Consider the following 72,089-nt stretch of genomic DNA (forward strand, 5'->3'; position numbering starts at 1 on the left):
CTCAAGCTACTATGATTTAACCAATCATTTGACTCTAATTTAGAATAATAAAGGCAAGCATTTGTATTTTATCTTCCTTTTTATATATCGCATATACCTGGCACGCATAACACCAAATGTATTACTCTTCGTTTAGCCCTATTTGTCTTAAGGGAGAAGCCACAGCTGAATCCAACATCCAGATGGGAACACATTCCTATGAAATAAATGACATCTTGTTTCTAGACGTTAACCTGTGAAAAGGAATGAGCTTACAAAAAGGAGCTAAGAAGACAGAGGTATGAGTAACCCCTTCCTTACCCCTAAATATTTTCTGATGGAAAAGATTATTTCTAGTCAAGGAAATTTAACCCCTTTCCTGCCTCACCAACCTTTTGTCTTTGATTTTTTTTTCTTAGTTTTTCTTTAAACTCACTTGCCTCAAAGTTGTAACACTTGACGTGCAATGGCAATCATCCTTGCAGAAATGGTTGGTGTACTGAAAAACTCCCATGAAAGGTCACAGTGCTCACCTGGATTTTAATAAATTTGCTGAGAAGTTTCTGCTCATTGGTGAGGATCAAAGGAAACATGATGTCCAGAGATTCGTGCTTTGTTCCACTGGTTAGGAGCGTTCATAAAATTAAAGCTGTACAGTCTCCTTGTTTACCACCGCCTGGTAGAATCAGTGTCTTTTACGGAGAGGTCAGAAAGGGTTTCATCTCTTGACCATTTTGCTGTTTGCCTGGAAAACTTCTTTTCCTTTTGCTTTGCTTTCAACTTTTCTTTGTTAAAATTTCAAATGTGTCAAATGACCGTGGGGCTGTTTTAGAGTCCTCCCGAAGACTCAAAGCAGTTCCAGTTTTCCTTGGAGTAGAGCTTTATCTATGTAAGTACACAGGGTAGTGTTGCTAACCAAGTAACTTGCAAACCCAGAGTGTTTTCTCATGTGAATTAGACTGGCCCTTTAGAAGGGAGCACAGGGTTAGGTTGAATATGCCATTCAAATGAAAGGCTAAACTAAGTCAGGCAAAAAAATTTAGTTTTACAAAAATTGGTTTTGTAAAACTAAACTAATCTAATAATAGTCAAGAAAATGAACTTCCTCCCTTCCTCTCTTCTTTCTTTCCAGTCAGTATCCTCCACCTCTTCCTTCTTTCCTTCTGCTCTCCTTTCCTGTTTCCAGGGAAGAATATGACTAATGAGAGAAACTGGCCAGCAAAGAGTTGAGGGCAACATTGGTGGAATGTTAGGTATTCATTTTTAAATAGTATTTTAAAGCTATCCTGTCTTAACTTCACAAGGGTGATCACAGCCATGCTTCTCTGATTTAAAAGAACTAGGATTTCTTTCCCTAGGAATACACAAAATAAAATACTGGTAAATCAGAAACATATGCCAAACAGAACTGAGCATATTTTTAATAAGTAGATGCAAAACTGTCGAGTAAATATGAAAAATTCAGTGACATGTCAAACTTCCCTAGCTCTAAGCAAAATGATCAAGCTCTTTTCTTTTAACCTTTCCCTAAATGACTTAAAGTGTCATTATTTGTCAAAAAAAAGCAAAGAAAGAAAAAAAGTAAAATATATTCTTCAAATTTACCCTCTAACCTAAAATTTCTTTCTTTACTACGTAGCCTATAGAATAAGAAAGATCTATATGCAGATAAAAAATTATCTAATGTAAATAATAGTACATTTAGAAAGTAAGTTGTGAGATATTGTGTATATTAAAGTTTATAAATAATATCAAGAAGGATCTTGCATCAGACACGACTTATCATCTCAGACATTTCAGATCATCTCAACCTCACTCACCTCTTGCTCTAGCCACTGCTGGATGGGTGTCCCAAGGTACAGCTTATATGACTTCTTTTTTTAGATCCTTGAGAGATGAAGCAATCAGTATCATCAAGTTGTCCTCAACCTGTTATTCCCTGGCTTAGAAATCACTCCTTCTTGGATTCACTCCTCTTGTTCTCATTCCTGCCCTTTGGATTGCACTCCTTACTAAAGTAGAAGAGATGAGCCTTTACCGAAGACACATGCATATACATCCCCTACACACACACACACACACACACGTGCGACTTTTAGAGTGGCCACCTAACAGTGTGGGATGTGGTAAGGACAATTTTTGTACCTTTGCTTTTCTGTACTGTTTTCATAAACTAATACTACTTTTTTCCTTAGCAGCTTAAAACAACATACATTTATTATCTCCATGGGTCAGGAGTCTGGGCAGAGGTTAGCTAGGTGTTCTACAATCAAGGCGTCTGCTGAGCTGTGATCTTTTCTGGAGCTTGGGCTCTTCTTTCAAGCTCATGTGGTTGTTGACAAAGTATAGTCTTGGTAGGTGTAGGACTAAGATTCCTGTTTTCTTGCAGGCTGTTGTCTGGGAGCATTCTAAGCCTTTAGAGGCCACCTGCAGTTCCTTGATAGGTGGCCTTTTCACAGACAGACTCACAATATGGAAGGTGACTATTCTAGGTCAGCAAGAAAATTTCTCTAGGTTTTACTTTTATAACTGGAAAAAAAAAATCCAGTTAATTAAAAAAATTCCTCTTTGTGACTGTGAAATTTTGATTTATCTAAAAGTGTTTCTGAGAAGGAAGAGAACTATCTGAGAAATGTATTTCTACCACTGCATCTCAGAAAAGCCCATTTGCAAGCATGTTTTGCCATGGAAGAATAAATACGATCCATGTTGCTTTCTCTGAAACACTCTTTTTCTTTCTAACACATTCCAGCTTCCTATGTGGGACAGGAAGGCCGCTGAGCTTTTCCATTAAGTGTTGTTTGGAGGAAACTTGGAGCACATGCTGCCTTTGGAACTGCTTAGCGTCATTGCCACTCTTCCACCCACCAGGTAGGTGCTGTCATGGTGTCCTGGAGTTCCACTATGTGGGAGAGCCATGGTTGAAATGTAACTAGAACTAAAGGGGTTCTGGGTTTTCCTCTTAACCAGTTAGTTTCTTTAAGAGCATAACCAAACTAATTTCTGTGTGTCTCAAGGGTAGCATTTGCAACTTACACATCAGGAAAGAGAACACCAGTGGCTTACAACTTTTAGACTTCAACTCCAATCCTGGGATTACTTGCATTACTCTGAGGTAATTACAATTTTAAAACATTAATTGCTTTCATATTTAAAATTATTTGCTTAAAAACTGACACTTCCTTTTAAAATCAAGTGTGCTCTAATGAGATGTAGATGTTTAGCTCACTCAAAAATAAAGACACAGACGCAAATGTATAAATTAAGTAAGAGTCTTAAAGTCTCATCCATCACTTTGCAATCTCTCTGTTAATATTCTTACTGCAAACAAACAAAACAGAAGAAACCAAAACATATCCGTGTGTCTTTGTTATCATTATTCTTTTGAAGATAAAGTAAAATTCTAGAAAATAATGTTTCTGCTTTAAAAAGTAAACAAAATTGCACATTTCTGGATTTGCATCTGATCCAAATAATGTGCATTTTTTAGATGTAAAAAACTCAACTTTTCTTTCAAATTACCTATTGAAACAGAGCCATTTTTTTGGTTAATTATTTAATGTTTCCCATTTTCTTTCACTCTTTCTGAAAAATTCCTACATCTTTCATTTATTGATCTGTATTCCCTGGATGAAATCTAGATGAGCCTTTAAAAAACTATTTCAACATCAAATAATGAAGGGAAATAAACAAAACAGCTCTCAAGAATGGGAGCTTAGCTCTGTGTGACAATCATTGCATTGTTGACTAATTTTTAGTTTCATCAGTAAAGGGAGTTGCGAGGTAAACATTTTTGATTTCTAATCAAATTCCTAAATTGAATAAATAATTTGTATTTTAGTATTGCTCATTTTGTATGTCATTCAGTGATTTTCAAATGTTACCAACCAACCCAATCTACTTCTTATTGCACTTAGCAAAAACAGACCAAAAAAAAAAAAAAAAAAGAATCACAGGTCCCCATATATGCCCTTCGACCTGCCTTTATGTTTGCTGATTTTGGATATCTTTAAAACCAAGCCATTGTTCTTGAAACTTGAAGCTATACCAAAAAAGAGAGGGAGAAACAGGTAAAGATATCATTCTTTTGGTCTAGAATTTTTTTTTTTGAAACAAAATATTTTGGTCAGATTTTTCTTGGCTACTATTTGATCCATGTTTGGTAGTGACTCAGAATTGAGAAGCATGGGGAAAATTCTATCAATACTTTCTACATCTTGGAAAATTAATTGCCTCCAAATGAATAAAGCTTACAAATTATGGCCAACTTCAAAACTTGTTTTGATCTCCATCATAAACCCAAAAGATTATCGACTATTAGAAGGGAATTATTTTCAAGGCTCTTTTTCTTTAACAAAGATACAAAAGGAATACAATGGAGCAAAGATAGTCTTTTCAACAAATGGTGCTGAACAACTGGGTATCCATATGCAAAAAAATAAATGAATCCAGACATGGATCTTATGCCCTTTACAAAAATGAACTCAAAACATATCATAGACCCAAATGTGAAACACTAAACTATAAATCTGCCAGAAGATAACATGGGAGAAAACCTAGAAGACCTTGGGATGGTGATGACATTTTAAAGACAGCACCATAGGCATAATCCATGAATGAAATCATTGATAAGCTGAAATTCGTTAAAACTGAAAATCTCTTCCCTGTGAAAGATACTGTCAAGAGAATGAGAATATAAGCCACAGATTAGGCAAATATATTTGCCAAAAAACACACACACACACACACACATCTAATAAAGGACTGTTATTCCAAATATACAAAGAGCTCTTAAAAGTCAACAATAAGAAAACAATCTGATTAAGAAATGGGCTAAAGACCTAAATATATGCCACACCAGAGATGTTATATAGATGGCAAGCAATTCCAGCAATTTTTCAATTACAGTTTAGTTTTTCCTCGCCTGACACTAGTTCCTGCAGAGGTTTCTTCCAGTGAGTTTCTGCTCTCATAAATTGTGATTCTCTGTATCTGCCTATCTCTTTAATGTTTTATGCAGTGGGTTTCCCTGTGACCTCATTTCTCTTGTGAATCCGAGGATTGTTGATTCTTTAGTTTAACTTTTTAATGTTGTTAGGATGCAGTGATGTCTCTAAGCTCCATACGTGCCAGATTGGAAAATCCATGGTTTCTTTTTAATGAATTTATTTTTAAGTTTTCTAAATAGACTGTAAATTCCGTAGATCAGAACCTATAGAACTTATACACAGCTCTATCCTCTGGACCTGAAAAAATGTGTGGCATACAATAAATGCTCAACAAATATCTACTGAGTGAATGAATGGATGAATGAATGAATGAACAGTGGCAAATCTATATCTTCTGTCTTTTTAAACCTGCTCTATCCCACTGTATTAACAGTGCTTAGTATGTGTTTGTTGCTTTTTATTTTATTATGAGACATGCTTGCTTCTAGCATCTAATAATCCTCACATCCCTTAAAATGTTTTATAGTAATTTTCTGATTGTATTTTTCTTCCCTCAGATCATTTTCCTCTTAAACATGTGTCTTTATGGGTTTTATTCATTACTCTCAATATTCTACTCTCTGTGGGTATGTCTTGTAGTTCATATTTCATCTCCCTATCAAGTCTCTACTTTTAAACATTTTTTTCCCACTGTTTATCTCATGAACCCCTGGAAAGAATTTTTTGGTAGTGTGGAATAGTATACTTACAAGTATATTGGGATCACCACTCAGTATGGAATCAAAGTGAGTCACTAAGTATCTGGTAAGGTTTTCATTTTAAGTCAGGTAGTCTGTCAGACATTTAACAATACTCCATGATATTAATGATTAGATGACTAGGAAAGCATCCATCACCCTGCATTATCTATCTAAAAAGGAACATAAATCAGTGAATTGTTTTGAAAGCCTCTTAATAGTCAATGACTTACACCAAGTTTCCATCCAGAGGGTATTCTGCTTCTTGATTCTAGATAGCCAAATAAGTGAAAAGGCTCCTCATGTTCCAGAAATAGCCATCTTTACTTCTGATCTGGTGAGCTGCTAAATAAATGGTTTGTAATCGAAGATCTTAAATGTGGTAAACATTAAGTAACACTCATTCCTTTTTATTAAACAGTAAAATGGTTTTCATCCCATTTTATAATTAATTTTTTGAAAATAATTACTCAAGTTTAAGCTTGCCACATTCAGCAAATAAAAATATAGGACACCAAGTTGAATTTTAGTTTCAGAGAAATATTAAATACTTTTTTAGTATAAATAAATGCTTTGTAGTATATGTATATCCCATACAATATTTGTCCCAGGTAGTACTTGAAACAAATTTATACTAAAAAATTAGTTGTTGTTTATCTGGATTTCAAATTTAACTTGAATTTCAAATTTAAAACTTGCCTGACAACCCTACTCAAGTTACACATCTTATAAAACAATTGGAGACATATGGTAGCTAGACGTTTAGGGAATTGGTGCTCTTTGTTTTATTTAGATTAAGAGTTTGATTGCATTTTGTGTTAAGAATACTTTTGATGAAAGGATGAGCTAAATTATGTGGAGGTCAAATAAATGAGTCAGAATTGCAGTAGGAAGAATTTTGATTAGGTTTAAGGAAAGCTATTTTGACTGAACAGACACTAGGTTTCAGATATATTTCCTTGGAATAGAAACTTCTCAACCTAATATTTTTATGATCCCAGATCCTCTGAGATATTACTGGCTATAAACTTATGACATCTTAGGTACAAAGACCAGACGTTTTGAATAATGGAAAAAAGTAGATTTAATCTTTATGAAAACTTAGATTGTTAATAATTTACTTGTTATGGCTCAGAGGAATAATTAGTTGAAAGGGAACTGAAAACAGCGTTCAGTAGAAATTTCTGTAGGCCTAGATCCGGAGAGAAGTGTTCTAGAGAGAAAGGATTAATGGTTGAAAAATAATTTTAAATTTAGGTTTTACCCAAGGATTTTCTATTTGAAAGTAGACTGTAAGCACCCAGATGGCAGATCTTTATCTTACATATTTTGGTATCACCCACAGTACCTTACAAATCAGATGCTCAGTAAATATTTTCCAACTGAGAGATTAACATTTAAAGTTTGTATGGTGGGAAGCATTTGTTCTCGAACACACTGCTATGTGCCATAACAGCAGATCTTCCAGCAAATAAATATGGAGAGTTTGCTACCCTATTCATAGCATTGCCAAGCTGTCAAATTATCTTTGAGTGTCTTTCGTTGGTGTGTCCCAAGTTATTTTCTTCCCACTGATGTCATCCACATGGTCTTGTTTTTCTGGTTCTCCTTTGAACGCTTTGATATCCTCCTGCCTTCCTCTAGCTGCTTCCAGCATCCATCATGTTCCCTTTGCTTTTCTGATTTATCACTCCCATTTCCTGCGTGTGTTCCCAGAGTAGTGTTTGCTCCATCAGAGGGATTTCCTTGCGGATGGTTCTGCCCAGAATATGTGATGCAATATGAACAATGGAGAGAATCTGTTCAACTGGACACATCATTTTTTTTTCCCCTATGCCTTCAAGTAAATATCTTATTTATTTCCAAGTTGTACTGTTTAAGCACCCCTATGCTTGGTGCAATTTATCCATGACTGCACTTGTGGAAGAAAGACAATTTTTCTTGAATCTTTGTTTATGAAAAACTATTTTGACAGTCATTTTTAAAAAAGATATTTCCTTTACTTCTTTTTCCTGCTACCTCTCTCCTTAAAGCACAATCTTTATAAAATGATTTGGAGGTTCCTAAATCATTTTATGAAATTTCACCTAACTTTATGAATAGGTAACATAAATGCATGTTATAAAATCCAAAAGGTACAAATAACTTGAAGAGAAAAAAACCACCCTGTCCCCAACTCCAGCCACTGAGCACCCCATCTTGTAAGCAAATACTATTAGTTAGAGAATCTCTCCACAGATGAAGTACACTTACATAAACATATACATTTTTAATGTAAAAGGAAGTATACATTAAATATTCTGCCATTTGCTTTCTTAAGATAATTAATATTTACTATGAATATAATCCCATTTTAGTACATATAGAGCTTTCTCTTTTTAAAAATGATTGTATAACAACAGACACTGGGGCCTACTTGAGGGTGGAGGGTGGGAGCTCAAGGGAGAGAAGCAAAAAAATAACTATTGGGTATTAGGCTTAGTACCTGGGTGACAAAATAATCTGTACAACAAACCCAGTGACATGAGTTTACCTATATAAAAAAGCTGTACATGTACCCTGAACTAAAAAGTTAAAAAATAAAAACTATAAAATAACTGCATAGTATCCCATTCTGTAGCTGTATAATAATTTCTTTTACTAGGCACTTACTGATAGACATTTAGAATATTTTTCTCTGACTTTTGCTATTATACACAGTGCTGGAGTAAATATCCTCAAACATATGACATTTAAGAGACATGCAATATCTCTAGGCTAAATTCCCAGGTATTAAATTTTGGCATCAAAGTCAAAATATTGACTAGACAGCTTTAGTCATTATCATTAAAGAATATTCTCAAATAGGTTTTGTTGCTATTTAATTTCTGGAGTAGAGAATCTCTATAGTTTTCCTTCCAACCAGGTGCACCTTATTTTGGCTATTATTTACATTCTGAATACCGATGGAATTAAATTACATTTTCAGTGTTCTCAGAAAGTTTACTATCCAAAATAATACCAATAGTTGTTATAACTAAGGTGAACAGTAACTAAGGTGGTAACTAAGTACTATCTAAGTTGAATAATAATTGAGGTGGGTCTGTACAACATGTAAACAATGACAGGTAATTAGTTTCCTTTTAACTTTTGATTTACTGAAATTTAAGAATGGAGAATTTTATATAAAGGATTTGCCTAAAATGGATAATTTTATGAGAACTGTTTGCCTTCAAATGGCACTTAAAGAGACCACTTGGAGGACCCTTCAGACTCTGAAATAAAGAGAGCATTGGCTAGGCACAGCAGCTCACACCTGTAATTCCAGCACTTTGGGAGGCCGAGGTGGGTGATTCAGTTGAACCCAAGAGTTCGAGACCAGCCTGGGCAATATGGTGAAATACCACCTCTCCAAAAATACAAAAATTGACTGGGTATGGTGGCGGGTGCCTGTAGTCCCAGCTACTTGGGAGGCTAAGGTGGGAGAATCGCTTGAACTCAAAAGGCAGAAGTTGTATTGAACCGAGATTGCACCAGTGCACTCCAATCTGGGTGACAGAGTGAGACACTGCCTCAAAAAAAAAAAAAAAAAAAAAAAAAAAGGAAAGAGAGAGAGCGAGAGAGTGTCAGAGGTAGATTACCTCCGATATGGCCTCAGATAACCCATCCTGTAATCCTGTAAGTAATCTCAAATTGTTACCCTCTTTTTGCCTAAAATGAGTAAGCGGCTTGTCTGCTACTGCAGAGACACGTACAAGTGCTGCAGAGGATCTTTTTTTCCTCCCTTATTTTCAGAGAACACAGCCCAGATGCTTGAGGCACAGTTCAGACTATGTTCCACTCAGATAAATCATCCATGCTCTGCCTTCCAGCAATGAAGCAGGCCTGGAAACATTTTAGATGAACAATTCTCTATAACTGATATCGCATTAATTCAGACAAAATGTCATTTCTCTCTTTCCATGCTCAGGGTGTGAAAATAAGCCATGTCTTTTTATGACTCATGTTTACGCTTACTCTCTAGACTTTGATTTATGGTATTCAGTTGAGTGGGTGCTCTGAGCTTCCTTTGGCCAGTTTCTAAATGTGTTTATCACACAATTAAGCAATGTCAGGCTCACGGTGTAACTGGCTTCACATCAAAGTTCCATTATTTGCCATCATGGGCATGAGCCTTTTGTGTCGATGTTTGCAAATCACCTGGAGATAGAAGTATGTTGAAACTTACACTAAGGTTTCCTCTTTGTGAGAAATCCAAATTGCTTAAATTCAGTGGCTTCCAGAAGTTCAAAGGCTGAGCAGCACCCTCTTTGTACTCATCCATAATAAAGGAGAATATTGAGCCACGTTGTCATACAGTCTTACCATTTGCAGTTGGGGAATTAGGAAGAGCTGGTTATGCAGTCTTCAAATGGCGTTATGTTGAAAAATGGCAATAGAAATGTCCAAGAAGATAGAAACTAACTTCTCAAATAAGACCCATAAAATTCTTTTACTCTTTCCCTCAGAAATTCTCATCATTATGATGCATAAAAATTACTGAGTTTAAAATGGACACCTTCATAGTCATATACAGTTTGGCTAAAGAAAGGTATTTAACTGAGTTTACCTGGTAACTGAGTAATCATCACCGTCCATCATGTAGCTTTCCTCTAGTTACCATAAACTGGTTGTAGAGCAAGCCCTTTTACTCATTGGTGTAATTCTAGTCAGCTTGTTTAAAATATGCTTTGTATCAAATATGATTACTGATTTCTTAGGATGATCTGGAAGATTAAATGAGATATCATGTTGCTAAAGCTCTTAGATACATAGTGCTGTCCAAAAAAAAAACTGTAATGCTAACCACACATGTGAACCATATATGTAACTTAAATTTTTTGTAGCTCACCTTAGAAGATATGAAAGAACAGGTTGAAATAATTTTAATAATATTTACTACTATTAATGTAACATTTAATCAATATAAAAATTACTAATAAAATAGTTTACTTTTTTTTATATTAGATATTTGAAACCTGATGGGCATTTTCTGTTTATAGTAAAACTCAATTTAGAATGACTAGAATGGCCTATGGTACTTTTTACCATCTGTTCCACAGAATATTGATCCATGACAAACTCTCAGGGAGAAAACAAAATGGGTCTATGGTCAAACAAGTATAGGAAATGATATACTGTCTTCCACACCCTAGAGATGAACAGTAGTAATGCACATTAGGATATTCAAAGTTCTCATACACTTTGTAATGAATCTATTTGACTTCATTATTTGACCAATACAATAAATTTTCAGGATGATATCTGTAATTTCTACAAAGATGATATAGCATAGAACACACAGAATTTAATTCCGGATCAAAAGAGGCCTCAGTTTTAAGCTTAGCTCCCCACTACCTACATCTGAATCTTGTTCAAGTCCTCTTCTCTCTCTTTCTCTCTGTACCTCAATTTTTTCCTTTGAAAAAATATAAATCAGTGATTTCTCAACCCTGATTATATATCATTGTCACTTGAGGAATATTTAAAATAAACAGAGTACTGAGTTTCCATCTCTAAAGGATCTCAGTCAATAGGGTTGAGATGTGGCATGTATATCTGGGGTGTGTGTATGCATGTGCGGGTTCTAAAGTGAAATGATCTAGCCGGAAGATGTTCAGGTGAAACTTGTCTCTAAATTTTGGGCAGACACGGGAAGGGAGGAACAACGGCAACACTGAGAAACCAAGCTTGTTTAAGTAAGAAATGCTTGCACAATGAGTAACCAGAAGGTGCTGTGGCATCAGCAGGAATTCTGTGGGGGAAGGATTGAAAACACGTCAAGTTATGTCAAATTGATACTTTAATCAATTACAATGTAGTTAGGATATGGTATAAATCTTTGTTTCAGGCTGTTTCTCCTCAGTGGAATCATTCTCTGTAAACTGATGAATCTCTGATAAGATTCTTTCTTCTATTTGTGTGTTCTTAAAAATAAAGGAGAAAAATCAACCCATGCTATCTAATAAGAAATGCTAACAACTTCCTGTGTCAGTTATATTATAGTTAATTTATTTATAACTGCTAACATAGGATACCTTAAAATTTTGTAAAACTAATTATAAATGCAAGGTTTTAGTTTTGGTATGAAGTGATCATTAGCATTTGAAAATGTTATATAACCTTATTTTTCTTCTATTATCTTAGGTTTACTATCTTATCATTATTATCTTTATTATTATTTAGGTTTATTACCTTCTATTATCTTAGATTTAGTTGCCTTTTTCCTTGCTTCTACAGACACAACTTAATATATCTTAACCAAACCAATGACTAAGAAGGCTTTTCCTGTACCATGGGATTTTCTGTCATTCTGACATGTATCAGATTGAAACAATCACTCCCCAATTATGCCTATGATGCTAATGATTTCAACAAAGCTACTAGCGGGGAGGGCTTCCAAACTGCTACAGGACAGCTCCAACAATCCAGCTGACTCTTTTATAGAAATCTCCTGGGACAGAACTTGGCTCTCTCCACCATTTACGGCATATGACACAGGGAGGAGGGAAATTTCTGAGCAACAATCTGAGGACAGATTTGAGGCTATTTAACAAGAGATGCTGAATAAGTTTACAGAAATTACATCTGGGAGGCGACATGCTAAATGTGTTGTCAAAGTCAAATGGCAACTTTGTTTTGCTGGTTATTTGATTGTTTCTGACTCCTGCCTTGGACAGTTTAATCCAAGCCTTCATTGGTAGGATTTTAAAATTTAAATCATTGAATGCTAGTTTCAACTGTTTTCTTCCATTTACATGTACAAAGTCTGAAGAGAAAAATACACAAAGTTTCTAATTACAAATGTATTGACTCTATGATTTTACAAATGTGCAGAAGAACCAAAATATTATGAATATTTTTTCTAATGTCTTATTCATGGATTTTCACAGTGTTTAAAAACTGTACATCTCAAAGTAGTAGATTTTTTAATAAGGCATAGTCATGATCTATTATTTTGTAATATCATTTTTGTATGTATGCATATGTAAAACAAAGAAGATTTTGTACGGATTATCTTCTGATGAGGATAAAGTAGATAACAAAGAAAATAGTATTTTTCACTTCAATAAATAAGATCTTTTCTCATCATAATGTAAATGGTCAAGGAATATCATAATTCTTTCAGTTTACTATAGGCCTTTTAAGGTGCTTTTTGTTCCTAAAAAGCAACTAATCCAGGAGAGAAGATCTGTAACAAAACACTCAGAGTAAAAATCATCATGCAATAGAAACAGAATACAAAAGATGTAGATATTGGAGTTTATTAGATGTGACATGAGAATAATTGTGGCTAATATGTTTTTAGAAAACTAAAACCAAATGGAATACTTTCTGCAGAGAACTGGAGTATAAATAAGAAATTTAAAGAAAATTATAGAGCTACAGAAACAATAACTCATGTTAACAACTCCTTAGATGGCTGCAGTGGGCTGAATGATGTCCTCCAAAAAGATATGTCCACATCCTAACATCCAAAGAAAGGGTCTTTGCAGATGTTATTAAGCATCTCTAGATGAGATAATCTTGGATTAACTAGGTGGGCCCTAAATCCAATGACAAGATCTGTATAAGGGACATACAGAGGAGAGAGAAATGGGGTACGGACGGAGAAAGCCATGTGAAGATGAAGGCAGAGATTAGAATTTCACAGCCATAAGCCAAAGAATACTTGGAACCACTAGATTATGGAAGGGGCTTCTTGAGAGAACATAGTCCTGTCATCACCTTAATTTTAGACTCCTAGCCTTCTGAACTGTGGGAGAGTAAATTTCTGTTTTTAAGCCACCAAGTTTGTGGTAATTTGTTATAGCATCCCCAAGAAAGTAACTAATGGTTTAATAATAATTAGACACATGTGAAGAAAAAAATTTTGAGGTAGAATGTAGGTCAGTAGAAAATGTCTAGATTGAAATATCAATAACCAGAACATAAACAGAAAAGAGCATGAGTGACATAGTGAAAAATTACATGCATGTAATTATAGTCCCAGAAGAAGTGAAGAGAAAAAGTGGGAGAAGAAACAGTACCTAGAGATAATAGCTAAGAGTTTTTCAAAACCCATGAAAAACATCAAGCCCGGGATTAAAGAAATTCTGTAAAACCCAAGTCAGGGAGGGCAGGGAGAAATAAAACAAATAGATGCATTTTCACCTGAACAGATGAAAACCAAAGCTAGAAAGAACTCTGTAGTTCCAGCACTTTAGGAGGCTGAAGCATGCAGATCACTTGAGCCCTCAGAGACCAGCTTGGGCAGCATGATGAAACCCCATCTCTACAAAAAAATACAAAAATTAGCTGGGTGTGGTGGTACCCATCTATAGCCCCAGCTAATCAAGGGGCTTGAGTGAAAGAGTCACTTGAGCCTAGGAGTTGAAGGTTGCAGTGAGTGGAGATCGCACCGCTGCACTCTAGTCTGGCAACTGAGTGAGATCCTGTAGCAAATAAACAAACAAACACACAAAAAATAAACAAACAGAAAAAGGGAACTAGAGATAAATGTTACATCGCTTTCAAAGGAACCCCAATAAATGAGCACTCAACTTTTCTGAAGAAATGATGGAATCCAAAAGGCAATGAACATATTTCTTTAACTTCTTTGAAGAAAATAACTACACCACCTGGAATTTTATAATTGGTGAAAATATAATTTTATAGACCACCAAAAATTGAAAGGATTTTTCATCAGCAGACCTAAAAGAATTAAAGAGATTTCTTCAAATAGAAGAAAATGCATAGAAATGCAGACAATAATGAAAAACAACAACGAAGATAAATACAGGAATACATTAGAAAACATTTCTATTTAATTTTTTAAATTGTTTAAATTTTTATTTTTTTGTAGAGACAGGATCTTGCTATGGCCCAGGCTGGTCTTGAACTCCTGGCCTCAAGAAATCATCTCGTTTTCAAATGAACTTCTAATGTAAAGAGTAATAACAGTATTGTGGGGGGTTTGCAATGAGTGTAGAATGAAAATATATGACAAAATTGGATAAAAGGTGGAAGGGGGCAAATAGGTTTAATGTATTCTAAGGGCCTTGAACTCTCTAGGATGCAGATTGTAACCTCTTGAGTTAATCACTAAAAGAATATTCAATACATTGATACAGGCTTATATAGAGTTCATCATCTATCAAAATGTCATTATACACATGATTGTGTGTGTGTACATAAGTGTGTGTCTCTATATATTATATATATAATATATATAGAGATGGTAGATTTAAATCTAAATATGTCATCAATTATAAGTATAAAATATATAAATATGTATATTTTGTATTTTATATAAATTATATATAACATAAATTAAATTATATTATGTATAAATATATCAATTAAAATTATTGTCAGTAGATTTAAAAATCATATCTACTTACAAAAGAAACACTTTAAAAATAAAACTATAGGAAAGGTAAAAGAAAAAGATTAAAGGATATACAAAGGAAACAGTAACCCAAAGAGTGTTGATATGCCTATGTTAGTATTAGACAAAATTTTAATAAATGTAAAGGAAAGTTTACATAGATAAAATGTTTAATCCATCAGAAAAATATAGCAATTCAAACTGTATACATAGTGAGTAAAATAGTGTCAAAATATGTAAAGCAAAAATGACCAAACTAAATGTAAAAGTAGGCAAACCCACAAATACAGTGAGAGATTTTAAGACACTCCTCTCAGTAACTAACAAAGCAATCAGGAAAAAAATCAGCAAATACATAGAAGATTTAAACAAACTTGATAACTTGATCACACACTTGACTCAATGGACTTACATAAAACATAACACTCAATATCTGTAGAATACAAATTCTATTCAAAAGCATATGGAGCATTTACCAAACTTGAATACATGCTGGGCCAAAAATTAAGTCTCTACAAATGTGAAAGAATTAAATTTGTAGAGGGTAGGTTCTAAAGTATAATAAAGCTAGAAATACGTAACAAATGATAAATAAGATATCTCTCAAGTTTTTGGAAATTAATATACTTTGGTCATATAGCAAAAATTTGACCAATATATTTAGAAGTGTATTGCTTAATTTCCAAAAACAATAAACCTGTTGTACAACTATCCCTCAAAACATTTTGAGCTAAATGATAGTGAAGATGTGACATCTCAGGAATTTTGAGGTAATGTGAAAGCATTGCTTAAAGGGAAACATATGTAAAATATAAATATAGAGTATGTCTTAAATGCATACATTAAGAAAAGAATTAAAAAACCCAAGTGATCTAAATATACAACTCAAGATGACAGAAAAAGAACAAAAAATTATGCCCGGAGAAAGTAGAAAGAATAAAATAATAAACAGAAGAGAAATGAATAAAAAATAAACAAAACATAATGTACACTAGAGAAAATAAAAAAAGACTGATTTTTTAAAAAGATAAAATTCAAAACTTTTTCAAGATTAAAAAAGGAAAAACAGAAATATTATAGGAAATATCTCACAAACATTAAAATATTAGTAAATAAAAGAATGTAATGAATGAATTTAACAACAAATTTGAAAATTGAGGTGAATATACATATTTCCTAATACATACATTTCAAAACTGACACAAAAATTAAAAAATTATTGCTATAATTTATGTTTATTAAATCTACACTTTAAAAGCTACTCTTATAAACAAAAACCAAGAAAACTTCAGGCTCAGATGGCTTAACCAGGGAATTATTTTTAACATTTAGGAATAAAGAAATATCTATCTTACACAAAGTATTTCTGAGAATAGAAAGAAAACTACTCAGCTTGTTTATGATGTAAACGGAGATGCAATATGCTAACAAAATATTAGCAAATCAAATTAAATAATATATGCAAAAGTAATACATCATGACCATATTGAGTTTATTGTTTTAAAATTCAAAAACCAATAAGAATGATTTTTGCCACATTATCAACAACAGAATAATCAGATGATCATCTGAATAGATGCAAAAAAAATTTGATAAATTTCGGCAGTCATGATAAAACGCAAAACAAAACTCTTAGCAAACTGCAAATAGAAGAAGACTTTCTTGCTGTGATCTAAAAATACATACATTTGGAAACCTAAAACAAATGCCATTCTTGGTGTTGAGTTATTGAAACCTTTCACCCTATGATAAGGGGCAAAACAAGATACCCTTATTATCACTTCAATCAGCATTATATTAGAGGTCCTGGCCAGTGTAATGTGGCTACAAAAAGAAGTTATAAGTGGACACATAAAGAAGGAAAAAATAAAAATCTGTCATTATGCACACTCAGATGATAGCTTATATAGGAAATCTATTAAACAATTAAAATAAGTGAATTAAGCAAATTTGCAGGGTGTAAGGTTGAAACACAAGTATCAGTTAAGATTTTGTATTCTATCAAGAGTAAAATTAAAATTAAAATATTATAGTATCAAAATTATCTAGTGCCTAGAAATAAATCTAACAAAAATCATGTAAGATCTCAACACAGAAAAACAATAGAATTTTTTTTTTTTTTTTTTTTTTTTTGAGATGGAGTCTTCCTCTGTTGCCAGGCTGGAGTGCATTGGTGCGATCTTGGCTCACTGCAACCTCTGCCTCACGTGTTCAAGTGATTCTCCTGCCTCAGCCTCCCAAGTAGCTGGGATTACAGGCATGTGCCACCACGCACCGCTAATATTTTTTTGTTTTTTTTTTTTGTTTTTTTTGTATTTTTAGTAGAGATGGCGTTTCACTGTGTTAGCCAGGATGGTCTCAATCTCCTGACCTTGTGATCCGCCTGCCTCAACCTCCCAGAGTGCTGGGATTACAGACGTGAGCCACTGCTCCAGGCCAACAATAGAATTTTATTAGTAGAAATTAAAGAATAGCTAAATAAATGAAGAGGTTATCATGCTTATAAGGATTAAAAATTTATATTGTTAGCATGTTAGTTTTCCCAAATTGATCTATAGAATAACTGTAATCTTAAATAAAATCCAAGCAACTTCACAGGGTAAACTTCAGCAAATTTTGATTCTAAAATGTATGTGGAAAAGAAGAGGGTCAAAAATTTTAAAGACAATGTTGAAAGAAAAGAATAAAGTGGTATGACTGTGTGACTTACACTATCACTAAGACTTGTTAGAAAGCTACAGTAATTGAGACAATATGCAATTGCCACAGGATACACAAATACACTAATGGGATAAAGTAGTTCAAACCCAGACCGACATCTAAATGGAGAACCGGCCGGTTTGTGACAAAGGTGGAATTGCAGAGCAGTGAGAAAACAAATCATGCTGGGCCGGTTGAATTGCTATGTGGAAAAATAGTAACTCTTGACTCCTGCCTCACACCATAGGTAAAATCAATTCTAAGTTAGTTGTAGATTTTTATGTAAAAGATGAAACAACAAGCCTCTATACAATAAAATATACAATATCTGTGAGACCTTGCATTAGGCAAAAATGTCTTAAACAGAGAATATAAGGAATAAATAGAAAAAACTAGAAAACTGGAGTGCATTAAAATTAAGAACTTGTCTTTATTAAAATATACCATTACAAAAATGAAAACACAAGTTACTGAGTAGGGGCATATGTCTATTATCTAAAACAACAGTAGAGGGCTGGGCGCAGTGGTTCGCGTCTGTAGTCCCAGAACATTGGGAGGCGGAGATGGGTAGATTGCTTGAGCCCAGGAGTTTGAGACCAGCCTGGGAAACATGGCAAAGCGCTGTCTCTACAAAAAATACAAAAATTATCACTCATGGTGGCATAGTACCTGTGGTCCCAGCTACTAGGGAGGCTGACGTAAGAGGATTGATTGTGCCTGGAATGTTGAGGCTACGGTGAGCCATGATCTCACCTCTGCACTCCAGCCTGGTTGGCAGAGCAAGGTCCTGTCTTTTAAATAAAATAAAATATCAGCAGAGAGTTTATGTCAATAAGAAAAGCACAATACGTTGAGTAACAAAAGTATCCAACGTCATTTGGTACCTGGGAATACATACTAAAATCACATTCAGATACCTCTATGCAAACACTAAAAAGACTAAACTTAGAGAGGGAGAGTATGAGAGAGTCTACTAAAAATTGACAAGGACATGGAGCAACTGAAACTGTCAAACACTTTTTCCAGGAAGGTAAAGTGATAAACCGCTTTGAAAACAAAAACAAAAACAAAAAACATTTGGCAGTATACGTTAAAGGTGATCATGTGAGTACTCTATGACCCAGGAATTCCACACCATGAAAGGTGTACATTCTTTCACCAATAGACACTTACCAAAATATTCATAATTCTCCTATTGGTAATGAGAATATCCAGAAATAGACTGTATGTAGATAAAAATATCATGGTATATATGCTCAATAGAACACTATATAACAATGATGATAATTACACTACCATTTCATGAAATAACATTATAGCCGTAATGTTGAGCAAATCCTTCATACTTGCCTGATTTTATCTATAAAAGGTTAAAATACAGGCCAAAGTACTCTATGTGTTGGAAGTCAGGAGAGTGAATATCTTTGGTGGGGAGCTTTGGTGCCTGGAAGGAGGCATGAAAGAGAGTTTTGGGGGTGGTAGAAATATTTTCTATCTTAATCTTTGTGATGGTTACAGAGGCCTGTTAACTTTGTAAAACCTATTTGAGCTGTTCACTTATGATGTGTGCCATGATTTTCTGTATGCTATACTTAATAAAAATGGATTTAAGAAAAAAATTAAAAGGATGGGAAGCAAGATAGATAATGAGTGGTTGGAGAGTCTGTGCATTTGAGAGTTACCTTTTTAAAAAAATCATAATGCTTGCACTACATTATGGAAGAGCTGCTTGATGCGGTTTAAAAAGTGTGAGTTTATCTTTCAGACCACAGTTTTTCAACAATGGGCCTATTGATATCTTGGATAGGATAATCCTTCGCTGTGAGAGGCTGTCCTGTCATTGTAAGATGTTTAGCTGGATCCTTGGCCTCTACCCATAAGATGCTGGTATCATCCCTCTTAGTTGTGACAACCAAAAATATCTCCAGACATTGCTATATGTCCCTTTATGGGGACAAAATTGCCCCCAGGAGAACCATTTGTCTCCAGGACATGGACTTCTGGTTCTAAAATTTACCAGCTGTTGGACTTTGATGAACATTTCTCCATCTGTAAATGAAAGATAACAACACATAAAGTTTCATTTCTGCTCTCCCTTTTGTAGGCTGTTTCAGAAGCCAAGTTCAATTTTTTAGAATGTTTTTAAGTGAAAAAATATATGTATTTTCTACATACAAGGAAATTGGCAGAGGGAAGGATTTAACATGTAGAAAACACATTTTTACCTTGTGACCAGGCTGTGACTCTAGAGAGAATTGCCCAGCCAACACATGCAACAGAGTTCTCATTCATGGGCTAATGTAAAAATCTATTTAAGAAATTGTCATTTGGGTGTTTAATCAGCTAACCTTAGCTGCAGTATGTTAAAATCAAATAATGCTTGGACCAGAGGCCCTCTGATATTGCTTTTGTTCCTTTTTTGAATATTTTTGTTACATCCAATATTTAACTAATGTATTTTCACAAATGCTTACTAGAAGTTCCTAGTAGAATACTTAACACATATATATGTATGAATGTGTATATATACACACATATATATGTACGTACATATGTATGAACATATATATGTATGTATTCTTGTGTTTCTATGGGTAGAAATTATATTACTGACTTTGAAAATCCAAATTTATTATTATTAAATCATTTGCTATTTTTTAACAATTTTTATTTTAAATTTTCAAAATCATTTTTTATCTCCTTTTTTTTCATTTTAAGACTTTTAGCAGATAAATCTCATTGTTTGAAATTTGTATCCTTTTGGGAAACTTTTATATGTCTTTATTCTGACTTTGACATCTTGCATCATGAATGCCTATGGGGCAAACTTTTATTTTCCATGATTAGGAGTGCAGACCTCTGGGGGTAGGAACATATGGCTGTAGGGAGAAACAGCACCGATTACTGGAAATCCTTGAAAATGCCAAGCGTCCTAATATCCTGAGAATTTATTTTGCCTTCTCTGTGAAAGTTGTCCAATGCTACACATAATAGACTTCCCATTTGGAATTAGTGTTGTCATAGAGAGAAAACAGGCTTTGAAATCAGGGTGGGGACCTGGTTTTAAAAGCAATTACTGCTTAGTATTTTTATGATTTTAGGAAAGTACTTAATCTCTCTGAACTTCAATTTGCTCATTAATTGATTAGAGACATTATATATTATTTACTTTTTTGAGTTAAACTAATACATGAAAAAATACACAGATCTCGGTGGGCACAGTGGCTCACGCCTGTAATCCCAACACTTTGGGAGGCTGAGGCGGGTGCATCACCTGATTTTGGGAGTTCAAGACCAGCCTGACCAATATGGAGAAACCCTGTCTCTACTAAAAATACAAAATTAGCCGGGTGTGGTGGTGCATGCCTGTAATCCCAGCTACTCGGGGGGCTGATGCAGGAGAATTGCTTGAACCAGGGAGGTGGAGATTGCAGTGAGCCGAGCTCACACCATTGCACTCCAGCCTGGGCAACAGGAGCAAAACTCTGTCTCAAAAAAAAAAAAAAAAGAAAGAAAAAAGAAAAATAAAAGAAACTTGCATAGATTTGTACCCGATACATGTAGATATGGAATACGTATAAACTTTCTCCCTGTCCATTGGAATAACCCTTGTAGCCCTAGAAGGTGTTTTTGTAGCCTGATTACTCATGTTCTGGCTCTGCTTTTCTCCCTTAATAGTTTTTGCTCAGGTTCCTTTTTTTCATTAGCTCACTGTGGGTGTTGCCATCTGTCTTAGTTCAGCTGCCTTAACAAAGTGCCACATGATGCTTATAAATAGTAGAAGTTTATTCCTCAGAATCCTAGAGGTTGGAAGTCTAAGATGAGGGTGCCAGAGAGGTTGACTTCTTCCATTTTCTTGCATCTTCTCATTGTATTCTCACAGGGCAGAAAGAGAGCAAACTGACTTTCTAGCCTCTTCTTATATGGGAACTAATCCCATTCATGAAGGTTCCACCCTCATGACCTAATTATCTCTGAAAGGCACCACCTCCAAATACCACCATATCAGGATTAGGGTTGCCACACATGGATTTTTGGGGAGACACAAACATTTAGTCCGTTAAACCTTTCTTTTCACTTTTACAGATTAATTAACTTAGATGAAGGGAATCAATGTTGTTTTCGTCAAACTATATCTACTAATTTCCCTTTCCGTTGAGAGGTAACTATATATTCTTTTATTATGAAATTCACTTTAATTTCCCCTTTTTTCCATAGTTAACTTGCTCTTACAGACAAGTTGAGTGATATTTTTCCCTCTGCATTTGAGCAATAGTTTTACCAGATAAGGAAGAGTACTGCTATTGCCTATTTTTCCTTCTATATGGAAGGGGGTTGGGAAGGAATGCAAGGCTCTGAGGGTGACTTCCAGAGACACCTTGTGGTCCCTAGGATAACCCAGACACTTAACATAAGCACTGATGTCTCTGGGTAAAAAACATAGACTCAGCCCAGTGCAGTGGCTCATACCTGTAATCCCCGTGCTTGGAGAGGCTGAGACAGGAGAATCGCTTGAGCTCAGGAGTTCAAGACCACCCTGGGCAACATACAGAGACCTTGTCTCTATTAAAATGTGTATATCTTAATCTCATATATATATATGAGATTAAGCTGACATCCTTAGACTTGTTGTTCCAGGATGTATTTCTCACAAATCATAATTTTCTTTAGCAACACAAACCGATGGGTAAAGAAGAATGAGTTTGCTGTGCTGTGGGTAAAGAAGAATGAGTTTGCTGTGCTGTGGGTAAAGACATCAAACCAAAGTATTCTAGGTGATTAAATAAATATCATATGAAAAATGAATCTTAGGATAACTACATTTTATTTGTTTGCTGTTGTTTTGTCTTTTTTGTTTTTGTTTTTTTTTTTCCTTTTTATAGAAAACTGCATTTTAAAGTTGATCTTCATGGTTTTAAGGAGAAGAATATAGAAGAGAACACTCTTTGCCTAATTACAATTTGCCTGCAGCTTGATGCTATCTTTGTGGGTGTTTGCAGCAATGGTTCCACACCTCCTGGGCTGCCAGCCCTGGTACCCTCAGCTTCTTATGCTAAAGCTCTTCCTTAAGTCATGCAAGGGAAGCTGTTCCTTAAGAAGCACATGTACTGATTTGAGAAATCCATGGAAATGTGTGTGTGTGTGTGTGTGTGTGTGTGTGTTTAAAGTCAAAATATATTTTATTCAAATACTCAAGGTTAGTTATTTTCAAATAAGCAAAATGGAAAAGATAATGACTACACTTTATTATGTAAGAAAAGCAAAAAAAAAAAAGATGAACTAAAAATATAAGTTTTAGAGATTGGAATATATTTCTCAGAGGGATATGACTCAACTGCTTAATTGTTAAAGAAAAAAATTGCATTTAAGTTAATTTGATGGGAATATTTAAAAGCTATTTTGAAGTAAATTTTAAATTGAGCAAGTTTTAGAAAAAATCTCATGAAAGAAATTCAAGAAAGTATGAAATGAGGTTCTTTTGGTATGAAGGAGTACTTTGATGACTGAAGAAGTATGGTGTTTTCTGAAATAATGCAAAGTTTTCTTGCTTTCTGAACAACACATCTTTATGGTTATGATAGCCATCTTTGTTTCAGCTGCAGATGGCAAATGCCCCAGAGTAATAGTACAGAGCAAAGTCTGCTCCTTACACTCAAAACTTGAGGTGATGGAATAAAACCCTAGCAGGGGAATGAGGTAATGGGATAAAAACCCAGGGTGCTTCGTAACATTGTTCAATTATCATCATCAGCCTCACCAGTTGTAGCAGTAGTAATAGTGGTAGTAGCTATAGTAACTGCCATTTCTTCAGCTATATGTGTAACCCTTCTTTTTCTCCCAATACCTCTCTAAGGTAAATATTAGAAACCACAGCTTACACATAATGACCTCCTAGTAGGTGGCATAGCAAGATTTGGACCTAGGTAGACCTTCCTTACTCTGAAACTCTGATGTGTGTTCTCTTTCCCCTATATCATACTTCCTCCATTATATATATATATAAATTACATACAATAGCATCTACTCCATATTGTCTGTATTATTTAAACATTCTTTTAAATAAATATCTTCTTCTACTGCCTTAGCCATCTGTAGATCTGGACTGAACCAACTGAGCTTCTTCAGTGAGATGGTTAGAGTTGGCCATGTTTGAAGGAAAACTGGTCAGCTAATCTTAGGAGAACAGTAAGGAAGCCAGAAGCAGGCAGTCAGAAGGTGGAGTTCCACCTGGTCTGGCGCATCACTTCTCCCTCTTCTTTCATTTAGAAAGGAATGGAGAAATAGGAGGATTACAATGGAAAGACATCCAGTCACCAGGAAAGACTTTTCAGTTGGCACAAACCCTGAATGATCCTGTGGTTATGTATTCAACTGCCCATGAAGGTACTGCTATACTCACTTACATATGTGTGCAGGCAGTTATTTTGTCTAATGTTATGCTTTTCACTAATGGTGGTATTCCACTGGAGGCACCATGGTGCTTTATTGATCCTGCCCCAGTAAAATTTTGAATTAATGCAAGTAGTCTTCCAGAAGGCTGCCATTCAAGATTAGGAGGAAAATTGGATTATTGTTTTCTTTTTTTGTTAACTTGAGTACTAATGGCATATACTGACTCTTAAGTTCAACCAAAGTACATGCTGTATTAGTGATAATTAACTTGTTTTTAAGTGTAAGCAGATTTCGGAACTTATTTTATTACATAAGGAGGTTAACGATGATGAGGTAGAAAATTCTGGCTATCTTAAAGGTAAAAGAAGGTAAAAGAAGAATTATTGTTTTAAAAACTTTCTTCCCTCTAACACAATTATATCCCTGGAAAGATGCTCCAGCAAGTTGTTTGAAAGAGGTAAGAAAGAAAGGGAACATATTAATGCAGGGCCACTCTGAATCCCAAAATCAAGGTGCAGAAGTCAGGGGGTGTGTTAAACTGAGATTTAGAGGCAGCTTCTCTGTTATTTATCTCATCTCAATATTAGGAAATTCCCAATTTCCTATTGTTCATTATACTTTCCTCTCAACATTTGTCCTCATCCCTCTGGGGAGGTCTTAATTTGAAGTAAATGATGTATGTTTGGTGGAGGGGGAAGTGGTAGTCCATGATAACGGGATTACTTTTATCCATGTTCAACTACTTTACTTATGAATGTTTTCACTTGGAACTGCATTTTTGGGGATAACCCCTGTGTTAGAAGTGAAATGGAATAAATGCAGGGTGCTTCGCTGCTATTTCCAAAAATTGAGAAAGGTTTTTCTTTTAACTATGTTCCCATTTTCTGTGCAAACTATAATGCACAAAGAGATGAAACAAAGAATCTTTTAAATATCACATTAGGGGCTGGGTTCAGTGGCTCATGCCTGTAATGCCAGCACTTTGAGAGGCTGAGGCAAGAGGATCACTTGAGCCCGGGAGTCTCAGACCAGCCTGATTAACACAGTGAGACACAGTCTCTACAAAACAAAAACAAATAAACATAAAAATTCACATTAGGTCTTAGACAAAGTATTTTGTTAAATTGCGTTTCATGATCTGGCAATAATAGGTCAAACAACAAGACTCTAAACATAGATTCCATCGAAATATTGACCTGACCAAGAAATTCCTGGTTGTAACTGATGACCCACTTGGAGAGAGAGAAGCAATCAAGAAATGATTGTAGTAGGAGACCCTTTAAATGCTGTTAAAGCATTTGACTAGTTTGCATCTTTAGCAATTACGACTCTATGAGTGGATCAGTGTTGTTGTGGAACCTTCAAAAGTATGGATGCCAGTTGTCACATCTCCATCACCCACAAGCAACCGAATACTAATGGTATTTTGGAAGATCTAGGGTGAGACTTGGGGGCTCTCTGCTTTGAAGAAATTCATAGGTAACTTTGGTGGTCAGCCTCTTTGAATTTTGGTTTCATCACTTATTAGCTGTGTGATTCTGGACACATCTTTTAACCTCTATGTACTATAATTTCCTCAGCTGATTACATGGAGTAATACCTATTAAACAATAAGCTATTATGTTAGAATGTATAAATAAAAATAGCTTCAAATAGTCATTTGGTTCATGGTTTTAAAGCCTCATCAACATTACACCTAGTATTCACAGTGACAGTTGCAGAATGAATGTGGTTAGTTACCCTTGGGACTAAAAATAATTAACTATTCCCCATCCAGAATGCAGTGGTGGGGGAAACTTCCCAAGGGATTTTTAAAACTTATTCCAGCCTCCAAATATTTGTTGTTACACAAGACTGCACAGTTTACTAGAGCACCATGGTTATGCACATAGACAAAACGCAGAGTGCCTGGGATTTTTACTCTGATTTACACTTTTTAAATATGTGACTTTGTACAAATAATCTAACCATTCTCCCTGTGAAATGGAAGCTTCCTGGGACAGGGATTTCATTTGCCTTGTTCTCTGATGTATATTCAGCTCCTAGAAGAATGCCTACTACAATATATTGACTGAATGGATGTCTCAATAAGTGACAAACCAGGTAATAATCATATTGGCCTAGGACCTAGTAGGTGCTAAAATATATTCTATGTATACCATAATATAATCAGAAATCATTAAGGTAGCCAAATCTACTGGCCTTGATATAAGTCAGTATACTGTAATATCAGTTGCAATTATTGAGACCCAGTAGTTAAGTCTTACTATTAACTGCTATGACAGATGAGCACCTCCTTAATACTTTCCATTGTTAAATACAGTTTTCAAGCTCTTGACAAAATACAAGAGTGCTGGTTTTTTTCTCTTTGGCCCTTCTCTACATCTTATCCCTGCCTATTCTTCATCTTTCTCTACCTTGCTCTGGAGCTGACCATTATGAACTGTATCCCCCTGGCACCTGTGCCCTTTGCTAAACTTTAAGTTTGGCCAATGGCATATAGAAATCAAAAAGTGCCTTCTACAGCCAGAGCTCCTGTCAAGCAGCCCTCTTCCCCATTTCCATCTCTGCAGGATTTGGTAACTAGTCAACCCCCTTACTGCTTTCGAACTAGGACTGGTAACAGCTTCCTGTTGGCACTGGTCACTGAGTCATTCATCACATATGACTAGTTCCCTAACACCACCAACATCTCTGTACATGTTCCCTTCACTAGTTATGTTAATTAAACCTTTTAAAGCGTGCCATTTGTTTTCTGCTGGACTTGATCAACAATAAACATTGTCATTGTCCTTCACTTAAAGAACTAGCTGTGCATGATCCTGGGCACTGAACAGGAGATGCTGAGCACATTTCCCCTTCCTTACATTGTCTAAGCTAATACAGCCTTGTGAGTGGTAGAAATTACAACAGCACTGTGCCTTAGCAGCCCTTGGAAATGACTACCTTTTAAATATGAGAACACACAGAAGTTGCAAGAACAGTCAAGAGTGTGGGGGTGGGATAAAGGGGAGGGGGAAATGGTTAACGAATGGTTAGTTCTCTACCCACAAAGGGGTAAGGAAGTCATCACCTATCGTCTCCCCTGACACTTCTCTTTTTTGCAACTTGGAAATCACTAAACCATGAAGGAAACTGAAAATATATACTTGTTGCATATGCAGATATATGTTCATTTGTTCTTCATTCAGGGGAGTATTTGGGCTATTCACATCCTAAATCTATGACATCTATCTGTGTTTGTGTTTATAATGTTATATCAATGCATTGCTTTAGGATATTTAAAACATTATTTCATATACAAGTAATGACGATTTTGGGGGTGATTTAGAAGTAGATTGTATTTTTCATTTTCAACTCTAAAATACATCAGGCCAATAATTATGATTGAACTATTTTATATCCATTAACACACACTAGAGTGATGAAATCTTTTTGTGTGTATTCAATTCCCTTCCAAGTTCACATCAGATCTTGTTCTGCATTAGCTGGTCTATATTCAAATGCATATCACAGCTCCAGGTTTAGGTTTGAAGGCATATTCTATTTCAAACACTGAATAAATGTTACTAGAGATTTTTAAGTAAATGCATTTTAGCTGCAAAGTGTAGCAGAGACAAACTGCATGGACAGTAGACAGAAAAATGTTTGAAAGAAATAATAGTCTAGACAAAGGAGACATTAGAAATGTGAAGAAAATCAGTGAAATTAAAGCCAATGAGATTAACTGGGAATAATTTGTGGACAGATTGACTGGTGTTCTATGTAGTTTCAGATTGTAATAACAGAGGTAGCCAGCTTTAGCGGAGAAATTGATTAGTAAATTGTGTGTACCAATTACTACTTATTTCCTTTAGCTACATATATGAAAACCTCAAAGAGATAAAAAACAACGAACCAAGATTATATTAAAAATGCCAAGAAATGTGACACTTTATTTTTTAGGCAAGAGGGAGCCATTAAATGTTTTTAAGCAAGAGAGTGACATGATCTTTGTAGTACTTTAGTATAGAATTATTTGAAATGGTGTATATGATGCATTGAATGCAGGATATTCCGGAAGGACAGATTAATTAGGGAATTGTTGCAATGATTCAGGCATGAGGTAATGAAGGCCTACATGAAAATATTTAGCAGAATAGATGGAAAAGGGAGGATTACGTAAAAGGAGAAGTGACCAAATATGAACATAGATGCAAGGAAGTGAGTTTAGGGGTGAGAAAGAGGCCAAAAATATTTCTGAGATATTTTAGTCCCTATGGTGAGAACAATGATGCAGTGAAAATAAAGGGAGGCCGGGCACAGTGGCTCAAGCCTGTAATCCCAGCACTTTGGGGGGCCGAGACGGGCGGATCACGAGGTCAGGAGATTGAGACCATCCTGGCTAACACGGTGAAACCCCGTCTCTACTAAAAATTACAAAAAAAACTAGCCGGGCGAGGTGGCGGGCGCCTGTAGTCCCAGCTACTTGGGAGGCTGAGGCAGGAGAATGGCGTAAACCCGGGAGCTTGCAGTGAGCTGAGATCCGGCCACTGCACCCCAGCCTGGGCGACAGAGCAAGACTCCGTCTCAAAAAAAAAAAAAAAAAAAAAAAAGAAAAGAAAGGGAAATTACAAAGGGAAGTTGGGAAGATTGGTGAGATGGTGGACTTATTATAGACCAGCTGCATCTGAGAGGTTGGCAATGTATGTTATCAGTGCAACAGTTGGGAGTTTTGATGTGGAATTTGAAAAAGGATTTGGAAGTATAGATGTCAACCTGAGAATTATATGCCTAGAAGTAATATGTTAACCCATATGTGCTGTTGAAAGCACCAAAGAAGTGAATATTATGCAGAAAAAGAATGAGGTAAGAGTGGAAGAAAAACCTTTGGAGAATTCTTATCAGTTGAGAACATGAGAAAAACCAAATGCAAAGAGCTTACCTTCCATTTTAAGCTTTAAAAGTACTTCCTCATGCATTTCCTAATTTGACCAACAAGATAACCCAGAGAGGGCAAATGGTAGTAACCATGAGAAAAGAATGCCTAGATATGTCAAGTGACTTGCCTAGGGTCACCTAGTAAGAGGTAAATAGAATCAAAACAAAAGTCCAGGCCTTTTGTCTCTTCTGCCGAGCACACCATGCTGCCTTCACAAGCCAACGTACCTCAGAGAGACTCTTAAAATGAGAATTCCTGGGCCCTGAAGAGTCTGCAAGCTGTAAGTCTGAATAAAGAAGGCCTGAAGAGGGAGGAGAGGCCAAAAAGGCAGAGCTCCATGTGATTTCAGGAAAACTACCTTTGCTTACACACCAAATTTTAACCTCATACTTCATTTGCACATGGGGTTCCCCTAGCCAAAACCTGAGCAAAAATCACAGACTCAAACATTCCTTGATGCCTTTCAGCTATTTCTAAGAGGAACTCACCTTCTCAATAGTATTGAAATGATTCTCAATAGGATTGAAATGATTCTATAAAAACTTCTTATATTTTACTAAAGAAATAGTACACCTTAATTAAAAAAAAGAAGGAAGTGGAGGGCATTTTGTATATCATTTTTATCTCTTGCATTGTGCTGTTCTAAAACAGTCTATGGGAGATAGTCTCAAGCCTGAGGGGCAGGATATCAATATTATATTATTCTAAAGAGGGCATAGCATGAGGTCTTAAGAGTTGAAAAGAGTTACTTTGTCTCTTTCAGCATATAACTTACAGAACATGGTCTCAATATTGAAGCAAAAAAGATCCTTGGTACTGACATCATGATGCATCCCAAAAAGATTTTCAATAGGATAACAAAATATATGCATACATAAAAATATTAGGTCACTTCCCTGGAATGCATAAAATGCATTTTGAGTTTTGCCGAGTGATATGTTTAGGCTTTGTGTCCCCACCCAAATCTCATCTTGAATTGTAATCCCCATAATCTAATGTTGAGAGAGGGACCTGGTGGGAGGTGATTGGATCATTGAGGCAGTTTCCATCATGCTGTTCTCATGATAGTGAGTGAGTTCTCATGAGATCCGATGGTTTTATGAGGCAGTTTTTCCCGCTCTTGCTCACTTTCTCTCACCTGCCACCATGGAAGACATGCCTGCTTCCCCTTCTACTGTGATTTTAAGTTTTGTGAGGCCTCCCCAGCCATGCAGAAGTGTGAGTCAATTAAACCTCTTTGTTTATAAATTACCAAGTCTCAGGTAGTTTCTTTATAGCAGTGTGAGAACAGACTAATACACCAGGCTTGTCACATTTCCTTTATTTTGTGCCTAATGCATTCTTAGAATTTAGCTTATTCATACTGATGTGTAAAAAAAAAGAAACTCTTGTTGAACTTCTGCTGTAGTTTAGAAATTATCATGGAGAGCAACTCTGGGTTCCATGGAGACACAGATTTGAAATATATTCTTATATACTTAAAAGTTAATAAACTGTCTCCCTTTCTTGATATAAAGTATATGGAAAAGCTCACTCATTGGAAGGAAGGAGCCAATTAATTATAGAGAAAGACCCCTCAAAGGATTAGCTGCATGAATCCAGTGTCCAACTGTTTTTTAAAGACCTCAAAGCCCTAGGTGGAAGGAAAGGATGCTAACATTTTCCAAGAGTCAGGGACAGGGCTAATGTCTTTGAATTTGGTATTGAATTTGATTCTCCAATCAATTTTTAAAAGTAGGAATTATTATGAGAATTTTACACACAGAGACAGTAAGACTCAGAGAAATTGAGTTACAAATCCAATTATAAGTAGGGCACTTAGAAATTGATCACTGCAAAGACTGCTGTCTTGCTGCTTCTAAGCAGAATCTGAGAGTGGTGACAGACAGGAAAAAGCCTGTCTTCTTGATTGACCTCTGTGACAATCATGGTTTGATCAGAGAAGCAGAAAAACTGAGTAGAACATATAGCAAGGTGTTTATCATCAGGATTTAAGGTAATGCAATTGAGGAAACTGATTTCCCAGTCTCTGTGAGGTTGTGTCCGGTGCTGAAACCTAAAGTTCAGAGGGCAGGTAGTGGGGAAGGGCAGACAGACAAGAGGTGGGGAAGTCAAGGTCAAGGTGGAACCTACAAGACAGAGTTGGAACCAACACGGATGGCCTGGAACTCCTGTTAGTCTCTCATCACCTCCATGATGAGAGTTGCTGAGGGAGAAGTTGGTGCCCTTCATCACAGGGCTAAACATGTACTTGACCTTGAAACAGGAAGTTTAGCAGGAGCATGTAGGGACTGTGAGCCCAGATGCTGTATTCTTAGTCACGACAGTCAAGAAGAAGCGACACTAGGGAGCCACACACAGACCTCCTGAGGATAAAGCCACACAGCTGCTCCTTCACCTGGACTTTCTAACTCCTAAGCAAAATGTTTCCCATGGCCCAGGCTAACATGGAACCATGGAGCAGAGGGGCTCCTGGAAAAAGATGATAAACTAGGCTGTGCCCTATACTTCTTGTCCCTTCCCTCTTACTCATAAATACATTTTAGAATGCAACTAAGTGTAGAATTATTGTACACAAAGTAAATGATTTGCAGTTATTTGGTAGTTCAGCTGTTATTATTATTAAAATATGACATTCCATAGCTGGCCTAGCCTTCCCACCTACATCAATCTGCATGCTGTCATTGAACAATATATATAACTTTAATATTTAGATTCCCACCCTAATAAATGTATCTTCCCCTCCCTAATAAATGCCATACTAATATTATGATTTTTTAAGCAGGCAATATAAAACAACTATAGAAGAAACAGAATTGAATGAAAAATCTGGGGAATTCCAGTAGGACAGATTTTATTCAGTTGATCTCCTTTGGATTCAATTGACTATCATAAAGCTATGTCTTTATTATTTTGTCTACTTTTTAGTTTTTAAGTTTTTGCTTAGACAAAATGTTGCTATGAACATTCTATATAGCTTCTCTTGGGAAACTGTATAGGGGTGGTCATGCTAAGTAACAGAATATGCCAAGTTTTAACTTTGTAAGATGTGTCAAATTATTTTTCAAAGTGAATATAACAATTTTCACTCCCACCAACAAAGCATATTGAATCCCCTTAGTTTACATTCTGTACAATATTTAAAATGATAAGACTTTCAAATTTTTGTCATTTAAATAAATATAAAATAGTATGTCATTGTGGTATTTGTTTGAGTACTAATGAAACTGAACATATCTTTGTATATTTATGTTGGCCTTACAAAGCTATTATTTATTTATTCCTGTCTTTTGCCCATTTTTGTATTGGGTAGATGGTATTTTTCTTATTGAAATGTATGAATTAGATATTCTTGAAATAATCCTTGAAAAATGTGTTGCAAATCACTTCTTCCGAGTTATGCTTATATTTTAATTTTCATTTTTCAATGAAGAGTAAACTTTAATTAAATCACACGTATTAATCTTTTTTCTATAGTTAATACTTTTATGCCTCATTCAAAAATTATTTCCTACTCCACAGCTAGAAATTTTCATCTAAAATTTGTTTTACCTTTAACCTCTAAATTCTTAATCCATCAGGAAGTCATTTTCATGTATTATTTTATAAAAATAAAGATGTCAACAATGTTTCAGCTTTGTTTGTTAAAGAGTTTCTTCTTTTCCTAGGAATCTGTCTTGCCATCTTTTTCATATTAAAGCTATGTTCACACATGGTTCTGTGGGGCTCTGTTCTATTCTATCGTTCAGTTTGTCTATCTCTGCACCAACACAACAACGTCTCGATCACTATAGTTTTATAGCAAGTGTTGTTTGAGTTAGTAATTTTGCCTTCTGTTTTTGATAATGTCTTAGTTAATTTGGGCTTTTTGCATTTCAATATAAATAGATTAATTTTCCACCAAAGATTTTTTTTTGCAATTTTGGGTAGATTGTATTGCTTCTATAGATCCATTCGGAAAACATTGAAACCCGTATGCTCTAAAGTCTGCTTATTCATGAACAGGAGCTATTGTTCTGTTTTCTTAGGGCTTCTTAATATCATTTAGAAAAAAGTATAATTTTCTGCATGTAAGTATTTCATACCTTTTGTTAGATTTACTTTGGGTATTTCTAATGTTTTGAGTAATTTTTTACAATTGCATTTTCTAATTTCTTACTGGGGCACAAAACTGCAATTGATGAGTATTTTTAAATTAGACCCTATGTCTTGTGACCTTAGTAGATTTTCATGTTATTTTTATTATTTATCTATGAATTTATACTCAGAATACCATAATATTTATTTTTCTAGTCATATTGGACTGGTTCTGTAAAATGTTGACTATAAATGGCAATAGTAGACATCTTTATTTTTGTTTTGTTTTTAAAGTAGATGCTTCTGACATTTTCTAGTCTAGAATGAGGTTTATTCTGTTTTCTGTAGATATACACGATCAAGTTAACCAAATTGTCTTAGTTTACTGACTTCTTTTTGATCTAAGGATAGATGCTGAATTTTATAAAACACTTTTCTACAGGAAGTCAACTAGTTGTGACGAAGAAGTTGAAAATTAATTTCAATGACACGGTATAAATTTCTACCTTAACCCCTAATAACAAAACGTTAATTCCTCTTAACAGTAAACATTTGGAATTGATCAAACATCCAGTTTTTAAATAACTGATTGAGAATGCAAAAACACATTCAAATAGTTATTTGCAAAATTGTTTTCATTATATGAATTCATTTTTCTTTTTTTTTTTTTTTTCTGCAAACTTGAAAGGGCCTCAGAAAGCATTTGTTCAGCCCCTGCCCTATCTTATTTTGCAGATTTGGAGTTGGACTCAGGTTAAATGACTGGCTCCAATGTTGATACTGAGTGCCTCAAAATATTTTTCAGTAATTCCACCTAACTTATTTTTGTTGCCCAAGAAGTAGAATATTTGCATTTATTTTGCTTCCACTTTGCAACTGAACTACCCCCATTTAAAAACAAATAATATAAGCTATTAATTAAAAATATCCTGATATTTTTCAAGGAAACATGAAAAACAGGGTGGAATTGTAGAGAAGCCAATTGGCTCTCTGCCAATTCATTTATCTTGCCTAATAATGTTGTTATTTTTGGAAAAATATTTTGAATGACTTTAATTTAGATTATTCTTACAATATTACCTATATGCTTCTCCATTCTCTCATTTTTCAGAAGCCTTTGGAAAACAGGCTCATTGGGCCATGTGCACAGCTAGATAAATGATTTGCATTTGTTGACAGCACTTGTGGTTCTCGCAATCTCGTAGAATTACCTGAGAAAAAGCCAAACAATATTTGTTCCTTAAATCTTAAAAAAACCCAGAAGCCATCTAACTTAATAAACATTTTATTACGTATTCTAAAAGCTTGAAACTTTTCCTGCTAAGCTTTTAAAAATTATATTAAATGGCATGGTTTGATTTTGAAATCACAGTCACCTTTTCTGAGAGAGTGGTTATAGGTATAATACAGCAAAATAATATAATTCCCCTAATTTTCAACTTTTTATATTTTGCCTAAAAGATTTAGTTAAGTAAAGTAATAATACACATAAAGGTATAATGAGTCATGTTTAATTCTCTAAAGAAAATTATGTTTTAAGGTTATTTTGCACATTAGTAGCTTCAGGGTGAAATTTTTAATTTTATTTGTTTTCAAAATATATTTAAAAATTCCAACACAATCGCTTTAATGAATTCTGTTATATATACTTGGGAATAATGACATATCTTTTATTATTTTGTTTTAACACAAGTGACCCCTTAGAGTCATACATTATGCAAATGCCTGTTGTTAAAAGAAAAACGAGTCGAATTAAATTTAAAGAAGTTTAATTAAGCAATGAACAATTCGGGAATTAGGCAGCCCCCAGAATCACAGCAAATTCGGAGAGACTCCAGCACAGCCACATGGTGGAGGAAAATGTGTAGATAAAAAAAGGGAAGTGATGTACAGAAACAACTAGATTGGTTGCAGGTTGGCATTTGCCTTATTTGAACACAGTTTGAATACTTAGCAGTGTATGAGTGGTTGAAGTATGGCTGCTGGGATTGGCCAGGACTCGGCTATTATTACAGGCACATACTCCAAAGTTAAGTTTTCAATCTTGTCTACCAATAAGTTAGGTATGGTTCTTCCGTAGAACTCAAATATAGAAGTACAGAGTCATTTTCAGGCTATATTTAGTTCACTTTAACGCTGTAAATATTGAACTCCGAACATTTAATTTTAAAACAAAATTATTCAAATCAAGTTCTGTGTTCTCTTTTGTAGTTTTCTCTTTTTGACACTGTTCTTATTATATTTGGAAGAAAGTTTCAATTGGCTACCAAACTGCCTTTAACACATATTTTGAAGTAAGTTTACAGTACAGACTGAAAATAAGAATTGCTCAGACCCACAGATAATATTTATAACTGCTTCTGAAATTCCAGAGACTGGCAGATTTCTTGTTTTCTATACCTTAGACTTTTTTTTATTAATGTAGAATTATTGTCTTATGTAGAAGTATCCATTTTGGCAGACTTCTTGCAATAGAAATAATATTATAATTTGTTTACTGATGACTTCCATTATTTTTCAGTACTTTTATGAGGCACATGGTTTTATATGAGTTCAGTGGAGTTTATTTTAAATTGAAAAAACCTTTATATGTAAATATTTATAAATTTATTGTGAAAAATTTTGGAAGAAGCAGGAACGTTTAAAGAATAATGTAAAATCTTTCAATTTTGCCACTTAAAAATAATTACTGTTTGTGCTTACTTTTCTTCTAACAACATATTATACAGAAACATACCCTTTCATACTATCAGGATCATATATCTGTGTGCGTATATGCATATTTCCTTTTATACTATTAGGATTACATATACATATCTCTGAATCTTTTATCACTCAACATACTTTTTTTGGCATTTCTTCATTTCATTATTTTATTAAAACATGACTTTAATTGTTGCAATCAATTTGAAAGTATGGCTATTTCAAAATTTGGTCATTCTCCTATTTCTGATATTGACTCTGAACTAATACTATGATAGATACTTTTGTCTGCCTTTTTAAATGTTTTCTGGACATGAAATCACTGCAGCAAATTAAAAGATTCTTGATATATTGGTAAACTAATTCTCAGAACAGTTTACCTTGTAACATAGCATGTTGTCACTAGGGTAGCTAACATGATATATTGGGGAGTTGAGACATTGAACAAAGGAATCACAAAATGTACCTTCTTACTTTTGATGAATCACTGTTTAGCCTTGAGACATCCCACGAATGGGCTGATTCACTCCTAAGTGAAGACAATAGCTTTCCTTATATATCTTGCAGAAATAATAAATGCATTCATTTAGGAAAAAAGGAATTCAATTTCAATAGTAATAAAAACTACATGAATACCTAGTGCTATAGTTTGGATATTTGTCCCCCAAACTTCATGTTAAAATCTGATCGCTAGTACTGGAGGTGGGGTTCAAAGGAGGTGTTTTGGTCATTGGGGCAGTTCCCTCATGAATGGCTTGGTGCAGTCTTCATGGTAATGAGTGAGTTTTCACTCTTACTTCTGGGCAAAGCTGGCTGTTAAGAAGAGCCTGGCACCTCTCTCCTCTCTCTCTCTTGCTTGCTATCTTGCCATGTGATCTCTGCACACACCAGCTCCCCTTAGCCTTCAAACACGACTAGAAACAGCCTGAAACTCTCACCAGAAGCAGATGCTGCTGCTGTGCTTCTTGTACATCCTGTAGAATTATGAGCCAAATAAACCTTTTCTCTTTACAAATTACCCAGCCTCAGGTATTTATTTATAGCTGCACAAACAGACTAGGACATTTGACATCATGAGTGTTCATATTTTTCTTGCTGGTATTTCTAATGTTTTTTCTTAGTGGAATATGGAGCTCATAAAAACTTTAAGAGCTCTTTTCTCCCTTCATTTAGTAGTTGAAATACAGTGACGTGTGATGCCAAATATCAATTACAAAATGTGAAATTGTGTCCAGATTCAAGTTCTGGCTTCTGAAATCTCATTTTCCTAAGCTCATAGAGATAATTAATTACTGATAGAAAACTATGTTGGCCATAACCAAGGATAAACACGTGTGACATAGTGACAAAGGGAACAGAGATATTTTCCATAGGTTGTTTTCAATGGGATCTTATAATCTGGTTCTGTAGGTATTTGATAAGTTTTGCTCAAAATGAAAACATGGATTTAGTAGTACTGACATCAGGCTTTCAAACACAGCTGCAGACATAGTATTGTTTGTAATTTCAATGAAACCTAAAATACATTTCCTTTCTGCTGAGGAAGATGGTGAGTGACAAGGGTGGGTTGGGAGTTCACTCTTTAGTTTCTCAGATTTCTCTGTCTTCTCTCAAGATTGCCAGATAAGGTGTGCGTGTGTGTGTGTGTGTGTGTGTGTGTAAAGGAAACAGGAATTCCTTTTAAAAGGGTGACAATCAATCTTAGTCTAACACTAGCTTAGAGCAGATGTTCTTAGCAGAAATCTGCTGAAGTAGATTATAAATGCTGTCCGGTTGCCAGAAATCAGGCTCATATTTCTTTTTGCCTTAATTTCAAAATGCTGATCTTGTTTAAGAAGAAAGGAACAATGCACAATTTTGCAACCTTCTTAACTCCTCCACCACCATCTTTTTTATAAGCAGAGAATAACTTTCCTAGTCTTATTATGTCTGAACTTGCTCATTTACGCAAACTGAGTCTCTCTTTATTTTATTATTATTATTTTTGAGACGGAGTCTCGCTCTGTCCCCCAGGCTGGAGTGCAGTGGCGCTATCTCTGCTCACTGCAAGCTCCTCCTCTCAGGTTCAAGCCATTCTCCTGCCTCAGCCTTCCGAGTAGCTGGTACTACAGGCGCCCGCCACAAAGCCCAGCTAATTTTTTGTGTTTTTAGCAGAGACAGGGTTTCACCGTGTTAGCCAGGATGGTCTCGATCTCGTGACCTCATGATCTGCCTGCCTCGGCCTCCCAAAGTGCTGGGATTACAGGCTTGAGCCACCGCTCCCGGCCAAGTCTTTAAATCTACTAAAAAATTTCTACAACCATGGTAAATCTTGGAGCACTGATACAACTATGAAGATGGAGTATATAATGAAATCCTTTTGAAAGATTTATGCAACATGATTATGTATGTTATCCTGAATTAATAGGCATGCAAATGTCTTAAAATAAAAGCTCATTAAGCCCAGCTCTTCTCATTATCAATTTTGTTTCATGTTTTATTTGGACTTTAAAATTAACAGGAATAGGTTTAAAAACACACTATCGGGTAATATACTTAGTAGATGGGTGATGAAATAACCTGTACACCAAACTCCTGAGTCACAAGTTTACCTATATAACAAACCTGCACATGTACCCATCAATCTAAAAGTTAAAATATTAAAAATATACATATGTTTGGTAAAGATATTTCTCCTATCATTACAATTTTATTTTTCTGTCTTCTTTATTACCAGTACAGGACATTTGGGAATGTTGGAATTTGGTTATAAAATACCTTGTTTATGCACATGTATTTTGTTACTCAAATTATTTAAAACATTGAGTCTCCCCATGCAGAATAGTGATTCCTGCGCATTTTGGGGAATTTTATTTTAGGTTCTTCATTTTCTTGCAGCATTTCTTCCATATGTGTTTAGTGGTTGATTTGTACAATAACACGTATTTCCTTAAGCTATTTTTTCCTCAAAATTTCAAATATGACTGTCTCTACAGAGAAGAATCTGTAAATATTGTTTACTTAGTGTTTGTGTATTTTCAAAACTCATAAATATTAGTAAATATTAATTTCATTCTAAAAATATTCCACAATTTTTTAGTGTGGGTACAGATTTAATTTTTGATACATTTTTCTCTTTGAAAGAAATATTTTCCTATCACTTCTTTCCCCCAGAATTGAGGTTACTTTGCTATAAGAGCATATAGCCTTATGCGTAGTACATAGTTTGGTTTTTATGACTTTATGTAAAAATAATTAAAATTTATTTTCTAAAGCTTATATTTTTTATTTGCAGAGCATTTAATCTAAATAGTCACAACTCCAGCAATTACATACCTGCTCTTGTGCACAGGTTAGAACAAAGCCTTGTGAAATTATGGTAAATTTTATTATAAACAAATTTGAATTTTGTTTTTCTCCTGTTGTTGAATTATCTTTTTCTTTGAAAATTTGAACTGCCATTTTTGTCCTTAATATACAATCTGCAAGAAAATGTTTTGCTTTCCTTTTTAGTCATGAGAAAAATGACACTATTTTCAGTAGAGCACCTAAAATGGTTTTACAGAATATCTCAAGGCAGAATCCTAATACATCACTAACTTCTTCATAGGTTTTTTTTTTTTTTTTTTAACTTCTCTCTCTGAATTCTGAACAAATTTTTACCCATATAGACAAAAATGCATCAGCTCTATTTCTGTCCATCCTAAAGGAGTCAGTTGAGTTTCAGGATTCCTTAACTGAAGAAGGAAAAGTAGCAGTGTTGTTTTATGACAATATGTGAAAGGATTATTTACCAAAAAAGAAATTCTTGGCAGTATTTCAGCCTTTACATTACATATACTTACACTCTGGTGCACTGGACTTCATCAAAGGTAGCCAAATGCTCTTTTCAGATGCCCTAAAGAGAGGCATGGGAGTATATGGATAGTTTAAAAATTGGAAATGGTTTGCCCCTTTCTCAGATTTTCCATGTGTTGCTTTCCCCTATGAGCCTGAGGCAGTGTCTGTTGAGTTCCCATTGGAGGGACGTGAGAGGTACTACAATACTTGTGCAAGACGGGGGCGTATCTCCTATGGCTTGTAAACCCTGACTTTACATGCTGCCAAACAAACTTTGCTTTCTGTGCATTTGGATTATTGTGCACCACTGTGAATATGGATAAAATACTTTCCCCACCTCGGCTAAAGTAACGTCATAGTTTCAGCAAGGGGATACTAAATAGTATTATCTTTTCTCTGTCAATATCCCAGACCTTGACTAAAAATGTACGTCTCTCTGATTTTCTGAATAGTATGTCAACTGTGCTTTGTAAATGTTAAAAATGTTAAATAAAAATTCCTTTATTTTATTATTATGTGCAATATGTATCAAAATATCATGTTAGGCTAAACAGTAATAGGAAACTCTCATTCTAATATCAACATAAAGTGAACCCAAACACATATCCAAAGCCTGGTATGTCTTGCGGAGGTAGAACCTTGATAGACCTTGATCTTTGCATGAATACGAAAGAATAAAAGAATCCATCAATTAAATAACCATCAATAAATTGTGCCATTCACTTCTTTTTTATTTACTTGGGCAATTAGTTGATTAAAAAGCAGAAAATGTGGTGTTTAGGCTTTTAGAGTAAGCTGAATAGGAAGTTTGAGGCTAGAAGATGTATAAATATGAATTTAAAGATAATCATTACATACATTCATAATGTCTTTGTAAATTCCCTTAAATCACTCGTAGAAAAGTTTTTTGGTGGAGCACGGTGGCTCTTGCCTGTAATCCCAGCACTTTGGGAAGCCAAGGCAGGTGGATAGTTTGAGCCTAGGAGTTGGAGGTGAGCCTGGACAATATGGCAAAACCCCATCTCTACAAAAAGTAGAAAAATTATCTGGGTGCGGTGGCATGTACCTGTAGTCCCAGGAGGCTGAGGCAGGGGGATCACCTGTGTCTGGGAGGTTGACAAGGCTGCAGTAAGCTGATCTCTTGCCATTGTACTCCAGCCTGTGTGACAGAGTAAGACTCTGTCTCACACACAAAAAGTTTTTGCCATTGAAATTACATTAAAGAAAGAGAGACTGTCACACCATGAAGCAGGAGGGAATGAGACCCATCACAGGAGCAAATGACGATCCCTCATGTGTTCATTGAATGGAATGGGTAAGTTAATACCCCAGGTTATTTAAATTATTTCTCCATTTCAAAAATAATTTTCTCCCAATTGTATACAATTGAGTTTTTGTAAGTCCAATGTGTGTCTAATGGCAGTCCATTGAATTCCTTTTTAATTACAAGTATTTATTTCCCATGGTATCTTGCATCATTATTTCTCTATTATTCTTCCTGTTATATTCAGAACTACCCATTTTGAAATGCAGTTTACCTATAATTATTTCATGTGGTTAATATTATCTTTTAACATAGATTACAAATTCCTTATGAGAAAAATCTGTCATATGTTTCTGTATTGCCCAGTTTTGGGCATACACTAAGGTAGGTTTTGCCCAGTAAATGCTGATATGGTTTGGCTCTGTGTCCCCACCCAAATCTCATCTTGAATTGTAATCCCCACATGTTGAGGGAGGGATCTGGTGGGAGGTGATTGGATTAAAAGGGCAGTTTCCCCCATGCTGTTCTCGTGATAATAAGTGAGTTGTCACAAGATCTGATGATTTCAAAGTGTGGCTCTTCTTCTTTGCTCTCTCTCTCTCACCTGCTGCCATATAAGATGTGCCTTGCTTCCCCTTTGCTTTCCACTATGATTGTAAGTTTCCTGAGGCCTCCTCAGTCATATGGAACTGTGAGTCAATTAAACCTCTTTTGTTTATAAATTACCCAATCTCAGGTAGGATCTTTATAGCAGCATGAGAATGGACTAATACAAATGCTTTTATACAGGCAGATTAATCCTCAAATCTTTGGGGGCCTTGATGGGAAAAGATCTACTATTAAAAAAATAAAGTACATTTTATTTACCTATTAAATATTTCTTGCTATTTTTGGTAATCCAGTATTCTATTATTCCCTTTTCCCTATCTCTCCTATTACTCCACACCTTTCAAACCCCATAGTTTCAGTTTTAGAGATTCGTTCATTCAAGAGATTTTTATTAAATGATTTCTAACTGCCAGCAATTGTGCAGCTAACTAGATTGAGGGACATAGTTGTTTTGTATTGTTTCCAATGCATGCAATTGTTAAACAATGGATAGAAAATTATCCTTTTATTTCTCATTTTAGACCTACAGTATTTATGGCAAACTAATCAAGGTCTATGCCAGATTCAATCTATGTGCACCTAATTCCCTATGGGGAAATCAGAGGTTATCTTTGCACCTTTGCTCACTGTGAGTGGGTGGGGAGGAGAGGGTGGAAGTTGTTATGAGACATCCACATCCACATGGATGGAGAGTTGCCAAGTGCTTAACTGGGTTCCCGCAGAGGCCAAGGTGAGCAGGAAACAGGCTGCAGTAGTGACGCAGGGGAAACCTGGTGGAGCTGAGAAACTCCCTCACTTGACAAGAGCTGCAGAATTAATGGCCAATACCAGCAAGAAAGAGTTTAAGACCTTGACTGGCTCTTACAATGTCTAAGTGATCTACTTTCCAGATCAAAACTGCCTTTAATTAATAGAATTATCACCTGCCCTAATAGCCTAAGGGTAGTAGAGTATTGGCTCAGGAGAAATTGAAGGTGTTGTGGGCAAATCAGGTCAAAAAACCTTTTTATTTTTTCTAGTGACCAGCATAGTTGCTTCTATGAAGTAGTATTTCAGATATGCAAAGAAGGCCCACATATACGCCCAACAGCTTGCAAATGAGGTAATTCTACCATTAGGCTACCTTCTAAACCTGTATTTTCCAAATCCATTCCTTGTAATTCTAATTTGAAATGCAAATGTTTAGATGTGTGAATATTTAGTTCATTTGGACATGACATCTACATCTTCCATCTTCCAGTCCCGCACACATCTTTGGGAATGGAAGAAAGTAGGAAGGAGAGAAAATAATGAGCAAGAATGGGGAAAATGAAGGAGAGAGATGTGACTCAAGAGTGGATGGGAAAGGGAGCTGGAGAAAGAAAAATAAACACAAATGCTGGTTGTATAAAGCTTATGAAGACAATTGTATCAAGATCAACTGAATTAGAAACTATCAGAGAGAGAAGTGGCAGCTTAACATCCTTGGGCAAATATAAAATGTGAAATAGGTATATAGCTTTATGATGGAGAACACCGTGATTCTAAGATTCCTTCAAAGTTTGAAACCTTGAAAACGTTGTAAAAGTTCTTTGCTTTAATTTTTGCACTAAAAATCTATTACACAAATTTGACATTGATTTTTATTTTACTTGTGTATCTCAAACTATGGTATGTCCTGTACTTACTGTTAATATTTTACTTTGGTGGCTTCAATAAGTAAGATGAAAAATAACAGAAGTGAAGTGATTGTCAAACTTACATTTACCTTCATTCATTCACGCAACCCTTCCTTCCTTCATTTATTCACTCAAGTATCTATTGAGCTTAGTTCAGTATTTGAGGTGAGGTGGTGAGAATGATGGGAAAATCTAGGCAATGTACCTTATAAAGTCTTCAGTTTGCCATTAATCACATAATTGTGAAAATAAATAATTACCAGCTTAAGAAGCATCTACAAGGGAATCTTGACATTCTTTGAGGGAACAGGTTGATTTTGATATTTTTGTGTCAGCACTGTGTCAGAAGATGAGAAGTTTTGTTTAGGAACCACCATCAACTTTTATTTTACTTTTTAGAAAAGTATTTTTATCTAAATAGGCAAATAAGCCTTTGTTGATATTTAAAATGATCTTATTTATTTATATATTTTAAATAAAAGCCAGTAACTCACCTATATTAATATCTCTGATACAATAAGATAATTTAAATAAAACCAAGAAAATCAGTTCATTTGAACATGACATTTTTTTCCTTTGGGCAGTCTAAGCTTACATTTCTGTGAATATGTTAGAATATTCTGAATGTCCTAATTAGCACATAGCCACCAATAAATTAATTTATAACATATGATAATGCTACTTACTTTCATTTTTGAAATCTTATTATCCTTATAAAGATCTGCCAGACCCAACTAGAAACATCTCCTATTTAAAGAGGTGGACTAAAGCAGAGAGGTCTTGATGTTGAAAACTGTGTCCCTTCAAAATAAAATCTGTGATCACTTTTACCTTTCTATGACATTCTTATGCCACTTATTCTTCCATTTCCTTTTGTTCTTTCTTAGTGCTGTGTGTGACTAATGCAATTCAGCTGGGCCTGTAGTCATGGAAACTGTAAGAAGGCACAAATATGAGCATATTCACTTGTGAGCATCTATCCCATCACCCATACCTGTCAGTCTCTTGGCCAGTAAAAGATACTTTATTAGGAATATGAGATGGCAATGCATGTGATTGTCTTTTATCTTTGTAAACTCCCTGCTTCTTTTTAAAAGGAAATAGTGGTGTTTTATGAATTATTAATATCCTTGTGCTGCCTTGGGGCTCCCAAGGAGAAGGTGTCATATTCAGAGATAAAGTCAGATTTGCTGTTTCAATGAAAATGTTGAAGAACTGCACAAAACATATCTAATAGGTATGTATTTGTTGAACTCACTCCTGGGACACAGACTGTTATGGAACTATTTCATTCAATCAACACTTTATATAATTAAAGCAGTTTGAAAAACCATTCATTCATGTATAAGAGATTATTTGATAATGTCTTTTGATAGCAAGAAATTTACTACCAATCAGTGACTTTGAGAAATTTTGTTTTATCTTATATGAAAACAAAAGGTATACCGATCAGAACAATTTTGTTCTTATTTCGTTTTAATTAGTTGCTCCTTCCATGCTGGCCAATTACCTTTGCCCTCATTCTAAATGAGTGGTTTCTTTTCTCTCCATCGATAATTTATTTGATTACCTTACTACTCTTTATTTCTTTAGTCTACAATTCCTTTCATTTGCTTTGATTTCTGGTTCATAGAATCATGGAATATTAGAATTGGAAGGGTCTCATGGGTAATTCAATTCAACGCATAAATTTTACAACTCAAACAGCCCAGCCTCTTGTGGAACAGCTTTCTTACCATCACCACTTTGATCGTAGGCAATTGAAATATAGTATGTCCCAGAATGAACTCTTACATTTCCTCAAACTTGCTCCTCCCACAGTGTTTCCAATAAAACAAATGTTACAGCATGCACTGTAACAAATGTTACAGCATTGCCCAGGCCAAAACACCCGAGGCTACCCATGACTCCTCTTTTTCCCTCTCAGCCTGACATTCAACCCATCAACCAGTATTAATTCATTTCTCAGCACAAACATGAATGCCATCTTTAAAAAGACGCCATTGCTGACTCCCAGTGCACATCCCACTCTATCTCCTCACAAGGACTTACTTGTCTTTGTGGAGCTTCTACCTTGTATATTGGTTGGCTGAATCATTGTCACCATATTATAATGTAAACTCCTTTAGGGCAAGGACTTTGCATACCTTGTTCACCACTGATTCCCCTGCTGCAGAATAGTACTGATGCAGAGGATATACTCAATAAAGTACAACAGAAAAATTAAATAATTCTGCTAGCTGAAGCTCTGAGCAGTTACATTATGTCACTGTTTAGCAGCAAAGCTGGAAAGAGAACCTGAAAATTCTGTCTCCTCTAGTGCTTTCCCCACTGTAAAACACTGTCACCCAATGTTCTCTTGCTCCTATCCCCTTAATGTTTTGTTCACAGTATAACTTTTTGCTTTCAAATATAAAGAGCAATTACACATTATATAGTTTCATGATGCTTCACTGGTTGTTTATTCTTCCTGATCATGACCTTATTTCACAAGATCTAGTGAAGCCATGCTTTCCTGTTCATTTCAAGCATAGTTGACAGCCCCTAAAAATTCCCTAAAGTCTTAGAACCTTTGTAGAACAAATGGTTTTTATATTGCAAACCAGTGTCTTGCATTCTGTAAACAGTCCACTGATATATTGTTGGATGGAACCATTAAGATATTACAATCTGAGGCCTGGCACAGTGGCTCATGCCTGTAATCCCAACACTTTGGGAGGCTGAGGCGGCTGATTAGGTCAGGGCCATCCTTGCTATTTTCCCTTTTGCCATGTAACTATCATGAGAGTGGTATCTCATTATATTCATAGGTTCTATCCACACTCAAAAGGATTATATGCAGCATGTACACCAGGGGTGGACTCTTGGGGGCCACCTTAAAATTCTGCCTAAGACTTTACAATTTCCAATGAGTCAAAATTACTGAGGGTAGACAGAGAAATAAATAAGCCAAAAGAGAAGAATAAAAGTCCAAGTACTAAAAACAGACATATAGACCATTGTAACAGAATAGAGAACCCATAAATAAACCTGCATACCTACAACCATCTGTTCTTTGACAAAATCAACAAAAATAAGCAATAGGAAAAGGACTTCCTATTCAATAAATGATGCTGGGATAACTGGCTGGCCATATGCAAAAGAATGAAACTGGACCCCTACCTCTCATCATATATGAAAATTAACTCAAGATGGACTAAAGATTTAAGTGCAAGACTTCAATCTAGAAAAATACTGGAAGAAAACCCAAGAAATACCCTTTTTGACACTAACCTTGGGAAAGAAATTATAGCTAAGTCCCCAAATGCAACTGTAAAAAAATCAAAATTTGACAAGTGGGACCTAAGTAAACTAAAGAACTTCTGCACAGCAAGATAAATTACTAACAGAGTAAGTAGCCTAAAGAATGGGAGAAAATATTCACAACCTATGCATCTGACAAAGGTCTAATATCCAGAATCTCCAAGCAACTAAAATAAAGCAATGAGCAAAATTCAAAAAAATACAATTAAAACATGGGCAAAGGACATGAATGGATACTTCCCAAAATAAGACATACAAATGGCCACAAAAACATATAAAAAAATATGACTAGTGCTCAACATCATTAGACATCAGAAAAATGCAAATCAAAACCACAATGAGATACCATGTCACACCAGTCAGAATGGCTATTATTAAAAAGTCAAAAAAATCACAAACAAAAAAAATCAAAACAAAACCCAGTAGATGTTGGTGAGGCTGCAAAGCAAAGAAAATGCTTATATGCTGTTGATGGGAACACAAAGTAGTTCAGCCATTGTGGAAAGCAGTTTGGAGATTTGTCAAAGAACTTAAAATAGAACTACCATTCAACCTAGCAATTTGACTGCTGGGTATATACTCAAAGGAAAATGATTCATTCTATCAAAAAGACACATTCACCCTTATGTTCACTGCAGCATTATTTACAGTAACAAAGATGTGGAATCAACCTAGGTTCTCATCAACAGTGGGTTGGATAAAGCAAATGTAGTACGTTTACACCATGGAATACTATGCAGCCATAAAAAACACAAAATAATGTCTTTTGCAGCAACATGGATGGAGCTGGAAGCTATCATCTTAAGTGACCTAACAAGAACAGAAAACCAAATATTGCATGTTCTCACTTGTAAGTGGAAGTTAAACATTGAATATACTTTAGTGTAAAGATGGGAGCAAAAGACACTGGGGACCACTAGATAGGGGAGGGAGGGAGAGAAGCATGGGCTGAAGAACTACCTGTTGGGTACTATGCTTGCTGTCTGGGTGACAGGATTGTTGGGACCCCAAGCCTCAATATCACGCAATTTATTCATGTAACAAACCTGCATGTGCACTCTTTAATCTATAATAAAAGTTAAAAAATTATACAAAGTCCAGCTATGGATTATATTCAAAATCTTTTCAAACTGGAATGTTTCTCTTTCCCTCAGCATCTTCATTTAGTGTGTAAGTTGAGATGCTGCTTGGTGTTAACAAAAATATGTCGTATGCTGATTAGTTTGGGAAATTTGCAAACCGGTGTTTGTTTATTTGTGTTAAATTGCATCACCATTCAGGGTCTTGAATAATCCTGTGGAATCTTTAATAAGAAGCATTTTCCAAACTTATTTGACCAAGGAATTTGTTTTCATGCCGGTGTTGGCTGACATTTAGTTGGCCTTCACAAAATGGTTAGGCTGGTTGTTTACTGGCAGGGTTCTTTCTGATTAATCAAGTTTTCTTTCTGCCTGTTGGATGACTTTTAGGCACCTAAATATTTTTTATATCATTCCTGCCCCAGAGCTGCAGTTCTTAACTGTGGCTTCGTATTAGAATCATCCAGGGAATCTTTTAGAAATGACTAGTGCCTATGTCACTGGGTCCCAACACCAGATACTAGAAAATAGCTCTATCATATAAATATAAACTGAAGCAGAGGCTTCTGGTATTTAATGCTTCAAGTATTGAAGAGTAATCGCCACCCCTACACTTGTGGAGCATATACTGTATATTAGGCATTATGCTAAATGACTTGAAGCAATGGAATTTTATTTAATTTTCACCATAATTCTATGAGGTCAAGATTATTAGATCTATTTACAAAAGAAGAAATTAGAAATTAAACGACTTAAGGGACTTGTTCAAGGTCCACAGAGTGGAGATAATATTTGCAACTAGTTTGGACTGTCTCCAAAACTCATGCATTTTAAAATTATTCTCTTACATTGTTTAGTAAATTGGACTTTTATCAAAAGAGCACAATATACAATCTGCAATCATTTTTAAAGAGCTCCTCTCTTTCTGGACCTGTGGTTACATGATGACACAGAAATAGAAACACTTTGCCAGAATTTTGGCATTGTTGCTCATCAAAGCAGGAAATCCCAGTCTTGTTGAGTTGAGAGCATGGAGCTATCTCAGGATAAAGAGAATGGACAGAACACAGGCCAAGAATGGAGCTCGCCCAGTAGACATTTCCAACTGGTTAAAATATGCTTCCTTTTAACACCATGTTGATCATGCAGTTGTTTTCCAGGCAAGTTCCATTAGTGCCTGCCAGGAAGAGCAGGCTATTCTATCATCTGTTAAAGGGGGACCTTTTAATTTCTGCCCATTCTGACTGATTTCAACATGGTATATACTGATGGAGATTTGGGGTTTCACTTCTGGACATCAAGATCCAATAAAATAAAACATATTAATGTTTATTGCCTTTTTTTTTTTTTTTTTACCTTTTAAGAAACTCAGTAACTACACATGAACCCCAGTTTCAGCTACCCAAAGCTGAGACATTACATTAATATTTACATTTTGAAAGTACCTTTCTTTCAGACATCCTTTAGTGTGCCCCACATATCTTCTCTCATCAACACTTACACTATCTCTAGGAGATGAAAAGTCTTGGGTCCTCCTGGTAGGCACAGAAATGATAATAAAATCACAAAAAGGCTGAGGTAAAGGAAGCCTGAATTCACTGTGTTTCCCTTAGTAAATACTTAGAGTATAATTACAGTTTCCCTCTATCTTGCAGAAATGTAATGAACACGATGAATTGAAGGTAATCTTGGTTAACCTGAAAAAAGTAAGTGTTCTTGATTCAGTTTAGATCAATAAACTTTTATTTTATTTTATTTTATTTTAATTTAGTTATTTATTTATTTTGAGACGGAGTCTCGCTCTGTCGCCCATGCTTGAGTGCAGTGGCGCAATCTCGGCTCACTGCGAGCTCCGCCTCCCGGGTTCACGCCATTCTCCTGCCTCAGCCTCCCGAGTAGCTGGGACTACAGGCGCCCGCCAAAACGCCTGGCTAAATTTTTTTTATTTTTTAAATTTTAAATTTTTTAGTAGAGACAGGGTTTCACCGTGTTAGGCAGGATGGTCACCATCTCCTCACCTTGTGATCCGCCCGCCTAGGCCTCCCAAAGTGCTGGGATTATAGGCATGAGCCACCATGTCCGGCCTAAATCAATAGACATTTTATTGAACATCAGGGCGTGGTGAGGGTAGTAAAAATGAACAATAATCAATCTCCATTTTCTGGAAGCCCAAAATTTAGGTGAAAGCAAGGTAGAGAACTGAGGTATCTGGGAGAATTTCATAAGCTTTATTTTAAAAATAAAGGCATAAAGTGCTTTTGGGAGGTCGTAAAGTTGATACTAGAGCTTTAAATCTAGCTGTAACATTTACTTGAATGAATAAATGCCTTAATTTCAGGTGAGCCTCTAGTTTTATCAGTCAGTTGCCCATAATAATAGCAACCTTCAGGAGTGTCCTAAAGACAAACTAAAGACCTGGCTAATGAATGTGAAAAATGCTCTTGAAAATGGAAGCTCTTTTATATTGGTTGTTGCTGTTATTATTAATGCTTTTGGTACCTCAAGGATCCAGGGAGGCTTCAGAGAAGAGGGAATATCAGAAAGGTAGATGTCTTAACAGTCCACTGATTATTATCAGTTGTTTACTGAAATTCAAATGTAACTGGGCATTCTGTGTTTTATCTGGCAAATCCATCTTGAATCTACTTGAAATCCAACATTGAGTGAGTCTTCCAGCAAGAGTGTGAGCCAGGCTGTGTGCACTGGGGATTTTCTTGTTGTTCATACCTTCCTACTTCTTCATACTTCATACCCTAGCATCATTAGGTCAGTTTCTTTTTCAATAGAGCGTTTTGCTGATTCATGCTTCATTGTGGGTCCATAGATCACAGGGCAGATGACTAGGCAAGTATGCGCTTCATCACTCTTGCTCTCAGAGAGAAAGAAAGAGAGCTGGAAATGCCCTTGGAAATCAGCCTCCACAGCTACCTGGGTCATCTAAATCTGCTACATTCCAAAGGAATGACTGCAGCCGAGTGTGATTTTCATCTGCACTTAGGAAAATCTCCCTGAAGGAACCTGATACTTTTAATCTAAACACTGGGCAAACTAGCTGTTACTGCATCTGAATGATTTGTAAGCAAATGTTCCTACTCTCTGAAGCTTATGATTTCATTTTATTTTATGTTTGTTTTTCCTCTCTGAATGAAAAGTACCACATTAGGAAGTCAGTGTTTGTGTGTGTGATTTTTGTTTCAATTGTTTTTGTTTTTATTCTCAAATGAAAGTACCCTGCCAGTAATCCTTGGTGTTTTGGGAAGACAACCGGAAGCAGTGCAGTCTCCGTATCTTGGAGTGAATGAGCTTTATGTCCAGGCAGCCATCTGTGCAAGTGGGAGCCTGGAGCCAGATCTTGAAGCTACCTGTGCATGGTAAGGATACGGTTTTTTATTTAGCTTAATTGTTACAGAGCAATAAAAATAACAGTTTCTAAAGACGCTTTCATGAATATTATACATACCTGTGAGAAAATGATAATTGGCTCCATGAAGAAGTTTTTAGAAAATATTGTTAAATTTGCGGCAGCATTGAGTGAGATCTTAATAGAGCATAGTGGTGAAAGGTCTCTGTACTTCTACGGAGTCAGCCTTTGGTGCCCCTATTGAGGAGAAGTGAAATGACTACCGTATGTTCAGCAGCTCTCACTAACAAATGGCATTCCAGATCACCTGACTACTTCCTGCAGCACTACCTCTCCAAACATTTGCTGCCAATGCTCTTGAGAACGTTACAAATAGGGGAGCATTTTCTTGAATAAACTTTATTTGGCATGGCCATAAAAATCACTTGTTTCAGAATTCTGGGAACTTTCTGGAGATACTGTGTACTGAGGGAATTGTATTTGCTGATCCCTGTAACCATGCTTTCGGAGTTAAGTGCCTTCTGCCAGACACCTGCCATGACAGGAAACATATATCTTTGAAGCGAACAAGATAGGTGCCTGCTCTTATAAGGTAATTTATGCTGGCTCCAACCCTACCATGAAATGAGTTAAAGAGAGAGCAATTTCGTCTGCAAAATGGCTTGCATCAAAACCTATGTAGGCCAAGAACATTGCTAATGGCATAAACATTTGCAATTTTTATTTTCAAGTCACTCAAGATTTTCGGGACAGAGCTTAAAAACTGAAAAATTTTCTCTGCATTTCGCTAATATGCCCAGTGCTAGAGGCTTACAATCAATTATGGAGATGGGTGTATACATTTTAGGTAGTAGCCTAAATGTATAAAAAAGATATAAAATGTATAAAAAGTGACTTCATGCACATTAAGTTAGTTAATCTAATGTACCAGATTGAAGTAAAGAAAAGCCTCATTTTTCCAATTTTTTTTTCAGATTGCTTTTTGTTCATGTATGGACACACACACACACACACACCCTTTTCTAAAAACAAAGTACTAATCAACAAAGGAAACTTTGAAAATGGAAACAAGTCTCCAGGGTTCTTGATTACTAGTTTGTTTCTAACTTGTTCCCTTAGTACTTCATTACAAATAGGAACATTTAAATCTAACAATAATAATGTAGCTTTCTCACTGGAAAAAAGTGGGAATCATAATTAGTCATACCAAAGAGTGGTAGCCACCCTGCCTCGGTAAATGTAGAACTAAGTAAATTCCTGAGTGTTCTTTCTCTAAAGATCCTGGAAGGTTGTATATCATTCAATAAACTTATTTCAGATAGTTGCTATAAAGGGTTTTCAGGCTTCTGACCTAAAGCTGTTTTCCTGGAAAGGGAAGAGAGCATATGCATAAGTAATTACAACACAAGTCTGGTGTGAAGGTGATGAGGCCAGCTCACCCGTTAGGCAGGGATGGAAGGCCTAGTACCATGATGCATTTAGGAGCCCATAAAACGTTTCCTTTTAATTTTTTTTTTAAATAAGAAGAAAAAATTAAGTATCATCATAATAATGAATATATAATTAAAAAATCAGCCTAGATTTCATTTAGGTTCATACCAATCAGTTATAAAATATCATTTTTAATATTTTATTATGAAGAGGCTGATAAGGCAGAAAGTTCCAATGGCCTGTGGAAGTCATTCAGCAGACCCTGGGGCACTGCAGACTCAAAATTGGTCAAGCCCTATAGGGGTTCAGAGGATGAAAGTGGACAGCATTTAAAAACCACATGAATAACTCAGGATAAAGATCTCCCCATCTCAACTTCTTTAACTTCATCACATCTGCAAAGACTCTCTTTCTTTCATGTCAGGTATCATTTATAGGTTCCAGGGACTAGGACGTGGCTGTCTTTGGGGAGAGGACTTGTTTTTAGCCTGCCACTGTGGAAGAAAGTCAAAGGTTTTGGAGACTATGTCACCAGAAAAAGAGTGATACTAATAAAAACAGTGAGGCCAGGCAAGTGATTGGATTAGAGAGAGAAATGGAAAAGTTTGGTTTTGGAAGTGCTCAGTCTGAAGCGTTGGCAGAATATCCAAATGAACAATTCCAGAAAGCAGTAAGAAGCATGTGACAGGAGCTCAGAGGGTATCAGGGACACAAATGTCGGCTGGGTGTGGTGGCTCATGCCTATAATCTCAGCACTTTGGGAAGCTGGTGTGGGAGGATGGCTTGAGCCCAGGTGTTTGAGGCTGCAGTGAACCATAATTGCACCACTGCACTTTAGCCTGGGTGACAGAGCAAGACCCTGTCTCAACAGCAACAGCAACAGCAACAACAACAACAAAAAGATAATGATTTAGCATGTGAGTGGGAAGATATGGTGAGGCTGAAAAAGTCACCAACAGAATATGACCTGAAGCCCTAGGGTTAGGCCTCACCTCTACATGCAGTGTGTCCTTTCTGTTTGTATTTCCTTTCACTTAGGTGCAAGACAGTACACATTCAGGATTGCACTGTATAATTCCTTCCAAGCTCTTGCTTATTTCTTTGATTCTCAGCTGTTCTCAAGACTAAGTCGTGGTTCCTCTGTCTTTTTGATTCCATTTAGTTCAGTCCTCTCCCTTTCCTCCTCCATTGTACACCCACTTCTGTCAGATCCAGCCTTCTGCTGATGTTTTCTATTCTGCTCTCTGCAATGTGTACTTTATTAAATGCCCTAATTTTTCTAGGCTGAGTGTCCTAATAGGAAAAAATTGTCTTATGACTTATACTATAGAGTTCCTCTTCTCCCCATTTCCTGTATCAAAGGCGGAACATGGGTTCACCTGCTCCTCACTTTTCATTGTCCTGTTACGCCATTTAAATCCTAATATCACAATTATCTTCATTTCAGGTGTAGAAACCCTTTTTGTAGTCTTATCACTCATCACTTCCAAAACCCTGTTCTGTATGTGTCAGAATTTGCCTCCAATTTCCGCCAGAATTTTAGTAGAGAAATTCCACTTGTCCATTTCATCCATATCTTGCTATTTTGTTCATCAATTCTCAACTGCATATTCATAGTTGCTTTAAAGCCTCCTTTCAACTTTACTGCTCTTCCTCCTCATTTCTTTTCAAAACATTTTTTTTAACCTGTTACCTCTTCATTCTACATTTAAGCTAGTTTGGAGTCCAGTTTTCAAGTGCTTCATCTTGTTTATTGAAACCTCTGGCTATACTTGGAGCTCTATTTAGCTAGAACATCATGATATGAATTGAGTGTATTCAATGGTCCAGACCTTGTGCTCAGTACAATAGAGATACAAGATGAGTCAGACATAGTCCTTGCACTCAGTAAGTTCATAGTCAAGTAGGCAAGATGAGTACATAAGTAGCCACTTTGAATGTAGAGTACATTTAGTACCAGAATGGAGTGCTAAGTCATAAGGAATTTCAGGGGATAAAGAAATTACTCTAAAGAAGGCAAGGTTAGTGAAGACTTAAATGAGAAGAAGGCTTTTAGTTAAGGAAGATTTAATTATGGAAGGAAAGATAATAGGATATTCCAAACTGAGGGATATCATGGGGAGAATAAGAAAGGTAAGAAATGTGAAGGACACTAGTATTTCAGTTTCGTAGGACACCATGGTACAAAAACAGAAAACACTGGAGAGGTAGGAGAGGTAGATCAGTGCTAAGTTTCAGAAAGCATTACAGTTAAGTTTTTATCTTACTTGATAAGAAATGTGGAATCATATTGAAGATTTTTAAGGAGGGAAATACACTTATTCAATAGAAAATCAGTTCATTACATACTTATTACACGCATTTTGTATTTAGGCACTGTCTGTAATATGAGTGGATACAATTCTATGGCATGCCATCTGATTTTAATCAGCTCAATTTTAGTAGAGGAGGACAGACAAGCATATATATACTTAATATGTCTGAATATTCTCCTAATGATAGAGTTGTTTATGAAGTATAATTTAAGCCTAAAGAAGTTAGAATTTTTGAAGAAGCAAGGACCCCTGTCCAGAACTGCATTTGGGAAAGTAATGTGGCAAAAGTTGTCAGGAAGGTTTGAGAAAGTCAGATGATAGAGGCAGAGAACTTGGTTAATAATAAACAGTAATCAAAACAAGGGGTAATCAAGACTTGAGCTAGAAGGGTCACTTTTGGAAAGGATGTGAGAGGCACTGAAGAGGTTCACCTCATATGATTTGACAACTATTTACACTAGAGTGAGGGAGGAAAAAAAGTGATGGAGTTAATGAGATTAGCCACAAGGTTTCCCCTATCGCTGTCTAGTTAAAGAGTTTTGCTAATGAAAATGAGAAGGCTGAAGGCTTGTATTGGTTGCAAATTGAAATTGATTTGGACTTGTTGAGTTTATAGTGATATAGAATATCTAGTTGGGGTGTTCAAATGTTGTGTTGGAGTTAAGAAGGTCAATCAAGACTAGAGATGCAGATTTTGGAGATAGTTCTAGAAAGACTTGTTTAAACTTTTGGAGAAGATGTGATCATGGAGAAAGAAGAAGAGTCAAGGAAAGATCTTGGGTAATACCCACATTTATTCACCTGGAAGAGAAGTCAGAAAGAACTTAAGTAAAAGCCAGGGAGATAAGAGTGGAACCTACACAGTATGTCATAAAGAGAGGAACTCTGCTATGGAAGTGCTCAAAGGAGAGAGATCAAAGAGGTCAAGGACTAAGCACAGGCCACTGCATTTAGGTTCTCTATGCTCCCTGGCTACCTTTGAAACAATAGTCTCAGTAAGTTTTGAGCTAGCGCTGTGTTTTGAGGATTGGCTAACTGCCAATCACTAGAGGAGTAAGATAAGACTACTTTCAAGGTTTTGATAAGGGATGGCCAAGAGAGAAAAAATGATAGCTTGATTTAGCTAAGGATAATAATAAAAATAACAACTGGGCACTTAGAACATGGCAGACACTCTTATAAGTGTGTTATATGCATTTACTCTTGCAAGACTCAGAATTCTATGATGTAGATTATTTGTGTTACTTTCATATTACTAATCATTCAACTGAGGATTAGAGAGGTAAAGTAACTTGCCCAAGATAAGATAATTAGTGACTGATTGACAGAGCTGGGATTCAAATCCAAGTAGGACTGATTTCAAAGCTCACTCTCCTAACCACTATACAAACTGCCAGTGCATCTGTGAATTTGGGGAAAAAGGGTGAAAATGATGGAAAAAGACAAGACAGAGAGAATAGTTCCAGAGGTGGCCAGCCTTCTCAGTGCCATCCTCATTAACAACAGATCCCAAATTCCCATGCTTTTTTGATCCTCTTCATGTCTTTATTCTGTATTCCAATCTTATGTCACCCCAACTTTCTTGTTTTTCAGTTTTTTCTTCCAATTTTATTGATAAAGTCGGTAAATTATGCAAATGTAGTTCGCTGCTTGTTTAGTTGTTAACTTTAGCTGTTTCCGCTATTGCCTAGATATTTTTCCTGTTTTCTCTGTGGGTTACCTCATTTATTCCCTGCAACAACCATGGAAAAACTTTATTTTCCAAACAGCAAGAAGTTTACATCTTGACCATCTCTAATAAATCCTGTACACTGTTTCCAGATCAATGTTCTTGAAGACAGTCTTGATGATATCTTGAGGAAATATGAAGTTTCCTCATTGCCTGTGAGACTTCCATTCAAATTCCTCAGCATGTTATTCAAAGCACTCTTAAGTTTATCTTGACCTTTTAATTTCTTCTACTTACTGCTTTCCTACATTCTAAGCCAACCAGTATACTCATCATGTCTGGAAGACTGGCTGGCTTTTCTTCTTCGGGACATTGCCCAAGCCATTCCCTCTCTCCTCTTGCCCATTCTCTCTTTCATTTTCATTTATTGAAGTGCTAACAATCCTTCCACTCTAAAGTCAAATGTAACCTCTTTCAGAAATATGATTACCCCAATAAGAAAACCGCTACTCACCTGAACTCAAAATACAATAGGCAAAACACAGATCTTATCCTTATAGAATTCCCATACCATCACCTTTGTACCTACTTGGGATAATGAACCAGCTTCAAAGTGTCACAGAGAAAGTGAAACAGGGGAACTTATCTAAATGTTCCTAGCTCTCGTATGTCCCCAAGTGTTTTGACAGTGTGCTGTTGGCCTACTTTTGTCTTGAATTTCCCGTGGAATTTAACACAGTGACTTGTCCTTAGAAGACTCAATGATGATTTATCGAGTGAATGAATGATGCATTTAGATATTGAGTTGCTTCTATTTTTTATTTTTATTTTGGATTTTTTTGAGACAGAGTCTTAATACGTCACCCAGACTGGAGTGCAGTGGCGCGATCATGGCTCACTGCAGCCTCAACCTCTCCAGGCTTATGTGATCCTCCCACCTCAGCCTCCTGAGTAGCTGGGACTACAGGCACATCCCACACACCTGGCTAATTTTTGTATTTTTTATAAAGACAGGGTCTCACTATGTTGCCCAGGCTGGTCTCAAACTCCTGGCCTCAAGCAATTCACCGGCCTTAGCCTCCCAAAGTGCTGGGATTACAAGCGTGAGCCAGCACATCAGCTTGAGTTGCTTTTAGATATAGAGTTATGGACTAGATCAATAGATTGTTGATTCTATTTTGATGTGCAAAGGAAACTTCAAAAATAAATTTTATCAGTACAGCAGTTTGTTTCTGCAATACATAGTAAGTTTTTCTATGAATGCTGCCAACTTCTTGTAGGTAAAGAGGACCAAGTTGCATCACCATTCATGTGATAGTAAAGACCTAAGTCATTAGACAGTGTCAACAAATAGAATACAATTTATTTTTATAAGGAGGAAAAAAATTGGAGAAAAATTTGAGTCCCAAACTCATAAAATATATAATGTCATTTTCTGTCAAGGTTTATACATTTTATGAATTCAGAAAGAGTTATTTTTTTGATTTGCAACTTTATAAACTATAACAAATTGAAAATGAGTCTGAGTAAAAATATAATAGTTCCAATTGAGTTTGTGTCTACCAAGGCCTTTTATTTTTTTAAAATGGATAACATTGGTGCCTTACACAAATTAAATTGGACTTTGCACATTTCATCCTGCTAAAGTGCCAGGTGATTTCATTTTGAATCAAAATTATGTAATTATGTTGAGTGTTCAAAGTGCATATGAGTGAATTATATAAATTCCATGATGGTTAATTTGTTTGCAGTAAACAATTTTTTCCCATGGTCTCTTTAAAGGAAATAAATCCAAACTATTAAACTAATTACAATTAAACATCAAGTAATTGGAACCTAAAATTGGGTAATATTTGCTGCAATCAGCTTTTATAAGAAAGAAGCAAATAAGAAAACTGTAAATTGGAAATAACTTATCATTCCTGCTCATGCAACTTTCATGGTATGTCTTGGATCAGGTACCAAGAAATTCCATCTTTATTGCTTTAACTTCTTCATCTTCGATCTTGTTTATTCAATAAAAATTTATTTATTGAAGGCCCTCTAGCTCATACACTATAAATTTATGTTGAAAAATTAGTATTTACAACAAACATTCTTAGATTCTGCAAGGACTTCAAAGAAACACTGAGTTATATTCAGTATATATAGAGAGGCAAGAATATGGATCACGGGAACCGTAAAAAAAGTACCTCTCAGATCTCCTACTTCAAGGAGCATGATTGGCTAATGGTACCAGCTGCTGTCCCTCTATATCCAAGGATATGCTTTTCATGAGCTGCTTCCAGCCAATGGCAGAGCATGACTGGGGTCTTGGTGCAGGTCATTTCTGCTATATGTAAGACTCTTCTGATAGGCATCCTTGGCTCAGGTCTTCCCATTGGCCTCTCTGTGGTGTGAAACTCTTCCAACATACTCGTCTCTTCCCTCTCTTCTGCCCAGGTAAAACTTTCATGGCAGTCTGATGGCTCTCCCACATTTTCTGTCCGCTTCCTGGTTATCCTCCATAGGCTTTCCTATAAATCTTTTGCATATCTTAACCATCTTGGAATTCACCTTACAGAAACCTGAACTAACACCTGGATCAACAAATGCTGTGGCTCTCAAAGCTTTGCTCCTTGATGTGCAACAGAACTTTGACTTCAACTGAGACTCACCAGAATCTGCATTTTAGCAATGTATCAGGAAATTCCTGTGTCTGGCAAGTTTGAGAAGGGTTGTGCTAAGTGAATGGACCAATCCAAACAAGTTAACCATGTAAATAAATCCCATTATCTCTCTTTTTTTTTTTCTTTTTTGTCTTCTTCATTTTCTTTTGTTTTTACAACAGAGTCTCCCTCAGTTGCCCAGGCTGGAGTATAGTGGCATGATCACAGCTCAGTGCAGCCTCCACCTCTGTGGACTTGGGTCATCCTCCCACCTCAGCCTCCCAAGTAGCTGGAACTATAGGCATGCATCACCAGACCCAGCTAATTTTTCTATCTTTTTGTAGAGATGGGGTTTTGCCGTGTTGCTGAGACTGGTCTTGAACTCCTGGACTCAAGCAATCCACCAGTCTCAGCCTTCTAAAGTGCTAAGATTCAGGCACGATTCAACATGCCTGGCCCTCATTATCTTTATAATCCCAACACTTACTAGGAATCTATATAACCAGAACACTTCTATAATCTGCTTACTGATATTTTGTTGCAGTAAGATTAAATAATGGCAGGAAGATTACAATACAGCTTCTTTGTTCAGTGAGGTGAATCCACTCTTCTCAACCTTCAGTTCTATGAGGCCAGGTGTGCAGCTTCTTGCCATTTATTTTCTCCTGGCTTTATTTGCAGGCTCACCAACTACATAATGATCACCTCCAGTTCATCCCTCAGCTGACCAGAGACTGTACACCAGCATACTACTTTAGAGATTTTTGTATTTTACATATATTCACACTAGACTATGGTAGTAATTCTAGGTTGCCTATACCATCAAGGAGTCACCCTTATCCGTAGGAAGAAAATCCAGATTTTTTGTGGCTGCTCACATCACCACCAGCAAAAAACAAATGAACAAACAACAATAACAAACCAACCTCAACAACAGCAACAACAACAAAAAACCCACAAACAAACTATTTTTTGTAGTGTTCCTGGCTGTTAGTGTGAGTGTAAATGGAAGTGTTGTATGTGATTTCCAGGAAGCATTCTTAAAAGGAAGGGCACACTCTTCTCCTCTTCGTTCCTCCTGCTCTGTGGAATGAGGCTATGATAGCTACATTTCCAGCAGCCATCTTAGACACTGAAACAATGCATCCAGAAACAGCAAAACAGGAGGGGCTTGAATTTCTTATGACCTTGGAGATGCCAGATGAGTCCTACAAGGGCTCCTGAGGAATTCTTTCATTAGGTGAAAGAACCTTCTGTTTCTCCTAAACCACTAGTATCTTGGTTTTTCTCTACAATATGCCACTTATCCTAACATAAATCATACTACTATTGAGCACATAAAATGACAGAATAAACATTTTAACCTTCGCATTAGGAAAATATAGATGGAAATTTTGGTAAGGGAAGATTAAAAGAAAAAAAAAAAACAAGTAGGGAGCAGTGCTATGGGATTTAGTGCTGTTTTTCCATAAGGTTGGTCTTGCTTTAAGAAAAACAAACATATTAGTTAATACTTATTGCTATAGAATGTCCAATAGTATAAACAGAAAGTTTTTTTTTTTTTTTTTTTGAGATGGAGTCTTGCTCTTGTTGCCCAGGCTGGAGTGCGGTGGCATGATCTCAGCCCACTGCAACCTTTGCCTCCCGGGTTCAAGCAATTCTCCTGCCTCAGCCTCCCTAGTAGCTGGGATTATAGGCACCTGTCACCATGCCTGACTAATTTTTGTATTTTTAGTAGAGATGGGGTTTCGCTATGTTGGTCAGGCAGGTCTCGATCTCCTGACCTCAGGTGACCCACCCACCTTGGCTTCCCAAAATGCTGGGATTATAAGCGTGAGCCACTGCGCCTGGCCAGAAACATTCTTTTATTCAAGAATTTTTTTTATGTGTGTGTGCCCCACTGAAAACTCACAGTAAAAGGAAACAGAGATTTATGTTCAGTGATTGATTTATTTGTTCATTAATGTATACATTAAAACAAACATTTATAAGGCACCTATTTTGTACCAGGCACTACACAAAATATTGCAAATTTGAAGAATTTTTGACAAACTCCTCATCTTTAGTAGCTAATAACACAGTGGATAAGCCAGATACATAAATATATTATTAGTACTTTGCAAAAAATGCAATAGCACTAAATGCGAGGACAGGATATCTAGCCTTAGATAAGACTTAAAGGGCACATAGGAAATAGCCAGGCAGACAGGATAGGCGGAGGGAACAGTATCAATATAGGACGTAAGTCCTATGTGCAGGGAACTCAAGTGATTTTATGTGATAGATAAAGCTTAAGGGATCGGCAAGGCTAAGTGCTTTCTGTGTCTTTCTATAGAAAATGAACTTCAAATCATGGGTAATTAGGAGCCATTGAATGGTTTTGAAGCAGGAAAGTGCTGTGATCAGACTTGTGTTTTATTTGAAATACTCTATTGCAACATAGTGACTATGGGTTGGAGGAGGACCTGGAAGCAAGGAGACCAGCTTAAGAGATGACTTCAGTAGTCTGCAGTGATGGCCTGGCTCCAGGCAGTGGTGACAGGGCTGTGGAAATAGGGAACACAGACTGAAGTCACAAAGCCAAGGAAATCATCAAGAGTCCACAGTTTATGGACTGTGGGGGTGATGAACAGAAAGAGTTAAAAATAATTCCATGATTTCTGGGTTGAATTATGGATAGAGATTGGAATCCCCATCTGTCTTTATGTAACCTAGAACTTGCACTGGAGTACAGCCTCTGTGATTAGATTTCCTGGGTTAAAATCCCAAGTCTACTCCTTTTCACTATGGACAAGGTGTTTAACCACTCTCATTTTAATTTATTCATTTATAAAATGTTCGTTGCAATATACACTGTGTATGATGATTGAGTTAAATGTATGTAAAAGTGCTTAGAACAGTGGCTGATGCAAAGTACTCTATAACTATTAGTAATTCTTATTACTTCAGTAACAATCTCAGGTATCCAGAGTGAGCTCGCTGTCCAAGAATACATGCCAAATAAGAAGAGAAGTTGTTTGTGCATGGAAAGGACCAACATTAGCAGAGGTTTTAAGAAAGAACTAAGGCAAGATTTGAAAACAAAAAGAGAGCAATAGTAGAAAAACTAAAGAGGTTCGGTCTATGCGAAGTAGCCAAGCAAGGAGAAAGTTCTAAGACCAAAGTGATCAACAATGTCCAGTATAAAATAAAGGCCAATAATACAACAAAATAAAAATGCCTATTGTACTGTAGAAGTAGGAAGTTTGCTTACTGGTGAACTTAAAGCAATTTGAGTGGAGTGGCAGGGCTGAAACCAGGTAACTTTTAATCAAGAATTAAAAGAAAAAAAAATGGAAATAGCAAACACAGACTGATGTTTTAAGAAACTGAATGGGGTAGAAAGGAAAATATTGAATGAATAGGATTTGAGGTCCAGAGAGGAGGGCTGGTTTATAGACTAAATAAAGAATCATGGGAGAGACAGTGACTAATCAGTGGCAGGAGGGGTAGGAGGAAAAGAATTAATGAAACATGCAGAGCCATCTGCATTTTGCAAAAGATGCTTCATCTTCTTATAATTAAGGAAAAAAATAAAACAGTAGTGCTGTGTTTGCAGGTGTGTGTGAGGAGGGAGACAAAATTGAAGGAGGTCACACCTAATGGCCACAATTTTTTGTGGAAGATAAGCTTACCAGCTAGCCATTTATACTTCTATTGCTCTATTCATTCAAGATACACTGAGAATTTCTCATGTGTGACACTGGTGGAAATACCAACTGTTTCAAAGTAAACTGTTGACCCTTGGGGACATATCCAGTCTAGTGGGGTGCCAAGGTACCTAAACATAAAAAGTGGCCAAAAATAGAAGGCAGAATATGACCACTGCTAAGTAAGTCCAGCAGGCAGTAAATATTACTGGAATTTGATGGAGAGGAAGATTGGGACTTTGAAAAACTGGTAAGCTTCAGATAAGCAGAAAGGAAGATGAGCTTGGGACAGACAACAAAAGTCAATGTAAGGAGATGTGGCACTTTCTGGGTAAAATGCTCTCAGAATAGTCTGAAAACAATAGTGAAAACATGAGACTAGAATATTCTACAAGATGACTGAAAGCTTTAGAGGTATTTGGAAGAGATGGACATCAGGGTGGAGAGAGCTATTAAGTCAATCTGAGCAGAAAAGAACACTTAAAAATGTCGTTATTTGGATTTTTTGATCCCCTGACACTGAGTCACTTCAAAGGAAGTGGCCAGTCTCTGGAGAGTGATTGACAACACAGGATATGGTCACTTTTGGTTCGGGGTGTCTTTCGCCATGTCAGGAAGTCTGGGAAAGGATGATCGTGTATATTACATTCTTGGTTCTCATCAAACGCAGCCATCCTGCCTGAGGAAATTCCAAAGTGGAGCTGGATTTTGTACCACTGAGCAATCGATCTTCATGCAAACAGACCTTGTATACTTACACATCCTGGTCTCATGCCATCCTCACAAACATAGCTACAGATGCAACGGGATGTGATAGGACAGGACATAATAGCAGACACATTAGAATGCTACTGAGGAGCCAAGGCTCCTTGAATGTAATGATCAGGTTATTTGTCTGTGAATTGGTTGTTTTTTGCTGTTTTTCTGTCAAAGGAATTTTATACGAATATTTCCACTTTCAAAGCCGGGGTTGTAAATAATAAACAATAGATGAGGACACATCTGAGCAAACAACACACTTTCTCTGTGTCAAGCCTTAGGCTAAGCATAAAGCGTTATAAGCTCTCAGGGTTGTCTGAACCACATTTTAAGACCTGGGGAGATGTGCAGATGGGTGAGGAGTACGACAACTGTTATGTCTGCTGAGACAGATATTTGGGAAGGAAGTGAATGAATGGGTAGGAGAAAGGACTTGCATGCAGGAAGAATGATTAGTATTGTATTGGTGATACATCCGGGCAGAGGAGGCAGGCAGTTTCCTTGTTTTCCATTATTATGTGGGTTTAAGAATTTACTGTGTACAAAATAAAGGGGCAGTACCAAGGAAAATCTGCTTGTACATGAGGCCTTTTAGAAGCTCTTTCTCTTGGAACAATTATTGACATTGGTTTTGAGTGCAAAATGCCTAAATTGCAATTCTAGTCGTAAGCACCGTTCACAACATCAGGGCATCAGGGTATATATCTCCATGTGCATATGTGGAGAGCAAAGTTACTCCGAGAAGAAATGTAATTTTCCCATCCATGATAACTCATTTATTTTGATAGCTGCAAACGCACAAAAGAGAATAGGCACAGCCTTTGGTTGCAGGTGTTCTTCAGTGAGTGCAGCTTGGCTTGATGGTGAAAAACCTGTAGACTTCCTCTCCAAATAGAAGCTGGGAAATCATCCAACACGTCCCACTTTCCTGAGAGGAAGCAAGATGTGGGGACAGGAAGGCTGTGTCAATAAAGCATTGCAGAAAAGCCTTTTGCGATTGTTTTTGCATCATAAATATTCTGCAGCCAAGTTTATTAAATTTTGATTTTGAACAATTGTAATTTGCTGACATTCTTCAACGAACTTGAAAAGGAACTGAGTTTGTGGTCCTTTCCCGTGAAATCCTCTGTAAAACAGCACAGAAAGGAAACTTCAGGGAGGGAACCACCCTTGTCAAACTAGGAGTGCTAATTAGGATATGGAAGACTGTGCTTCCGCATCATAGCCTGCCCAGAAAGAGGAGGATGTGCGCTTCTCCGGAGGGGTTTCCTGCTTGGGCCAGAAGCCTCGGTTTCTGGGATATTACTGACCTTGACTTCAGAAATAATCCGTTTCATGATTTTAGAGTTACTTCCCCAAATTCCTCTACAATGCTTCCAGCAGACTCTAAGATAACTCACCTTCACCTTCACCTGCTCCCTCACTCACTCACTCTCCTTTCTGACAGTCAACTATTTTGGGTGATGATGACTCAATCACATTAAACACAGTCCTTCCCTACTCAGTTAGCTCCTCCCCTTCTTCCTCTGATTGTAATGGCCTCAAACATTCCCCACCTCCTACGTCCCCTCTAGTGGCATCAGCCTCTGGGTGACAGCAGTGAAAATGGAGCAAAGAGAACAGTCCTGCCTCCCACTGTTGCTGCTACCTAACTCTGTGGCCAAGCCTACACAAGGAGATAAATCAGGATTTCAAAACTGCTCTCTGGTATGGATCTTGATCCTATAATGACAATATCTGAATCGCTTTGAAGAAAACCCTGAACCAAAGTAGCTGGTATCTGTAGCAGATTGTGTTTTAAGGATCTGAGTATGCATCTCATTGCATCGGAGGGGAAGCTTTGGGTCCTGGTATGGTTATGGGAAGGCAGTTGGATGAGGGGAGTTCACTGTGCTAGGCAAAGCCGCTGAAGGAGCATATCAAGTGGAAAAGTGAGAAGAGAGCTGAGGAAATTGTTCTGTTCATGGCTTTCTCCTTGAGGGAGACTAGAACCTTGTAGAACTGCTACATATTTTGTGTTCTCCCAGTTCTTCATCTACTCAGCACCTTTCTAATGCATACTCACCGTGTGCCAGGCAGTTTTAAGTAATGAGGATACAGGATAAAGTGGTGTGAGAGGAATAGAGCTTGGATTCCAGAATAGAGCTTGTATTCTCATCAACACATATTTATAGACCCCATATGTCCACGTTTTTTCAGGGATAGCCCTGGTTTACTCCTGCTGTCTTGCATAATATAATTAAAACTTCACCATTTCACTCAAAAATATCTTGGTTTTGTCAATAATTCATATGGTCATCTTAACTGTTATATGCCTGCAGTTCTGTGAGGCACTGGGCCTACAAGAAGAGCTGGTCTTCAGGCAACTCACAGTTCTGAAAGCAAAACAAACCTAGAAACTAAATGAACACCATCAAGAAAAGCTGAGAAAAAATATGTGTTCCTGAGAAAACTTGCCTAGATCTTGAACAAATAGTAGCAGTTGGCTGAAAGTTAAGGAGAAGAAGGTTGTGGGGTGAAAACAGATCACAATTAATTACTATATTATTTCTAGCTGGAGTAGGCAAAAGAAACCATACATGCCCAAACTAAAGAACCATGAAAGAAAATGATCTCTGTGGGGTGGTGTACACCGTGCAGGGCTCAAAGACTTGGGTATTACAAGAAACCAAGTTTGCTAGAAGGAAAGTGCATAGTTAGTAGAAATAGATTTTAATATATACTTTTAAATATCTTTTTTCCTTTTTTTTACACCCTGGACCTCATCTCTACCATACCTACACACACACACACACACACACACATGCACACACACACACAGTTACACAGCTGAAGAATGGGGCATATATGTACATGCGTACATATATAGCTATAGATGTCTCATATATGTTTTCTATTCTTCAGCTGTATAATAATCTGTGGTAAGGGGTGTTTTATATAAGAGAAGCCCAGAGAGTACAGTTTTTTCCTAAATGTTTTTCTAAATTTCTCCCTTTATTTTATTTTTCTTTTGCCTTTTATCTTTCTTTTTACTTCCACTCTATGATAGAATGCTGGTTTCTTCTCTTTTTAGAAATTGCTAAACCACAGTAACCAGCCCCTCAATGAAAGAGGGGGCCTTTTTGTTGCTTTCTGGACAGTGGGATGTGAAGGAATTGATGTGCATCATTTCCAAGCTTGTACACTAAAACTTTCCCTATCATCAGTCATGTGCTGCTTGTTGGATATTGACTTGTAGTTCTTGGTATGAAGGGAGAAATCAGACTGACTGTGTCAAGCCATTGAAATTTAAGGGATGTTTGTTATAGCAACTAATGTTAATCATTTTAAATAATACACTTTATCTTCCTCCTCACTTTTTCTTATGTAGTTCAGTAAAGGCCTGAAAAAGTGAATGTATTATTCTAGCTGTTCTCCTGTACATCTTTTCTAACTTTGGAAACAGGCTAGGTGGATGAAGAAGACTTCAATTTTTGTTTGGCTTTATTTTTTAATTTTTAATTTTTAATTTTATTTGTGGTCTATTAAAGGATTAAAAACTTATCTCCTCAAAAGTGGGCCTGGGCAACTCCTCAGTTTATTTGATTATTCTATCATGCCAAATCTTCCTCCAACATTTATTGGAGAAAGAAAACACATTATGTAAAGATATCATCTTGGACTCCTTCCATATTTTTCAACTTTTATGAACAAATGGAAAGAACAGTGAGTTGGGATGTGCTTCCTGGCCTCTCTTGCTCTCTGGTTGCAGTTTTGGGGACCCCCACACCACTTCAGTTTGGCTCAGTGACTGCTTAGGCGCACTGCCCTCCCTAACCCCTGTTATTTTCTTCATCTTCCACTCAATCACATGTGCCTTGATATGGTTTGGCTGTGTTCTCACCCCAAATCTCTCTTGAACTGTGGTCCCCATAGTTCAAGATAATTGAATTATGGGGGTGGTTACCTCCATGCTCTTCTTATGATAGTGAGTGAGTTCTTACAGGATCTGCTGGTTTTATAAGGGACTCTCCTGGCCCCGGGCCCCTGCTTTTGCTCTTCACTTCTCCTTGCTGCCACCATGTGAAGAAGGACATGTTTGCTTCCTCTTCTGTCATGATTGTAAGTTTCTTGAGGCCTCCCAATGCTAAACTGTGAGTCAATTAAACCCCTTTCTTTTATAAATTACCCAGTCTCAGGTATGTCTTTATTAGCAGCATGAGAACAGACTAAAACATGCCCCTACTAAAGGCTTCTCTGCTTTGAGGAAGACAGAATACATTCATTTATTAAACAAACTTTGACCCTCAGGAACCATAAAATTCTAGGGATCCAGAGATAAATAAAACACAGCCTTTTCCCTTAAAGAGCTTGAAACCTGGTGGTAAGAGAAATATGTCAGCAGAGAATCACAATAATTATGGTGGAAATATGAACACCTAGTAAGAGAGAGGGCATGACTAACTTTATTCAAAGTTATCAGGAGAGGCTTTACAGATTACTTGACGTTTTAGCTGGGCTTTGCAGAAGAAGGCTTTGTCATGTGGAGTAGAAAAATGAAGGCATATGGGCATATGCAACTGTACGTGTAAAGAAAACAGTTAAGAATAAGCATGCCACAGAATGATAACTATGAGGAATTAATTATTAGAGTATTCAGTTTATACAGATTGAAGAAATGGGCGGGTCTGGATTGAGAAGACCTTGGGAAGCAGCTTAAAGGACTCAGGCTTTATTTGAGGGGCAGGTTTTTATACAGTGCAGCTATCATGACAAACACATGATTTTGTTTATAGTGTTAATGGTTGACACCATTTTGTCATTTAAACAGTGTGTGTCTAGGGCTATCCAGGGTCTCTTTGAAGCTTTCCTAGCTATGATTTCATGTTTGGTGAGTCAGAGGGAGCAAGCAGGATCAGGAAGTGCCAAACAATAGGACTGGGAATAACCGTTTTCACAGGTTGAAGGCAGCGGATAAGGTCAGAGGGTGGAGTCTCCCTCATCCTCCTTCACTGGACAGACAGAGCCCAACTCAGATCCAACCTTGCTCTTCTATGCAAGAGCAACAGAATTGCCAGGTCTCAGACACAGGGACACCATTTGCTCTCCTTAATACCGTCTTCTAAACCTATATTGATTTCAATGCTGTATACATGGTAGATATTCAACATGTGTTTATTGTTGACAACTGTACTGATCTTCCTCAAAATCCTTATAAGAGGAATAAAGACAGCATGTTATCTTGACAATTAGGATACCACCAACTAAAAGATACTATTGTATACAGGGTGCACCTTATATTGTGTGTGTGTGTGTATATATATAATATGTGTACTTTTTAGAGAAATAACATAATTTATTGTCAAATAATGTACTTTGTTTTATAAATTTTGAAAATATATAATAATAGACCTAGAATAGTAGAACTGGAAGGAGGCTGATACTTCATCTAACCCCTTGTTTTAACAATGATGAAATTAAGACCCAGAAATACTTTGCCAGCCACTAAAGTGCTAATAAGATTTTAATCCAAATGAAGCTCATTCAGAAAAACTTTTTATCTATTTCCAATAAAATATCAGATTCCTATAATCACACAGCTTTGATTTTGCATCTAAAATGTTGTCAACAAGGCTTCTTCTTGGTTTATTATAATTGTCCTCAGTTAAGTTTTTCTACAAGACTGTGTCCACATGAAGGTAAGACTTTCTGCACTTCTGAATGGTGCATGGCACATGGTATGTGTTTAAAAATTCTTGTCGAGTAAGATTTAGCCATGCTTGCTCCTGCTTATACAAAATTTTAATACTTCTATTATGTAAAGATTAGAGATTTTCTTGGAGCATATTATTGAAGGAAGAAACAAAATCATGCCTATCGTATCATGCCTAGTGATATCAAATATCACTTTAGCATTTCCTGAAACGCAATGCCAAGTGGATGATTAGATAGAAACCTCCGGTTCATGTTGAGTCCTTTGGGCTTTGTCACGCCTTCATGATGGCTGGTGATTGCAGGAAACATTATTTTGATCAGAGAAAGCTGCATATGGGTTTGCCTTCCATTCTGAAGGTTCAGATCCTTTGATGCTGAACCTGAGACGGAAACAGTCTTCTTAAACAAACTTGGTCCTTGGGCCTTCTATGGAATGAAAGAATCATATCTCTGAAGCCAGTCTAAAATCTCTGAGCCAGTGAATCTCAAATAGTGAAGAATGCACACTATCAAATGGGATAACATGTAATTTAAAAAAAATATAGTAAACACAATAGAAAACCTGTTTATTGTTTTCTGCAACACAATCAATAGAAAAACAAGCTTAAGAGAATCTTGGCTGGTTGAGAGAAGCAAAAGATCGGCTAGAGATTGGGGTGGTGGAGGGTGTGTGACAATATGTGATCCATTAATGCCTAAGGTAGGAACCAGCTCCTGGGAAGAGCCCACAGCGGGAATCAAAACTGTCAGTCCTGTGCTAAGCCTTGTTAGTAGCACCCAGCCACTACTGACTGCTATTTGTAACAGGTTCAGCTGGAGAATGTGATCTGTCTTCAAGGATAAGATCAGATGGCTCAGGAAATGGCTGTCAAATTGTTTACTTTCTCATGACCTTTTCTCCCAAGTCACCCAGCAGGTGCTTTCAGAAGAGTTATCCCAGAGGAGAAAAGCCTCCAAACAACAGTTGGAGATCATTTTCTCAGTTTATAATCCTGAAACACATCCCTATGGAAATATTCAGAACACCTTCATGTTCAAGGAGCAATGCATTTCTTGCTGATCATAACCTTTGTTCCATCCCTGCACAAAGAACTTGTAAAACTCAAGTCTTGCCTGATTTGCAGATTCTCAGGGTTCACCTGCTGCAACACAAGTAGGGTAGAAAGCAAAGTTTTCAGGTCAGACATGTCTGTCAAAATAATCTTCATAAGTATACATCCTACAGAAATAATTGGGAAAGTAAATTATTCAGCCCTTGTAGGAGAGAAAAATAGAAAGCTAGGCATTGTTTTGGACCCAAACCTTAAGACCATTGTTGGGTGGAGTGGTGACAGTTGAGGGTGGGGGAAGAATGACTTTCTGTTCCTAAAACTCATTTTCGTACTTTGCTGTTTGAGTAAAATAGATTCAAAGTGTTTTCCTTCTGATTAGTACTCTTGCAAACCTTTTGAGTCATTTCTATTAATCATATCACTTTTTTCAGGAAATAAAGTCATAGCTTGACAAAAACAAACCTGACTATAAACAAACACTTGCTAAACAGCGTAATGTAACTAGGTTCCACCTGTAGTTTACAGAATGTTTTGAATGTTACTTATGGGTAGGGCCAGCCTCCTTCTTTGGTGGAAACTGTTTATGTAATAATAATATCAACTATTGTTTATGAAGTTCACACTTTGCACCAGGCACTATATAGTGTTAAGCCTGTTACCTTATCTCATTAAAGTCTCATCACAAACCTATGAGGAAGGAAATATTCTTATTCTCACTTTGCCAGTAAGGAAACAAGCTTAGAGAAGTTACATAACTTGCTCAATATCACGTAGCTGTTAAGTGGCTTGGGATGGTGGTGGTCAGGGCAGGTTGGTGGGGAGGCACAGCAGGGTTTAAACCCAAATATACTACACTGGACTTGATACTCCTGGCTTTCATCCTTCTTGAAGACAGTAAGGCCGAAGAGACATACATTTTTAAGCTGTGACCAGCTTAATGTGAGTGACTTGCAGATCCTTTTCTGAAGGCTATAAAAAGCAAAAACGATCCCTAAGAGATCAAGAAAGTGAGGAATATATAAAGTAGGAAAGAAAAAAGAAGGCTGGAAGTTCAGAATGAGATTGGTTCTGGGTAGGGATTCTCAAAGGCAAACTACTAGCTTTGTAATTTTTCTCAAGGCCAATTCTTAGTGGATGCCTTTCTGAATTCATTTGTTGGTTTACCAGAATCTTAAATAAATAAGATAAAATAAAGTTACTATTACATGTTTAAGTTATGTCTATTTGTCCTCAGTAATCATCAGGTATTCTAGCATCTAAAAAATGCCTATTTGTGGAGCAAATAGCAGATAAGAAGAAACTGTAGAGGCACGGTGGTGATTTGATTGAGGCTAATTTTAAAAGTCCATGCTGGGGGTAACTTGCTTTCAGAATTCTAAAATGCAAATGTGGTAGTAAATATAGTAAAGAGCAAACATTACACAAATATTTCTGATGCATTTTACTTCTACCTTCAGTTTTTAACTATGACAAGCAATTAACGTTTACCAAGTTAAAAAATAAATTTATTTCAGTTAAAACTCCAAGTCAACAGTAACTAAAAATATTAAACAAATAATAGTAACTATGGTGTTTGCAACTATGTCAAGCAATGTGATATGTACTCAGTTATTAAAAAGTGCTCCCTAAATACTGCTGAATTAAATGTGACTAACTCTGACCTAGGTAGAAAATTATTTTCTAAATCCTTTAAAAATTATCATTAATAAAGTTCTCTTCTAAGGAAAACTGATTTTTATTTTAAATGACCCAGGTATATAATACCAAACTTAAAATTAAGAAAATACACCAGTACATTAGCAATTGGCCATATTTTTCCTTATATTTATTTTGCTTTTGCATATTATATAAGCATAAGCTAAGAGAAGTCAAATAAGTATGTCCTGGATGTT

The sequence above is a fragment of the Piliocolobus tephrosceles genome, chromosome 4, assembly GCF_002776525.5.
Source record: "Piliocolobus tephrosceles isolate RC106 chromosome 4, ASM277652v3, whole genome shotgun sequence".
Taxonomy (NCBI): Eukaryota; Metazoa; Chordata; class Mammalia; order Primates; family Cercopithecidae; genus Piliocolobus; species Piliocolobus tephrosceles.